Source organism: Lycium ferocissimum, chromosome 4 (genome assembly GCF_029784015.1).
Source record: "Lycium ferocissimum isolate CSIRO_LF1 chromosome 4, AGI_CSIRO_Lferr_CH_V1, whole genome shotgun sequence".
Classification (NCBI taxonomy): Eukaryota; Viridiplantae; Streptophyta; class Magnoliopsida; order Solanales; family Solanaceae; genus Lycium; species Lycium ferocissimum.
In genome coordinates, this window is record NC_081345.1 from 33,185,027 (window position 1) to 33,256,365 (window position 71,339).

At 32.3% G+C, this 71,339-nt stretch overlaps 7 protein-coding genes and 1 long non-coding RNA gene across 12 annotated transcripts in view; 4 read left to right on the forward strand and 4 right to left on the reverse strand.

Annotated features, from left to right (window-relative positions):
- Nucleotides 1-16,464: 16,464 nt before the first annotated feature.
- Nucleotides 16,465-22,270, reverse strand: LOC132052396 (uncharacterized). 3 transcript variants are annotated; one of them, XR_009413985.1, is made up of 9 exons: nt 21,988-22,270; nt 21,754-21,878; nt 21,494-21,579; nt 20,797-20,939; nt 20,553-20,698; nt 20,360-20,445; nt 19,164-19,240; nt 18,229-18,327; nt 16,465-16,758 (listed from the first exon to the last, which is right to left on the reverse strand). It is a non-coding gene; the product is annotated as an uncharacterized LOC132052396 (long non-coding RNA). The 3 variants fall into 3 exon arrangements; XR_009413983.1 differs by having other exon boundaries at nt 21,754-22,270; XR_009413984.1 differs by having other exon boundaries at nt 18,426-19,240; nt 21,754-22,270.
- Nucleotides 22,271-25,356: 3,086 nt separating this feature from the next.
- On the reverse strand, nt 25,357-29,908 carry LOC132053956 (uncharacterized). Its single transcript, XM_059446044.1, has 3 exons — nt 28,721-29,908; nt 28,475-28,599; nt 25,357-25,907 (listed from the first exon to the last, which is right to left on the reverse strand). Exons 1-3 carry the CDS (start codon nt 29,318-29,320, stop codon nt 25,796-25,798), a joined length of 837 nt encoding a protein of 278 aa, XP_059302027.1. The 5' UTR covers nt 29,321-29,908; the 3' UTR covers nt 25,357-25,795.
- Nucleotides 29,909-30,384: 476 nt separating this feature from the next.
- LOC132054613 (large ribosomal subunit protein eL34-like) lies at nt 30,385-31,025 on the forward strand. Its single transcript, XM_059446587.1, has one exon. The coding sequence runs from the start codon at nt 30,564-30,566 to the stop codon at nt 30,909-30,911; it is 348 nt and encodes a 115-aa protein (XP_059302570.1). The 5' UTR covers nt 30,385-30,563; the 3' UTR covers nt 30,912-31,025.
- A 2,250-nt stretch (nt 31,026-33,275) lies between these two features.
- LOC132054614 (uncharacterized) lies at nt 33,276-34,629 on the forward strand. The gene is made up of 2 exons (XM_059446588.1): nt 33,276-34,099; nt 34,333-34,629. The coding sequence occupies exons 1-2, from the start codon at nt 33,464-33,466 to the stop codon at nt 34,414-34,416; spliced, it is 720 nt and encodes a 239-aa protein (XP_059302571.1). The 5' UTR covers nt 33,276-33,463; the 3' UTR covers nt 34,417-34,629.
- A 4,198-nt stretch (nt 34,630-38,827) lies between these two features.
- Nucleotides 38,828-39,517, reverse strand: LOC132053957 (uncharacterized). The gene is made up of 2 exons (XM_059446045.1): nt 39,468-39,517; nt 38,828-39,413 (listed from the first exon to the last, which is right to left on the reverse strand). Exons 1-2 carry the CDS (start codon nt 39,515-39,517, stop codon nt 38,828-38,830), a joined length of 636 nt encoding a protein of 211 aa, XP_059302028.1.
- A 1,077-nt stretch (nt 39,518-40,594) lies between these two features.
- LOC132053958 (uncharacterized) lies at nt 40,595-41,710 on the forward strand. The gene is made up of 2 exons (XM_059446046.1): nt 40,595-41,371; nt 41,627-41,710. The coding sequence occupies exons 1-2, from the start codon at nt 40,691-40,693 to the stop codon at nt 41,708-41,710; spliced, it is 765 nt and encodes a 254-aa protein (XP_059302029.1). The 5' UTR covers nt 40,595-40,690.
- A 13,360-nt stretch (nt 41,711-55,070) lies between these two features.
- LOC132052398 (myb-related protein 306-like) lies at nt 55,071-57,418 on the reverse strand. Of its 2 annotated transcripts, XM_059443916.1 has the most exons (4): nt 57,071-57,418; nt 56,753-56,882; nt 55,766-56,268; nt 55,071-55,654 (listed from the first exon to the last, which is right to left on the reverse strand). In XM_059443916.1, the coding sequence occupies exons 1-4, from the start codon at nt 57,201-57,203 to the stop codon at nt 55,443-55,445; spliced, it is 978 nt and encodes a 325-aa protein (XP_059299899.1). In that variant the 5' UTR covers nt 57,204-57,418; the 3' UTR covers nt 55,071-55,442. The 2 variants fall into 2 exon arrangements, with proteins under 2 accessions (XP_059299899.1, XP_059299898.1); XM_059443915.1 differs by having other exon boundaries at nt 55,071-56,268; nt 57,071-57,413.
- A 12,782-nt stretch (nt 57,419-70,200) lies between these two features.
- Nucleotides 70,201-71,339, forward strand: part of LOC132052399 (large ribosomal subunit protein eL34) — a 1,533-nt gene continuing 394 nt past the window's right edge. Inside the window, exons 1-3 of one of the 2 annotated variants that reach the window (XM_059443919.1) lie at nt 70,211-70,368; nt 70,444-70,523; nt 71,305-71,339. The exon at nt 71,305-71,339 is cut by the window's right edge and continues 75 nt beyond it. In XM_059443919.1, the coding sequence (XP_059299902.1) occupies nt 70,290-70,368; nt 70,444-70,523; nt 71,305-71,339 (194 nt within the window). In that variant the 5' untranslated portion in view covers nt 70,211-70,289. Of the gene's footprint in view, nt 70,524-71,304 lie in introns of both variants that reach the window. The other variant, XM_059443917.1, reaches the window with a different exon arrangement.

Genomic DNA, 71,339 nt, shown 5'->3' on the forward strand with positions numbered 1-71,339 from the left:
AAAGTTGTGAACTCCGAGTTTTAAGTTATCCAAAGTTATGTAAAAATCCTATTTTATGGACTATTTATAATTGTATTAAAAAGCCTAAACGAAATAACCGAGTTCAAAACGAATTGAAAAATATTTAGAATCCGAAAATTATTTGAACCCTTTACACTGTGCACTGTCCACCGCGTTAACATTTGACGCGTTCCGTGGTGCGTCGCATGCCCAGGTGCGTCTCTTGCTTCATTCTCAATTTCAATAGTTTCTACTTTTTCATTTGTTGTCTTCCTCTTCCTTATTTTTATATAAATCCTTCATCATTATTTCTCCATCTTGTCTCCCCTCATTTTTTCTATTCTTTTTTTCCTCACTTTTTATTCAATTTCGGTCCGAATTTCTTTATCTTCACACCGCTTTATTTCTACACAATAAAATATAATAATAAGCATAGAGTTATATAATAGTACTCAAAAAACAATTAAAAATACTAAAATATGAGGCAACCAATGAATGAATATATGAATTTTTTGGCCGAACATCCGACTTCACCATTGTACATAACTTATCCTCATTGTCAATTTTCGATTTGTTTAGCAATTGAAAGTTGATCGTTTTCTATTATATTGAATATATCTCATTATATCACAATAACTTTACCACTTGAGTTACAAATTACTTCATCTATTTGGTTTCCGACTAATTTAAAAAAACGCCTCACCTCCCCTATTCTTATTAAATTCCCATGGCTTCATCCATCCCCATATAACATTTTTTAGCAGTAAGATTATGGCCAAGACGCTGCTTTTTGTCAATAATATATAGCAGTTGATGATTATTTGAATGTCAGCTAATAGTGTCATGAAAATTGGTCCCTTTTGTTTTCAAACATTTCAAGATATATATTTTTGGGGCATTTTTATTTTACAGTGAATTTTTTTACCATTAGAATATTATTGTTCATTTACCTTATGCAAATTGTTAACTTTAATTTGTCGTGCTTTTGCTGCAAACAAAACTGCGTTAGTGTCGTCTTCTTTAGTTGGTTGTTTTATTAGTCACTATTTTCCATGTCTTGAATACCTAAGTTGAAATGTATATTGTATCTTTTTGCTTGGATAGTTATTCCATAGTATAAGAAAGTTAAGAAGTCAATGTAACCACCGTGGGAGAACTTTCAAGAGATTTCTACCGAGCGGTTTGGTATATTGGTCAAATATCCAGCAAAGATTAAATTAACTATTGAGGTAACACATTGCTTCTTCTTTCTTTATGTCATTGGTAAAGCACCAGGAGGATTGCACCTGGCTACATTGACAGTTTGCATACTCCCAATTAAGCATTATTGGCCCGACTTCTGATCTTTTACTAATTCATGTCAAGTCTTGACCCTTGATCTCCTACAGGTTCGTCGTCCAATATTCATGACAAATCACAGACTTTAACGGGGGAAGGGAAAAAGAACAAAGATAATTAAAGATGTTTTGGAAAATGAAAGGCAAAAGTCAAATAAGATAAATGTATTTGTTGATATACGCCGTACTCGCGAGGTACCACATAACTTCACTGAAGACCAACACAGTTGAGAAGCTAAAACCCTATAATCTACGCCTCTGACAAGGATCTAAGCTATATAATGTCTAAAGTTATAACTCCTGATTTAAAGCTTATCCTAGTTATGTGAAAATCACATCCTTGAACTATTTATATGTGTATAAAAAAGCTTAGACGAAATAACCGAGTCCAAAATGAATTGGGAAATATTTAGAATCCAAAAATTTTGGACCCTGCGCATGGCAGATTTGTCCACCGCGTCAACGTTTGACGCGTTCCGTGATGGCATCACATGCCCAATCTGTCCTTTCGTTCACCGAAGCTCAATCGTTTCTTCTTTTTCATTTGTTGTCTTCTTCTTCCTTATTTTTACCTTTAAATCCTCCATCATTATGTCTCCATGTTGTCTGCAAATGCGCTATTTTCTTATTCTTCTTCCACGTTTTATTCAATTTTCGTTCTGAATTTTTTATCTTTTGCTCTTTATTTCAGACAACTTGACAAAATATAATATTAAGCATAAAGTTATATAATAAAATTACTAAAGACAATTAAAAGTACTAAAATGTAAGATAAAATGGAATAAATATATGCATTTTTAGCTGAACATCAAACTTCTAACATTGTACATAACTTATCCTCATTGTCAGTTTTTTCCTTGATTCGTTTCTTTCTATTTGTTTAGCACTGAAAGTTGATCGCTTTCTATTATATTTCTATGTAATATATCTCATTATATCACAATAACTTTACCACTTCAGTTACAAAATACTTCACCTATTTGGTTTCCCCACTAATTAAAAAAAAAAACGCCTCACCTTCCCTATTCTTAAATTCCCATGGCTTCATCCATCCCTATGTTAACATTCTTTAGCAGTATGGTTATGGCGAAGACGCTGCTTTTTATCAATAATACTAAAAAAAGAAAAATCCGTGCTCTTGGGGGGCCCAATCACACTATAAAAATAATTGTTTTGATTGTGGCATGACACTATTTTTGTTTTTCATTTAGCTGTGCTTTAGAATGAATGACATATGATGACTATTGAATGAAATTTGTAATGTATAGTAATCATAAATTATCATATATCGTAGTAGTATTTCGGGAGTTTTTTTTTTCTTCTAAGAGACTTTTGTATTGCTACCTTGCTGATAATGTAACACAGGATTGGAGAAGTTCAGCTATATATCTTATTTTCTTTTTAAGTTTGTCAAAAATATTTATCCACAATCACGTCACTCGTAAAACAATTATAATAAATTTCATAAAAGTTAAAATTCACTAATATATGTGTTAATTCATATTTTTTCTGGGGAAAAGCCCAGCCTATAGCGTAATGTCAAGAACATATTGTCATGATTAGGTCACAATACGAGATAAAAGTATGCACTAATTAATTATGATGTAATGACAAGAGTGTATATGAAATTACAGAATTTTAGATAAATTTTTATCCGAAGATGAGCTCTATGCCTTTATTTCAAAATGTAATTACTCGAATGTTAATTTATCTCCTAAGGAATAAATGTCTTTATCTTGCTATACTGTTAAACAAAAAAGGCAAAATGAAGTCATTTTTTGGGTTTAACAGCTTGAAGAGCAAGGAGGCGCATAGAATGGGGTTAGTGTTGTAGGTCCCACCGCGTTTACATGTTCAGTTAAAGGCGTCTCTAAGCAACTTAATGACATAAACAAAGGGAAAAAAGCAGCGGACATAGCGGGTGTCTCTCTGACATCACTCCTATTGCTTTTAGAATATAAATTGTCCTCCAACTTTCCAATAATTACCAAAAGACATATAGCCAAACTATGTAATAAAAGTACAAAACAGGGGTAAAATTGAAATAAAAAGTGATGGATATGATTCATGATGATATAAGCAAAGGCTAATTTAGTCAGCACACACAAATTTCATACAGCAGCTACAAAGGCAAAAAGAATGAAGCCAATCATATTACTCAATTTTACCTGAAATGACCATATTGTCCCTCAAAACCCAAGCAATCATGCTGACCTGCTGCCTGCTAACTCCCTCTTATTAGATAGTACAGTAGAATAGAATATAGAGGCGGATAGAGCATTATAACTAGGTGTTATTGAACCCCAAATTTTCAATGCAAGGTGTAAATTTTTACACATAAATTTATCTTTTCATAATTTTAGAAATATAATGGTTTGATACTAAAAAATTTAAAATGTTGAATCTCTAAAGTTTAAATCCCAGATTCGCTTCTGTATAGCAGTTGATGATTATTTGAATGTCCGCTAATAGTGTCATGAAAATTGGTCCCTTTTGTTTCAAACATTTCAAGATATATATTTTTGGGGCATTTTTATTTTACAGTGAAATATTTTACCATTAGAATAATATTGTTCATTTAGCTTATGCAAATTGTTCCCTTTTATTTGTCCGGGCTTTTGCTGCAAACATAACTGCTTTAGTGTCATCTCCTTTAGTTGGTTATTTTTTTAGTCATTATTTTCCATGTCTTGAATACCTATATTGTAATGTATATTATACTTCTTTTTGCTTGGATAGTTATTCCATAGTATAAGAAAGTTAAGCGGTCAATGTAACCACCGTGGGAGAACTTTCAAGAGATACTCCTTTCAAGCGGTTTGGTATCTTTGGTCAAATACCAAGCAAAGATTAAATTAACTACTGAGGTAACACATTGCTTCTTCTTTCTTTATGTCATTGTTAAAGCACCAGGAGGATTGCACTTCTTGGCTTCTGATACAAAGTTTGCACACTCTCAATTAGGCATTATTGGCCTGACTTCTGATCTTTTACTAATTCATATCATGTCTTGACCTTTGATCTCCTACAGGTTCGTTGTCCAATATTCATGACAAATCACAGACTTTAACGGGGAAGGGAAAAGAACAAAGATAATTAAAGATATTTTGGAAAATGAAAGGCAAAAGTCAAATAAGATAAATGTATTTGTTGATTTACGCCGTACTCGCGAGGTACCACATAACTTCACTGAAGACCAACACAGTTGAGTATTTAAGTAGGAGTTGTGTACGTATTTGTTGTTGTCGAAATCAGAGGCGGATCCAGGATTTAAACTTTAGGGGTTCAGTCTTTTAAGATTCCTAGTTGAACTCATTGCATTTTTAAAGCTATGGGTTCATATCTGCTATTTAATGCAATTTAACAAATTTTTACACATAAATTTATGCTTCACGTTAAAAGTTTGGGGTTTAATTGAAACCCCACCTATAAGCCTACATACGCTCCTGGTCGAAACATAGTTATTTCTTCTTTAACATAATTATTATATGTTTAATTTTCTTATGTCTAAAAATGACTAATGCGTATGATTGAGATGTTTTATCCATGGGAGATGAAATTAAATGGTATTCTTTTTTTAAGCTTTGTCTCTGCAGTTCAAATTAAAGCTTAATAAATATCATACGAATTCCTGTTTTGGTTTGATTTTTATTTTAGGTTTAGTTTTTGAATGAGTTTTTCAAAAAAACTATATGGGAAATTATAGACCCTTATGTTTAGTTCCTTTTGAAAGAAAAATTAAAGATAACTTTTGTTTTTAAAAATCATAATTTTTTATTACTTTAATATTCAAATATTAGGAAAAATTAATAATTATAAAATCAAAAAGATATATTACGACCGCGCTTTGATAAGTTTACTAGTTCGTTGAAAACGCAGGCTACTGAGACACGTTGAACAACGCAATATTATGCTTTCATATAGCTCATCCAGATTTAACTCTATCAAAATTAAGAATAATAATTGCTGTTTCATAGTTCATCCAAAGTCCCCACTGGCTGATGCCGTTACACCAGTACATTACAAATGAGCAACTCTTCTGATTAATAAAATTACAGCCATGGTTTCTTGTTTGAATTAGTTTGCAAAACATCAAGATTTAATGTGTTCTTTTTTTTCTTTGGTTGGGGTGGATTCACAATTTTTGTGTTGGTCTTTGTTTATTTGCTTTATCAGTGTGTTATAAGAAGAAGGTAATCCCGCTTTCAGTTATGTTGTCGGCAGAGTGAAAAATTGCAAAATCAAAATGAATAATTTAGGGGGTAAATCAAAAACACTGAGAGGATAAGTTGCAAACCAAAAAAAGATTTACACATCAGAATATACAAATTAAAGCGAAGAAGTCGATATATGATGAATAGTACTCACAATGTCAAGACAATGTGGAGCAATTTAATTACAACTTACATTAGGATTGCCAAAAGAGAAATAGTACAAATAAGGAGGCGTTTGGACATGCGATTTGAAATCATGAGACGAAATCGCCCGTTTGGACATGTATTTTATCTCATGATTTTAAACCATGGTTTGAAATCCCAAATCATCCAAAAAGGCATGATTTGGGATTTTCAAATCATGGTTTCAAATTTTTTAAATATAAAACTTTACCCATAAGTTAATATTTTATTAAAAAAAGACCCATAAGTTGGTAGATATTGTTAACAATTACTCCCACCAACCATTTACCAACCTTTATTTATATCTACCATGTGGAAAGATTATATTAAAGAGTAGTTACATTACTATTTATGTTAAATTTTCTTTTTTATTGAACTAAAGTTTGATCAATTGATGTTGTATTTTTAGAAAACGCCCAAGTAGCATTAATTTTGTTATATTTATGCTCGCTTCATTTGGTAAGATTATATAAGAATTAAGAATATTTTGATAGTTTTCACAACTTGTGAGATTTTTATGTCTATAAAAAAAAATACAACTTAAGAAATCCAAATTACATGTTCAAACATGATTTAAATCTTGGTTTCATCTCATGATTTCAAACCATGTCCAAACGGCTCCATTCTCACTATGTATGAATATTATCGCGTAATGAGATGAATTTGCAGCTGCACTGAGCCAACAGATTAACTTTAGTTAGCACAGAAGTACGGATTAACTACAGAACAGTGCGCTAGCTCAAGCTTACTCAGCTTGCAATGGCTATTCATGTACAAGGATTACATTGTTTCAGTATTGATTTGACTCAATGCAACAGTAAGTACAGTTGAGGGCAACCCCAAACTGAGCATTTTCAAGCTTAAAAATAATTGAAACACCATGGCTTATTCACTTTTTTGGAGTTAGATCTGTGCGTAAGTACATATTAATTAAATGATGAAACAAATCAGATAAAATAATGAAAAAGAATCTCAAAAACTAAACAAAGTAGTACTGATCTATACTCTATTAAAAGAGTGAAGGGCCTTAGAAATGTTGATTGAACTTTTTGGCCTTCAATATAATACTTTACAATAGACAAAATCGTCATTTACTATTTTTTTCAAAGCAATATAATAAACACTAATAATATCTATTTCCTTTCAAAATAAAAACTGCAATAAATGTGGATTAGATATTTCCTTATTTAACTAGGTAATAACTCCTAAATTTTAGGTTTTTTTTTTTTTTATTAGTTATTTTTTCACACCTTATAAATTATACCTCTCCTGTAGAAATAGTTCCCTATGTAAAAAACATTCCAGCAACCGATTCACGTCCTGGTTAATCCAAGTTCGGAAGACATTGATCATATTGAGGTTCTTATTTCTTTTCTATTTTTTGTTATTGCCTATTTGCTTTGTTTTTTTAATTCTTGCATCTTATTCTCTTCTTTAGAATTTTGAAGGGAATATAATATTAGGAACTCTTCAAGTAGCAATTTTTCCGATTAAAAAAGCTGTGTTTTGTTGTGTCTTTTTTGTTGCTAATTTAGACACTTTCATGAAGCTGTTGAAGTCACAATTCGCTGTCCCCCTATTTTCAATTATATATGCTACGTCGAAGGTCTGGACGAACTCTTGAAGAGCATCAATTGCAACATCTAACAAACGATTTTGTTTCGATGAGTTAGAAAAGCTGTGCTATTGATCGTATTGCTAAAGCCGTGGTTAGTATATATTCTCCTTCCTATTTGTTTTAGTTTCTCGCTCCATAAAGAAAATTATTATTTCACGTTTTCTCTGTCTTCATCATCATAACTTTCTGTAGCTTTCACGTGCTATTATAGTTGTCCGATTTTGTGTGTTTTTATGTTCACTTTCTTTGAGCAAAACGAATTCATCCTCAGCAGATTATTTCTCTATTTAGACCAAAAACCCATAAAATAGAATAGTTTAACCTTTTGATAACCAAACTCCGTAGAACGAAACTACAAATTAATATTTCCTAATATATAGGACCTTTTAAAATATTAAACTAAATTTTATATATTCATAAATCTCTCTTTATTTGAAAAATAACACCAAAAAGAGAGAAAAAAAAAAAGTAGAAACCTTCACGAGCCTAAAGTTCCTTTTAGATAAGGAATTTTTATTCTTTATAACTCTATTTAATTAAAGTAGGAAACTTTGGTGCACCTAGAACCCCATTAGGTTCTACAGTCTTCATTTTGTGTTATAGAAGTATAATCGATTTGATTTTATATAATTTGATTATTGTAGTAAGAATTTTTATATTAAAAGAGAGTACGCAAGAAATTAGAAATAAAGTTGGTATTCCTTTTTCTTTTATACTAGAATTTGCACTTTTTGTAAGATTTTCATTTTTGTTATAATTTAAATAAATTATCCATTATAATAATAGATTATTAAATTTACTATAAGCGCTAGGCTACATGTGTGTACGTACACTAAAATTAGCGAAATTATGTTCCCCATTTTTATGTTTAAAAGTAGATTTCAAACAAGACAAGATGATAATTTAAATACGGAAAAGGCTCAAATATGTCATCCAACTATCGGAAATGACTCATTATGCCACTCATCAATAGTTTGGCTCATTTATGCCATCGAACTATAGGAAATGACTCATTTATGCCACTCATCAATAGTTTGACTCATTTATGCCATCGCCCGTTAATATAAATGACTCATCCATGCCATATTTCATTAAAGTTGATTTTACAATACCATATATGACACGTGGCCTCCAATTAAAGGTTTACGTCGTTTAATTAAACCTTGACCCAATTTTAAATACCAAATTAATAAAATATCCGACCCATACACCTTACCACCCACAACCATAATCTAATGGAGCCACGTGTCATATCTGGTATTATGAAACCGACGTTAATGAAATATGGCATGGATGAGTCATTTTTGTAACGGGCGATGGCATAAATGAGTCGCATAAATGAGTCATTTCCTATAGTTCGATGGCATAAATAGTGACCCATTTCCATATGATCGCATAAAAAGCCCAAACTATCATTGATGAGTGGATAAATGATACCATTTCCGATAGTTGGATGACATATTTGAGCCTTTTCGGATTTAAATATCTCCCATAACAGTTAGGAATAGACTTTTAATTATTCCCCTAAAATTTAGTACTTTAAAATCAACTAGAATTTAAGCATTAAATCCGTATTACACGAGTCATTTTTTCCCTAAGAATTTAGAACACTTTCCCTTGCTTTTAGGTGTAGGACTCTTCCTTTTTTTTTTTGGCTGATAAATAAATCAAATACGAAAAGATATTCATTGAATGACTATAAGAAAAAAGATCCAAAAATTGGTTCTTAATAAAGAAGGATACTTTTTACAATTGTCTATTGGAGACGTAAACTGTGAACGGTACTTGCTTTTTCAATTTGCTATTAATAAAAGTCAAAAAAGAAAAAAAAATCTTTTACTTCTATTTGCCAATGGCAATTTCCATATACGGCACTTAAAATTAAATTAATTAATAGGGACAGTTTCTATATATTGTTACAACTATTAAAAGTGAAAGGTTTATACTTAATTAAATATTTTCTTAATTATTTGTCATACGAGTTTTCCTCGAGGCAACATGGAAGAAAAAGGAATAATCACTGAGAAATTTTAGTTGTATTTGGTCAGAAATTTACGAATTACAAACTGAAATTAAAATAATTATTTTACGAAATTGAAGAAATGATAATCCTATTTACGGAAAGGTTAGCAATGAATTATTAAAAAAATTGTTAGTTGTGAGCAATTTAGCGACGGATTAACGACAAAGTTCGTACCTAAGTTTAATTTTTTATTTATTTATTTGTTGTCAAATGAGGTACCCGCTTTACTATTTTAGAGCCGCAGACGTTGAACTAGTAAGTTATATATAAGCAACGGATTACTGAACCTACAAAGCAACGTAAACCACTAAAAGGACAAAATTATAAACTGAAACATCCAACTCCATTATGCATTATGGCATATTCTCTGTTTTACTCTGTTCTTCTCCGCTTTGCATTGCCCATGAACAGTGGCAGAATCAGGATTTTCATTTAGGGGTTCAAAATTTGTAAAAGTGAACACACGAAGAAATCGGAAGGGGTTCGACATCTACTAAATATGCATAAAAAATAATTTTAGTCATGTATAAACAGTGTAATTTTTCGTCGAAGGGGGATCGGATGAACCCCCTTCGCTATGCCTAGCTCCGCCCCTGCCCATGAAAACACTTGTCAGAATTGTTTTGGACTCAGCAAAATGATAGTAGGAGTTAACTGAGTTAAAAAAAAAAAAAAAAAAATCACCAAACAAAAAAAGAAGAAGAAAAATATATATGAGCATCAAACTTAACTGAATACCTCGTTCATTCCTAAATTTACTACTTTCTCCTGCAATACACTAACATTCTTGACATTAAACTTGTTGAGAAGGGTAATGCTAGAAATGGCAGACATAGGCTTAACCACCAAGTCATCCATCACCATGTATGTCACCACCTTTGACGGCCACAGCTTTATTCACTCCCTTTGGAGCAATATACTTCAACTTCGTTGACATACTTTTTCTACAATATGGACAGATAGCATCAGGGTCCTCGGTAACACACTTGGAACTACATAATTTAGAGCGGTTGCATCCATAAAAAGTCCTTGGTGTCTGAACATCATCAAGTGATGGAAAAGGAATGTTTGGAGATATTCCAAGAGAAGACTTGGGTTTTAAAAGGCTATCCTTCAATCGAATATATGTGTCTTTCATATTTTCTACGCTGTCGTATAGGTTAGGCAAGCATCCAGTCATTCCTTCCTTCTTGAGAAGCCTAATCACAGTGCTCACTGGCAATGAGAGAATGTGGTGGAGGAAATCAACACAGTTCTTTTCAGCCTCAGCAAATAGTACTTTTTTAGCCTTGGTGTCAATCAAAAGCTTCATGCTCAATTTGGATTCACAAATCACAAGTCGTCATCTTGGTTGGCTCTACTGCTGCAAGTTTTGTTCTTGGGTGCTGCAAGTCTTGTTCTCGGGTAGGTGTTCTTTTTATGTATTCTGGATGCACGAGACCTAAGCTTAAATAGTTGCAGTTTCTTCACCATCATATTCTTGACAGAGTAGTCTAACAGTCATCAAATATTTCATGTACTCCCTCCATTCACTTTTACTTGTCCACTTTTGACTTTGCACACAACTTTAAAAAAAAATAAAAAATAAGTGCATAATTTACCAATCTACCCATATTAATCGGTGCATATTTTTATTGGATTTGAAAAATGATTTGAAGTGAGTAATCTATGGGTAAAATAGAAAAAAAGAAATTGTCTTATCTTGATATGCTAAAAGCGACAAGTAAAGGTGAAAATCTATTTTTAGAATACTAGACAAGTAAAAGTGAACGGATGGAGCAGCCAAAATGCTACACTTATCAATGTTTTCTCACTAATCTAAAAATTGGAGAATTTAAGAGAGTTTGTATTGAATAATTTAATAAAAGGCCAGATATCGTCCAATTAAATGACACACTGTATCTAAATATTAACGTCTCCATTGAAAAGTGGAGAACTTGAGGAGTTGCAATAAAGTTCTAAGTCTCAAAAATTAATATAGGTATTATAGTAGTTTAAATCTCGAAAAGTGAAACGTGACATATAAAATGAAAAGAGAGTCATATTTTTTTTTCTAAGGGAGTGCAAGTTCTATTGTGGACAAATAAAAATGAACGGATGGTGCATTTTTTTATAGAAAAAAAATACGAGCATATTGGAAATTCGAATTGCAATGTTATACAGTATGACTAAACTCCCTACTGCAAGTAATCAAAGGTCAAATCTGCTCTCTCAGACTACGGGCTTGTTTTGATAGTCAGCTTATAATTGGGTTGGGTGCAATAACATAATTTGACATGTTTGTTAATTTGTCCAAATAATTATTTGGTCAACATAATTTAATGTAATGTTAAGTAGAGCAATTACACTCTCTAATTCTTAAAGGGGACAAATTAATACGAAGTAGTAGTGGGCGTTTGGCCATAAAAATTATTCACTTTTTTTCGGAATTTTTTTTCACTTTTTTTACTTTTAGCGTTTGGCCATAAAACTAATTCACTTTTTTCCGGAGTTGTATTAAGGAATACTAAAAACAAGTTCTTGTTTTTCAAAAAATTTCAACTTTTTTCACTTTTTTAAACTACATTTCACCAAAAACTACAATTTCAAAAACTATGGCCAAACACAACTCCAACTTCAAAAATTCCAAAAAAAGTGATTTTTTTTTTTATATTTATGATCAAACGGACCCGTAGCATTACATAGTGTAATTTCCAATGACTTTTTTTTTTTTTAATGTATTAAAAGAGGGAAAACTCTCTTCCCTCTCACATTTGTCTTTCAAAACATATCTTTATTCCTGCTAACTAGATAACTTATCCGCGCTTCGCGCTGAGATGATAAGCATCATTAAATTTAGAGATAGGGGTCAAAAACACACCTTAACTATCACTTTTTTTTAGTTTCATACCTAAACTATCATAAGGTTGAGAAAACTACCTAAACTATCACTATCTAGTTTGCAAAATACACCTGACTAAATGTGTGAACTCACTCTCCAAAAGGAAAGTGAAGCTGAAATTTTCTCAAAAAAATTGTACACATGGCATAAGTAATGTTAGGGTAGCACCTACATGGAAATTAAAAAATAATATTTTTTAAAAACCGTATTTTTTTTTTTTAAAATCAAGATTTTAGTAAAAAAAAAATGGATTTTTTAAAAAAATAATAATTTTTGTAAAAAATATCAAAAAATTTAGAAAATCAGAAAAAAAAGATCTAAAAAATGGAAAAGTTGATTATTTTTTTAAAAAAATGTGAAAACTAAATAATCAGTTTTCTTATTATTATTTTTTTAAATAACTTTTCCATTTTTTAAAATATTTTTTTTCTATAATTTTTTATTTTTTTACAAATATTATTTTTCAGTTTGTTTTTTTAAAATTTCCATGTAGGTGCCATTGTCACATTATTTACCCACGTGGACAACACTTGGCAACATTTTTATATAAAATGGAGAGTGTAGATCACATGCCATTCAAGAATAATTTGAGGTGTGTTTTGCCAACTAGATAGTGATAGTTTAGGTAGGTTTCTCAACCTTATGATAGTTTAGGTATGAAACTAAAAAAAAAAAAAAAAGGTGATAGTTGGGGTGTGTTTTTGACCCTTATCTCTTAAATTTACGTACTTTTCATAATAGTCAAATACTATTATATTAGTAAATTTGACAGCGCTTCGTGCAATTTTAAAAGACATCAATAGATAAGCAAAATAATCTTCTTTATAAATATATCGGAAAAGGTCCATATATGCCCGCGGACTATGCGAAATTGCACGCATTTGCCCGTCGTTTAAAGGTCAGTCCGCCCTTGCCCCTAACGTTACGTTTTGCGTCACCCATGCCCTTGAGTTAATGGAAACCTGACAAAAATATTGGAGGGCAAATTTGTGCAGTTCCGCATAGTATAAGAGCATATTTGATCCACTGAAATTCCTAAGTATTATGGCACAAAAGCAACAATATGGCACAAAATATCACTGCATTCCAAAACATAAAAAACATTTGCAATTACAATTCATGCATCCACCATTACATTACATCTAAATTATACAACTAAAAGATCAAATGCAATTACAAAACTTCCATCTTTAAAGATTATTTTCACAAACGAGAGCACCATTTTACCTTTTCAAAAGATTTGTTTTACTAATGATAATATATTTTTTTTGTCAATTTGTTGATGACCTGGATAATTCTTTCTAGACATTTTTCGTCTTCCCAGTCCCAATATCTACACAATAATGCATGCAACAACTTCTTATTGTACCAATAGTTCTTAGATTTTTTTTGTAGTGCACTTTATGCTAGCCAATGATTTTTTGGTACTGCATTTTAAAACTCCACACTTATTGTGCAACCCACACTTTGCTCTCTTATTCTTTCACTTGTTTATGAAATGTCGGAAGCTTCGAGTTCTTCAAATAGTTGTGGAAGGGTTCGTCACTCCATCTCACATCATGGACTCCAAATAATTCTACTAAATTTATGTTATGCGTGGAATTCGCGAAAAGTGGCTGCATCATTAAATTTTATGTAAGACCATATAAATCCCTAAAATGTAATATTCTCTCTATTATTGCTATCAAAATTTCAGCACTGCATGAGATGTTTTTTCAGGTGTCATAAGTCTAATGTAAGTTATCTCTTTTTCCTTGTGATTTTTTTGTGGCAGATCTGTAATGAATTTTTTTTATGTTTATGTTTTGTGCGGCAGTTGTTACATGCATTATCGTATAGATATTGGGACTGGGAAGACGAAAAATATCTAGAAAGAACTATCCAGGCCATCAACTAATTGAAAAAAGAAGAAGATATTATCATAGTAAAACAAATCTTTTGAAAAGGTAAAATGGTGCTCTTGTTGTGAAAACAATCTTTAAAAGATGGTCGTCGTAATTGCATTTGATCTTTTAGTTGTACAATTTAGATGTAATGTAATTGTGGATGCATGAATGTTTTTAATGTTTTGGAATGCAGTGATATTTTGTGCCATATTGTTGCCTTTGTGCCATAATAATTAGGAATTTCAATGATCAAATATGCCCCATACTATGCGGAATCGCACAAATTTGCCCTCCAATATTTTTGTCGTTTCGTTAACTCAAGGGCATGGGTGACGCAAAACGTAACGTTAGTGCATACAAGGATCGACCTTTAAACGACGGGCAAATGCGTGCAATTTCGCATAGTCCGCGGGCATATATGGACCTTTTTTGTAAATATATTGACATATAAGAGATAAAAGTTTTCATTTATGTATATATCAAAAACAGTTTCTATAAAAATAAAGGGAAAAGGAATAAAAAAGGAACATAACTACTTGCTTCGCCCCTACTCAATACATTAAAATTAAAAGAAATATGTACTTCCCTTCTTAAAATAAAGATGTGCGGACAGAATATTCTTGAAGCATTTGCTTCAAAGCATCCAGCAAAACTTTTAGTACTAAAAAGATTTAACGTAATTTCTAGTACAATAAAAATTCAACTTAACTTTTAGTTATATAATTTTATAATATTTCAGTATATTTTATTATATCTGTACGCACACAAATATCTATTTTATTGACGTACAAAAAATTCCTATAAAAGCAAATTCTAACCGATTTTGAGAAAGCTCTTAAAACGCGACATTCAATAGTCATTTCTAGTCTTCAAGTATCATGACACAAACTAATGTTCCTAATTCATTAATGTGCACAATGAGATAGTAAATAAATTAAATCAATAATTCATTAATTATTTTATATGTGTACGTGAAATAACATTTTTATCACTCCCTTGATTCTTAAAATGGAAATAATAGAAAGTACTTTTCAGGAAATTTCTTTTTTTTCTTCTTATTTTTATAATGTGTTTTATTTGGTCTTGTCTTTCTGCGCAAGGTTGATGTTTTTTTTACTTTATTTGGTAGTTAACTTATGCTTCACAAAATACTCTTTGTAAAAGTTTAAATAAAGAAGAATATTCGAATGAAAATAACAAATGATGAAAAGCATGGCACCAATTTAGGCCACTTTTCAATGATGGAATCAAGTGCTAATCCTGCCACCATTTTCCTTGCGTTGTTCTTCTCTTCCCCTCTTTCCTCTTTCTTTTCTTTGTTTTCGTTTTATCTTCTTATACTACTAGGTTACTATGGCCCGTGCCAGCAAGGGCCTAATAGTGCATGAGACGTAGAACTACTATTTTTTATTCAACTTTATTCTGATATGAAGTTGCAGATAATCAAAATGACTAAACTGCCCTCAAAATGCCAAAGCAGGCATGTTGACCTGCTGTTTGCTTATCCCCATTTATAGTATAGTAGAATTGAATCGGGTACGCAATACTACATGGTAATTATTGGATTTCATTATTCTTTGAAACAACATATACATTCTTTACGTACATGCCATCCTCACATTAGTAGATGCTTAAACGGTTGCAGGCTTTACATCAAAATGGGATAGCTATTTTCATATGACCAAATGTAATGCGCTTTCCATGCAGTGTAGTCTTCGTCTTACACCTATAATCAAAGAAGCAAGAGAATAGGCATCTGCCAAAGTGAAGTTGTCAAGGTAGAAGAAAAGAGGCCGCATTCAAATGCATAAAGAGGAACGACACTCATGAACCTCAACAGATTCAATTTGGAAAAAGAAAAGGCAGTAGCAGTAATAACCAACTAAAAAGAGAAACATTTTTTTGAAAGTATAAAAAAATCCTCTCATATTAATATAGACATGCAATTTACAAAGTCAAATCTTCGTTTCTTTCTCTAACCAATTACTGGTTCATTTATTATGTCTTTTGGGCAAATGTTCAATCAATCAGTTGGGGCATGGATTATATTAATTAGCAATAGCACTTTGCACTCGTCTTAGTGCTGGGACACCGGGGACGCTTCTATATCAGCATCAGTATGGGCTATCACAGGTGCATCAACATGCGGCTACTATAGCCATCTTCGAAGAGCCACGCAAGGTTTTAACATTTCATTGGTGTCAGTACCATTCTTCTATCTTTTGCCGGAACTAATATAAACACTTATGACCCTTTTCACTATGAAGGATAACCAGAAAAATAACATTCCAACCATCTCAAAAATCATTATTACCATCAAAATAAACTTCAAACACCATATGAAAATAACATTTCACAGGCCAAACATGAGCTAAAATCCCTTTTTGTACATTGATATGTAGGTCAGCTGGTGTGTTTAAATAAAGCATGCAAACATAACTGAACTATAGCAAAGATATCTTCATGCCATCAATTTGGTTATAATTACAGAAACATGAGTTTTAAAAAACTAAATACACCATCTAAAATGATCTTCTACTTGAAACCTCAAAATACATGTGATGGGTACACCTTTGATTATGAAAAACTTGAACTTTTTCTCACGAGTATTGTAATCTGCAAACAACCAAAAGTTATAAATCTTCAGAATATGAAAGACAAAGTAGAAGCACAAAAAGATTCCAACAGAAAATTAACACGTAGTTAGATATAATATCACTTCCACTCCACATCCAGAACATACAAAATGCTACTCGACGACCAGAAACATCCTTCAACGACTATTAATCAAAAGGCAAGTATGCTCTCGAAAAGTAAAGCAGAGCTTTCAAGCACACCACTATTTTGAAAAATACCAAATGGTCGCATTCAGAGCAAGGTTCAAAGCATCTACATAGATAAGCCTTATAGCTATATCAAGGAGTATTTCTAAGTGAGCATTTTATTTGAGCCATATCAGGCAGGGCTAATAACCTACTGCACAAGTTAAATAAAGATAAGAGCTAAAACAAAATGAGGTCCAATTACCACATTACTCAAAGGCTTTATCCCGAAACGTTCCTTAATGGTCTATCTGTGTTTGTTATAATGGACTGTTGCAACTATGATATATGTCTTCACTTCTAATGATATGAGCTATAAGAAATTAGGAGGACATATCTACCTATCTCACAGTAACATCTCTTTCAATAGTAATATCCATAGAATTAGGTTAACTCCTTAAGCCCAGCACAAGCTTGTTATGCCCATCATTTTCTATTCGAACTTGAATCTTTTTGTCTTCTTTAAATAATGTAAAATGGAATGTAAGTAGGCAAGAAGTGGATGTAGCCAAACTCCTTGCACAGACAATGTGGATGAGATCATAAGGAAGTTCTCAAATAAGCTAAGAATCCAAAGCTCCTCTTCCTCCAATAAGAAATGCGATTTTCAGGAAATACTTAATACCAATTCACAATCTAAAGCTTTGTATCTAACTTCTTGATCAAGAAATCCAGTTTCTTACATTGCCTAAAAAACCTCATTCATCAATTAAAAAAGTAACTCATCATGATCAGCCTAACACTCCCTAACCTTTGTACAGAGGTTTTCCTTCTCTAAGTTTTTAAGGTATAAGCTGAGTGTTTCTCATTTCTTAAGCCTAGATATAATATCTTTCTAACAACTCCAATTTTCACTTCTTTTTCTTCTCTAAGGACTCAAATTGATATAAACTAAGCATACTTTAAATTCTTTTAGTTGTTTTCTGACATCTTTTTATCTAACCATTCCTGTTTGACTTTTTTGACCATTATGTAACCACTTATAATTCTAACATAAAACCTATCCTAACTTCTTTCTCTTAATCGGTACTATTCAAGTTATAAGATGTCAATTCTTACACGTTAGGAGATTGATATAAGAAAATGTATAATAAATCACATTCTCACTGTTAACCAAATATGCAGTTAACAATTTACAAGAGTTCACTTATACATGGCTTTTCAATATTTGCTTCATTTAGAAGGTTTTTGGAGAACTTCTTTCTTTGATACAAAGATTGGTAATAAGATGGAAAGCTTTTCCAGATCAGTAATATACTCTAACCCTCATGATTGATAAATATTGTACATTTGCACAGTATTGTCTTGTAAAGTTGGCGACATTGAGTAAATCCCGAAGTCTATGTGCTTCTTATTCAACTTCCTAAAATTACAAAGACACATTTAGCATGAAAAGAATTCCCTGCATGAGTGTGACAAACCAAACTTCTGACCAAGAACTTGAAGCAGCATTAAGCAAACCTTAGTTGTTGACAATCTGAACTCATCATATTCCTCAATATTGAGCTCACATTACAAAAATCAAATACTACTATGAAGAAGACCCAAAAAGATGTCTCACTAAATGTACAGTCCAGATGCATTCACAGAGTCATATTTCAATCTTTGCCAGATTATTCAGTTTCTCTGGAAATTTGCTTGTGAAATTATTAGAACTGAGAATGTTACAACAATCCAAATCCAGAGAAAATATCTTATACTTGATTCTCTTACGTAGATTTAATCAATCAGCACTCATAATAGAAGGAATACACTGGTAAATAACAATTTGAGTTGAAAGATTTAAGGAGAAACTACTTGTAGCCCAACGGTAGGAGTTGAAAAGCCTCTACGATACCATTTAATAAGACACCCCTTTTAATATTCATTTGTATCTGCAAAAACTCAGCCTAGAAGTTGTATTTTTACCACCAGAAACTTGTAATAATATTATTTTAAAATATTGGTATTTAGGCATTTAACTTTTAAAGGGTATTTTCGAAAACTAACTTTCAACTATGGTGACTTCTCACTTTTAGCATACTATGATCAATTATCTCACAATGTTTTTTTCATCCTATAGAATTCTCTGATTTGTATTTTGGACTAAACTTCCTATTTAATCAGGCCCATGCAAACTCATTCCAGAAGAAAAATTTATGAAAACCAGCAAAGTATCTCATTTCGGGAAGTCCACATATCTTGCTACGCACGACATACCTTTAGAGCACAAGTGAAGACTCGTTTAGGCCGCAAAAGAGCTGGAAGTAGCACCCTTTGTCCTGAAAATTTATAAACTGCACAAACAAGAATAATACCAATTTTAAACAGAATTTTCTTTACAAATAACAAATAAAAGGTATAAACTTTAAAAATCTTCTCCACTTTCTGCCACAACTTCTTTCTCAGTAAAGTAATTTTTAGAGAAATCTGTTAACACAGCACCTTCTTTTAATTGGTAAATTGTTAACACAACACTCTAAAGAAACATACGATCCTTTTTCTAATCTAGTAATCCTTTTCTTTATCCACCGGCTGAGAAACTAGTTGCTATTGTGAAAACATAACACCAAGTAAGCAAATGTGACAAAATAGGAACTCAATTCAACTAAATGAGTATCCATTTTCAATTGAAGATATATGTCTTTTATATGAAGTATAAAGTAGAGAGTAGCATGACACAAGAATTACCGAGGATTAGTGTCTAATGCTAAGCGATGAGCTTGATAGTTAATAGTTGTAGATCAGAGGTTAACAGACTTGTAATTTATTCAGTCTTCATTTTTTATACTTACGTTATCCTATGTCACCAAATTAGTATCCAAAACACCAATAGATTAACAACCACCTCAAACTGTAATCTTATAATTGGTAATGCGATGATGTAATTAACAACCTCTTTGGTGAAAATGATATCTGAGTCACTTGCTGATTTTAATTTTGCATTTCATATATGTAACAGCCCAGGCCACCGCATGTAGAAATTGTCCGCTTTGGATCCTCAGCCCCTCACGGTTTTAAAACGCGTCTACAAGGGAGAGGTATCCAAGCACTTATAAAGGACTCTTCGTTCTCCTCCCCAACCGATGTGGGATTCGCCTGAACCAATGTGGGATTTGCCTAAGGCAAGTATTACACTCACCCCCCTTGGGACTCAGCGTCCTCGCTGAGGTTTGCCCCACCACCGGCCCGGCACCGGTTCGTGCGAATCCCACATCGGTTGGGGAGGAGAACAAAGAGTGCGTTATAAGTGCTTGGATACCTCTCCTTATAGACGCGTTTTAAAACCGTGAGGGGTCATGTCTAAAGCGGACAATTTCTACATGTGGTGGCCTGGGCTGTTACAATATATATATGATTTTGTGTACAACTGATGAGGTTGTTCATGCATGGGAGAGCAGGTGTTGAAAACTTACAATCGACACAAGAAGATCACCAGGCTGGTCATCAGCTAAAACAGAGGAGGCTATTCCCAAGTTCAAATCTACATTATGGCTTGCACCTGCATGCAGATAGGAAAATATGTCGTTCAACACAATAAGTACAACATGAAAAAGAGGCAATAATCATAATGGAGTCCTAATATGAGGGAAAGCCTAAACATGCTACCTCCCTTAATTGCATTTTATTGCATCCCTGTCTACGCACTGAGCCAGAGTAAAAGACCAAATCCATTCAATGTTCAAAACGTAAACGACATAGCGTAAAATGGAGGGGAAAGTCAATCTTTGATCATTGGACCTTGCAGCTTCTATCTTACTGTCAAACATATAGATCCAATGAGACTATTAGTATAGTTACATGATAATATACCAAGAAAGCTTTTAAACAGCTATATCACTGATAATATGACATGCCTGATCTATGGTGGGTAAGCAATATCACTTCTTCCCGAGATACTGCCCCATCCGAGCCTCCAATCATCCACATTTGTGCAGCCTGACTCTCCTTTAGGGTAGCCCGGTGCACTAAGCTCCCGCTATCATTTAAGACTTTCTGATATCAAAACACAAGGAGAATGGTTCAAGCTGGAGGAAGATGTAAACTACTTCAAACTAATGTAACCACAATACATATTCAGAAACAAATGTAAAAGAAGGTTTTTTTATTTCCATGCTATGTTTGCGATAGGAAGATCAATATGTTCATTTTTGAGGTTGCCCCCTGCAACGTCCATCATGGTTGACGGCAATAGAGGGTGGATTGATTTTTTATTTTATTTTTCCATTTAAGGAAAAATTGATAATATTAGAGGCAGAATGAATAATTTTGAAGGCACTATCCTCTAAAACTTCCTAGAGATTATAAATGGAAGTAAAGTATGGTCTTGCACTGGATCGGCTAAAAACGTTTGCTCAAAAATATACCAGATGCAGAACATAGCTGTTGCGAGAAAGATCTAATACATAATATAGTGATAAAAAAGTTAATTTTAATTTTTCAAGCAGGAGCAAATACTGAAGAATGAATGAAAGAAAAACTCAATATTGAGCATGTATCGAAGAAAATCATCATTATTAAAAAAGACTATGCCAGTTGAAAAAAATTACCTACTACTGTAGATACCCCTTTGTTTATGCTCTTGTAGCGTTGTAAGGTAGCTTCGACAATAGATGAAGTAAACTGGTAAATAAAGCTGGGCCAAACAAATAAGATAAAATAAAGAAAACTGATAGAATTTTGTTGAGAATTCTCTGATATCCATGAAATTTCAAATGTATCAAACACCCTTAAAAGGTATAAAAATCCATTGGAAACACATGAGAAATTCATGAAACTATGAACTTCGAATTGTCATGTGTGTACTTACTGTAACTAAATTGACACATGAGAAGCCCAATCTTCAATTCCTCTTCAAAGATTTTCAGGACCTGTCAATGCTCCAAAACCTGTTTCTGGCGATTTGTGTTGTTCAAGATACTCATGATCTCAGAACTGCAAATGAAAGTAGCTTTGTAACCAGAGTGACAAAGTCGTGAAATTTTTCAAAAACCACATATGAATACAACCCATCACTTTCATATGCCCATACCCATTCAATTACCAGAACCAAAAAGGTAGGCCCCATGTACGATTATCTTTTGAGATTGATAAGAAAAAACATGATTTTGTTCTCCAACCATAATCATATATATATCACTTACAATTGAAGCGAACTAACAGGGTGAAGAGGATAAACAGTACATCAGTGACAACATTTGATACCAAAATGGAGAAATTATTTTTTATCAGGACAAAAATAGAGAAATTCTAAAGAACAATCCAGAAATAAAGGGCAACATAAGAAGCAAAAATAAATAAATAAATAAATAAATAAATAAATAAATAAATAAATAAGGAGAATCAATAGCTATAATCGCAGCATCCACATCGGAGCACGTTGATCGGAATTGGAAGTGAAGCCGATCTATAGAAAATTGAACTCACCGGAAAAGAAAACAAATCCAGTAGAAAAGTGATCAAGAAAGTTGTACAAGGTGATGAATATGTGGTCTATTTTAATTAAGAAATAACTGTATTTTAAAGTTCCAATATATATGCACAAAAATTGATTGTTTTTTGTTGAATTCTGTATTTTTTTACTTTATTTTAAGAAAATTGTAAAAAGCTAAGAAATTTAATATTTGAAGGTTAAACCTGCGCGAGTTGCAGATAAATTCACCAGTTTGTCTTAAAATCCCGGAAAACTGCGTAACAATCTCTAGTTAATGTTTTTGGTATAACAATTTTCTTTACTCTAAATTTCTCCCTATCATTGACTTTGGCACCGATCGATAGCCACAAACACTCTTGTCCGTGCTTGAAATCTCATGCCATGCTGTCATACCACTAATATAATTAAATATGTTTAATGTAAAACTAAAACGCTCTTGTTGAGCTTTAGATATAGTATTTTCAAAATATATATGTTAATCTGTTGGCAGTTACAAAAGTTAGAAGTCGAAGAGTCGTTCAAACATCTGCTGATTTTATGATTTCCTTCTCCATCTCAAGTATGCAAATGTTAATTACTGGGACATATTAATGACTAATTAATTACTTATTACCAGACTGATGAGTACATGCTAGCATACTTATACTCACAGATAAAATAGAAAAATAAGTAGAAAAACTCCAAAATAAATTCAAGAAGTGAGCTTAATTTGGTATTCTTTGCCTCATGTCGTCGTTTAATATAACACCACTATCGTACTAGTGCATCCAAAGAATCCCATCGCAAACTCCTTCGATTTTGTCATTTATGCACATGCGTAAGCACCGTTCATTATACACTTGTATCCATATTCCGATAAAGGACAGAAGAAATTGAAACATATTTAATTGAACATTATTTCAATAATTTTCAATACTCATCTCAAAACCACTAGATCTTTTCATTTCCTAAATATTTGTCAGTGCAGGGAAAGAAAAAAAGAATGTAGTACAATTTAAAATTCACAATAACAAAAAAAAAACCAATAAAAGGACCTTAATTGAAAAAATCAAACCAATATTACAAATTAAACAGTAACGTAGTAAAACTGAACAATCTCAATAGGGAAATAAAAAAAGAAGAATATCACTCCCTCATATTGCTGGGAGAACAAAAGAAAATAAAATTACTCTATCATATGCAAAAAGTAAATTGGATGAAGAGATTGAACGTGAAAAGTTGTTGCAACTTGCAATCTTCTTCTCTCCAACTTATATAACACAAGAATTCTTCTTCTTCATTAATTAAGGAAATTAAGCAAACGGTTATTTATGCTTTATTTTAGGTAAAAGAAACGGCTGTCAATACTTAATTAGGGAAAAATGGGCATTTAAACCTTTATTTATTTAATGAATATATTATGGGCTTCTTTTTTACTAATTGAGGAAGGCAAATGGTTTTTTATACTTTGTTAGGTTCAGCAAACTATTGTCCCCTTAATTAGGGGAAATAGGCATTTAATCCGTTGGAATTAAGAGACCTAGAGGATTAACGTCTTGTGAGCTATCATTTTAAAAACGTTTTCCTCATTAATTAAGTAATTATTTTGCCATTTTTATATTTTTCAGAATAAGTTCAACAGAAAAATTACGAGAAAAAAAGCAAAAAAGCCAAAAAAAGATAAACGCTATTCCTGATCAACGAAATACATCACCGCATCATTCCAATTCACTTTTATCAGATATATTGATTGATTCTATTCCAGGTACACTTGTTTTTTGTGATTGCTTACTCTCTCAACTTAATTCTTTTTTTCGTCCTTTTTTGTGTTTTTTTTTTCTTATTGCATATTTTCCTAGTTTCATTTCTCTGATGGCATACGTAGATTGTGGTACTCTTTAAAGGGTACATGGTCTCTTTGGGCAATCCTTTCTGACGAGCTAGGTTTTGAGGTTGAATTAGGCCCAAGATTCATTTTTTCGATTTGTGAGTAACATAAAATATATATAATGCAAAAGCACCAGAAGAAGGTATCCACGCTAAAACAACGCGTACTCGAGGCCAATTTGTAATTCTGCTGAGTCAACAAGTTGACACTATGATATGTCAATTAAGCACAAATTAGGGAGTAGAAAGTACAGACAAATTGAGGAATTGATAAGGTTCGTATATTATATTTTTACTAGGGATTAGAAATTAGAAAGTACAAAATAATCATGTTACGATTAAATATCCTTAAGAACTGGGAATTATTCGGTGTTGCTTTTACTACTTTGTTTGAGAGCGACTCGTATGGTTGAAAGGCATCCGTTTATATTTCATAATGTTGGAGATGGCTGAAAATCTCTAAATATAAGATGCTTGGGAATAGAATGTTCCAAAAATAAACTAAAACCAGATAAGGTAAGATTTGTAATAATACGTGAAACTACAAATCATAATTAACGATAGCGGGAAATGAAACAAAAGAAAATCATTATAAGGCTATTTACTAAACTGAAATATCCAATTCCATTATGTCTTAACGACTAGCTATTTCTCCGCTTTTATGCGAGTCATGAAAAGTCTTGTCAGAACTGCTTTCGACTCGAAAGATAATTTCAGCAACTTCAGCGCCTGCAAAATGAATAGGAATTTTCTAAAGTAAGAATACAGTGTAAAAAAATTAAAAAGTAAATATGTCTAAGAAAAGATTATTGAGAAACAGGTTTACACTACCCGATAAAATCTAGCCGATAAAATCTAGTTTGTGCATGAGGTAACAGGGTTGGAAGAAAACCTTGAGATCATACTCGTGTGAGCATTTGATGCTCTGATTCCATCAAATAGACAATGGACTAGATAGGAAATGAGTTGAACCACATTGGATGGAGCAACTCAAAGATTAATCAAGTCTACGTCGTTTACCAGGTATATCAGTGACTATATAACTGTTGCTAAAACAAGTTAAATTATAGACTTAATTGTTAAGACTGTGAGAGAGTTATACGTACGTATATATGTTAAATCCAAATTAAGGTGATTTACCTCTTCCTTTCCAAAATGAACAACTTCCTCGTGCAGCGCACCAACATCCTTGACATTAAAATATTTGTTAAGACCGGTAATGCTATACGATGGATACGGGCTTAACCACCAAGTCATCCATCACCATGTATTTCACCACATCCTTAACAAATCCCCCTGGTGCTACCTTCACAGGTGGAGCAATAGACGATGACCTACTTGACATTCCGCGCTTACAAGTTGGACAGATAGCGCTAGGGTCATCTGCAGTATGAACATTTATAAAAGCACGTTAGAGTTGTAACGTCATTAAGCAAAAGAGGAACTGAAGAGATTCTAAAAGGACACTTGGGTTCTAAAATGATATCCTTCCACTGAATATAGGTGTCATTCAGATTCTCTACGCTTTCGTAGATGTTCTGCAAACACCCATTCATTCCTTTCTCCTTAAGAAGCCTAGTGACAGTACCCACTGGCAACGAGGAATGTGAAAGAGGAAATCAACAAAATCCTTATCAACCTCAACAAATAGTACTTTTTTTAGCCTTGGTGTCAATCAAAAGCTTCATGCTCAATTTGGTCTCAGCAGTCGCCATTTCGTTAGAGTTTTAGAACACTCAGGCAATTTTCTTATGTTGAACCTACGCTTAAATAGTGTCACTTGCGTCATTATTTTAATAAAGTAGTCTAGCAGTCACCAATTGCAATGTAAACAAAACAGTACACTAATCAAGAATCCCTTCGTTAATTGATCTCAAAATGTGTAGAATTCAAGGAGTTTGCAATTAATAAAACAGATACTAGTAGTAAAATTTAGTCCAAGGAAATCCACACTGTATCCGAATAGTCATACTACAATAAAATTTTCATTTCCAGCATCAAACAAAAAGTAATCAGTTTGCCGCTGTGTAAATTTACTTGAATAAATTAATATAGATACTCTGTTAATTTAGGTAAGAGCTTTTAGAAAATGATTGATTTTTTTTCTTTTCTAGAGGAACTCGGGTGGGTTGTTATAATTGGATCGAATGATCATCATAACTCATTCAGAAGAAATGAAAGGGACCATGACCCAAACAATGGCGGGTAGAAACGTACGCGCATATGGTCAAAAACTTGGATGTAAAACGGAACAGGAAAAAAAAAAAAAAAAAGTAATTCTAGAACAGGGAGTGATTTTAAAGGAAAGGCAAAGAGTTGTAGGGTGAAACTTGGCGTGCAAAACATTACTCCCTCGGTCCCATATTAGTTGTCCACATTACTATAAATATCCGTTCCAAAATACTTGTCCATTTGCAGAATCAAGATAGAATTAATTAAGTTTTTCCTACTTTGCCCTTAACATTAATTGTTTTTTTAAGTAACCAATATTAATTAGAGTGCAATTAATTGGAGAGACATAAGGATAATGTAGTAAAAATACACTTTTATTTATGAGTTCTTAAAGGGTGGGTAAAAGAAAAAGTGAACAAGTAGTATGGCCGGAGGGTGTATTAAAGGATCTGAAAACTGATTATTGATTAAACATAATTACTGATCTCTTATTGTTATTAAGGTCCTCGATCCAGTCAACTTTTTTCAAGTTGAAAGCTATGATTATGGCAAGATTAGGCATTAACCACTACGGATAGAGGTGGCAAATTAGCCTATGAACGCGTTCAATCCGTATTTTAATTAGCTCAATTCATCATGACCCACCCAAATCAACTGAAAAGTGGGCTGATATGTAGACCAAATTAACCCATAGAAATCTTTATCAAAATAAAACAGTTTGTTTGAGGTATGTCATATAAAAATACTGCATAATAAAGAAAAAAAGTGATTATCAGATAATTAAACAATTTTTTTTTAAATAAACCAAGAAATTAAAATTTGATAAAGGTTTAGCGGGTTGTATAAAGACCGATTGTTTAGCTCATTTTGGAAAGTCCCTCCGTACTTTTGGATTTGAGCGTAATAATAAAAAATAAGACGTGGAACATAAACTTTTTATATGAAAAAGAATTACAGCGGAAGTTCACGACATGCATATTGGAACTTCGAATTGGAACTTTAAATGACATATCCATTTTTTAAATATATATTAGAACTCTTTTCCTTCTCACATTTATAGCTTAAGACGTAACTTTGTTGCTGCTAATTCTATTCCTGGTACTCCTCTGTTTATTTCTTTTTATTCCATAAAGTTTTCTTGCTACAAATTCCATGCCATGTTTCTAACTTATTTTATTGTATATTGTCTGGGTTAGGCAGACCCGACCTGTATATATCAACCAAAGGAAAAGACTTACTACTACTATTAGGAGTGTTATCCTTGCTAGTTGCCTCTATGTGAAGTGAAAGGGATAAATAGGCGTCCTCCAGCTTGTACAGTTCGTGTCCTTTATAAATGCTTCTTTCTTCCTCTTTTCTTCTTTTTGTTTTTTGCATACTTTCCTGCTTCATTTCTCTTATGGCATACGTGAATTGCAGTACTTTGCAACTTCTTATATTTCTTGTTGTGTGTTCATTATAAATATTATGCCTACCATTTGTTGAATTACTACTATTTAATTATTTGCTTTCACGTTTACTGGCATTTTCTTAGAAGGTCAATAACAGCTCAAGTTTTTCTTTAGCGGTAACATAATCACAAAAGTACAAAGCTAGAGGGGATATGGCAACCTTACCTCTAAAATTGCCTTGATTTCAAAACTCAAAAATATCATCAAAGCGGATTATAAGTAAACTTTCACTAATTTGACGACACCAAAATTTTTTGAGTCTTTTTCTTTGGTGAAAAACCAACCAAAACAATCACAGTGGGTACACAGTATTACTGACATCATGCTGACAGAATATTGTTGAGCTCTTATAATTTGACGACGAATCAAACAACACACCAGATTAAGTCAATTTAATTGGAGCGACGCAATATGGAGTAATAATTTGCATGAGCTATAATTTGCATGAGCTAGCTTTCTCATACTTCAAAATTGCCAAGATAACATACCAAAAACGTTTTCAAATAAAATAAAATAAAAGTTTGTAATCATATATAACTGAATCTACAAATCAAAACCAACGATAGAGGGAAATGAAACAAAAGTAAACAATTAAGAGGCAACTTCATAAACTGAAACATCCAATTCCATTAATATTTTCAAGGACTAGCTGTTTCTCTGTTTTTATGGGGCTCAGGAAAACACTTGTAAGAACTGCTTTCGACTCAAAAGATGCTTTCAACAACTTCAGTGCCTGCAAAATGGTAGCGAATTTTCTCAAGTAAGAATATTGTCCAACAAATTAAATAAAAATTACGAAATGCACATAAGAACATATATATGTAACTGTTCCTAAAACAAGTGAAGTTATTTACCTCTTCTTTTCCAAACTGTACAACTTCCTCTTGCAGCACACTAACATCCTTGACATTAAAGTACTTGTTAAGACCGGTAATGCTAGATACGGCAGACATGGGCTTAACCACCAAGTCATCCATCACCATGTATACGGTGTCCTTCAGAAAACCCCCTTTGGCAACCTCAGCTCCCTTCACTCCCGGCGGAGCAACATAACTCAACTTGCTTGACATATATCTCCCACAATTTGGGCAGATTACACTGTTATGAACGTCGGTAGTATAAAAGCAATTGGAAGAACATTTATAAAGAGTCGTAACGTCGTTAAGCAATAAAGGAAGAGGAACTGAAGAAATTCTAACAGAAGACTTGGGTTCTAAAATTATTTCCTTCCACTGAATATAGGTGACATTCAGATTCTCTACGCTTCCGTAGAGGTTAGGCAAGCACCCATACATTCCTTTTTCCTTGAGAAGCCTAATGAGAGTGCCCACTGATAATGAAAGAAGATGAAAGAGGAAATCAACACAATCCTTATCAACCTCAGCAAATAGAACTTTATTAGCTTTGGTGTCAATCAAAAGCTTCATGCTCAATTTAGTCTCAGCAGTCGCCATTTCGGGTTATCTGAAAATGAAGGGGCTTTAGTATTTTAAAACGCTCAGGCAATTCTTAAATGTTGATCCGGACCGACGCTTAAATAGTGTCGTTTGCTTCATCATCATACTTTTTAACACAGTAGTTTAACAGTGACCAATTAATTGCATGCAGATAGACGGTACACTAATCAAGTATCACTTCGCTGATCTCAAAAGTTTTAGAATTCAAGGAGATACAGTTTACGTAAAATTTTGTCCAAGGAGATGCACAATTTATCTGAATAGTCGTACTGCAATTATTCTGCACTTAACATGATAACACTCCCCTTCTTCTTTAACGAAAATTAATCTAAATAGTGATTTACCCAATCGTTAAACTAAAAATTGTTAGACTGATGTTTAATAATAATATGTATATTGATCAAGAAAAATAAATAATACTAGTTGAATTTGACCAACTATTTGGATAAAGACTGCTTTATTTCCGGTGGAGTTGATTCTGGTTTGTAGGTTCAGCTTTCCATTGCCAAAAAGTACGGTACTTAATGCTGTGCTTAATGTTCTCCTTCAGTTTCAATTTATTTGTCTAGTTTTTTATTTGGAAAGTAAAAAAAGAAAAATTAAATTTTATATTCTTAAATTAAAAATATATCCAATATACTAAAATACTCTTTAATCTTGTAGTTTTAAACATATCATGTAAAAAAATTCTAATTAAAGAATTAAAAAAATATATTTAAAAGGATTAAAAAAAAGAAGTAAAACAGATACTCCCTTCCTCTCAAAAAAATTATCCCCTTTTAACTTGATATAAAGTTTAAAAAATAAAGGAAGACTTTCAAAATGTGTGATCTAAAATAAATTTTAGATATTTATGTGGCTGTAAATTATCTCAGAAAGTTAAATTATTTTTAAATATAAAAAAAAGATAATTTTTTTGAGATAAATTAAAAAGAAAATGAGGATAATCTTTGTGGGGCAGAGGGAGTAGTTGAAATATTACTTTTGCCCGGTAGTTTGAGATTCTTTTTGTTATATTTTCTGCTTCCTCCGCTGTTATAGATTATCGTTTTCTCGATCAACTTATCTTCAGATGCACAAATAGTTTGGGGCCTGTTTGGAATGTTACCGTGCCATTGAAATTGAGGGTAATTATACAATTTTTATATGTTTTTCTTATCAACTAATAATTGTTTAGTCTTTTTTGGTCCATTCTTATCTCCATTGCAGTGAAGCGGAAAAACTTTACCTACTCCGAAAAATGGTTCAGAGACTTACATGTCGAAAGAGGTACAGTTATGCCACCAAATCCAATCAACATAGGGTTATCAAAACTCCTGGTGGAATGCTAATTTACCAGACCACCAAGAAGAGAGCCAGTGGTCCTAAATATCCAATTACTGGGAAGGGAATCCAGGGGATTTCACACTTGAGACCTGCTGAATACAAGAGATCCAGATTGCATAGAAACCGCAGGACTGTGAATCGTGCGTATGGAGGTGTGCTGTCTGGACGTGCCGGAAGGGAGAGAATCATTCGGGCCTTCTTGGTTGAAGAACAAAAAATTGTGAAGAAGGCGTTGAAGATTCAGAAGGCAAAGGAAATCTAGCCTCAAAGTAGATAGACTGAAGTCTCTGTCAATTCTATTATGATTTCAGATAACTTAGCTTTGATGACGATGAAGATGTGTGAAAGAACATGTTGAAATGCAAGTACCACATTTCAAGTAGCTGTTTTTTATTTCTAAAATGTATACCATTATCATATCAAATTAATTCTATATAATTCGATATTTTTAAATTCAATTTTAATATTTTACTGTATGGTAATTCAGTTATCATGTTTTTTATTCGACTTCAACTTACATATACTCATATCGCAGAGAATTATGCCTTTACCTATTCACTATTCACGAAATATCTCAATTATATTATCTCTTAACATCTTACACATGTAAAAAGATTTCACCCCCTAACTTTACTTTAAAAATCAAATTCCCCCTCAACTATCAACAATAGGCATTCTCCCCCCTTATTTTATATAATATCTATTTACTCTTAATATTTTCAATTCTCCATTTATATGATACCATTTTCTATTATACAAATTTATTTTTTTAACCTACATATTTATAAATTTTTATTTAAATTCTTATTATAAGTAGAATAATCCTTTATGATTTTATCACAAAATCTAATGTTATTTTTTATGATAGAGATTTTAATAAATATAAATCTACACACACTTGCATATTTTTTATTATTTTTACATATATATATATATATATATATATATATATATATATATATATATATATATATATGCTTCACTTGTCTCTTATTTTCTATTGTCAATGTATAAATGAGTTTTGATTGTCATTAATGAAATATTTTAATTTATAATTTAAAATTTATTTATAATAAATAGATAATCTTTTAGGAATCTGTTGTAGAATATACCTCTTTTTTTAATTAATTTTTTGGTATTACCTGCATTGGAAAATATCTATAAAGTTATTACTACCTATTATTTTTACTTGTATAAATAAATATTAGAATTTTGATTATTATTAATAAAAAATATCTTTTTCTTCTCATTTATTTCATCATAGAACAACATTAAGTTATATATTCAACTAGTATTTCTCACTTTTCTTTTTGCGTCTTGAAAGTAATATTTATTTTTTATAGGAAATTTTCATAGATTAAAGAGATTAAAAAATCATGATTTTAAAGAAGTAAAAGTAAAAAAGACAAGTTGATAATGTAAGGGTAAAATAGGAATTTAAAAAAAATCAATTAGGATAAAGGGGGGATAATGACTATTGTTCAAAGTTGAGGGAGGAGTTTGATTTTTAAAGCAAAGTTGGGAGGTGAAATGTAAAAATATTCAAAAGAAAGTACAAGCAATCCCCTTCGTAAATCAATTACACAAAAAAGACATTTCAATCAAGAAAAAGTAATCAAAATTTCAACGTCTAAATAATTAGTCTTATGCTAATATTAGTTTATATATTTGTTATTATTATAATACTAATATATATGAATTGTATATGTAACTATATACTTCGATAAGGTATTCAGTATTTCCCCTTTTTTTTTTTTTTTTATATAAATATCAAATGCCAAATTAAACTTTTTAAAAATGTATACCAAATACCGTATCAAATAATATAATACTAAAATCACGATATAAAAAATTTCAATTTTAATACGGTAATCCGCATCTAGTATATATGGTTTTGAAAACTCCTTATTGAAACTATTGCCTCCTCACTGAAGGAGGTTGTTTCCTCTCTCCAGTTCAATGATACTTTAATGCATGGTAACTCAACTTTACTTTTTTTAAAAAAAAAAAAAAAAAAAAAAAAAAGAGGGTCATTTGGTGCATGGTATAAATTGAAATATCACCCACTAATTTTTTGTATACGTATTTAGTAGAAGGTATAAATTTATCTTGAGATAACTTTATATCTTATATCAAACATGGTACAAATTACATTCCATGGTATAAATTGAGATATTCCTTTCTATACCATTTATCCCGAAATTATTTTATCCCATCTTCTAAATAGGATAAAATAATCCAAAATATAAAATAAATTAATCAAAATTATAATTTTGAATTAATTTTGATCACCTACCAAACGATCACTTAATCCTCAAAGAGGGTTGAGCAAGTTTATTACTTATATGCTACTTTTGCTCCGTCATTTTCTAATTGGTTCCTTTGAGCGCCAAAAGCTCCAAAGAACTCATGCTGTATTAATTTGTGGCTGAGCTGGATTCAAATCAGTACTGCAACTTGAAAAAGTGAACGTATTAACTGTCTCTCGCCCATGGGAGGGATGCGGGGACGTGGGTAGAGGGAAAGACACGCGTCTGTTACGTGTCCGTATGGTATATATGTAGTGTTTGATATATGTGTATGTGGCTGTTTCTTATGCCGATAGGTGGAAATGAATTGACAGAGGAGACGGGTTTGGGCTCGTTTCTGGGCTATCTGCAAAAGACTTATGGTGAGCTGTTTGGGGTCTTGACGTGTGTCTGTTGGGGGGAGTTTTGGGCCTCCAAATAGGCCTAAATAAATGGCCTTTTGCTTATTTTGTTACGACATCAAGATATCACACTCTAAAACCATCTTCATCCTGTGACAACCCAAATGGCTACTTCTGAGTCCAAATTGAGCATGAAGCTATTGATTGACACCAAGGCCCGCAAAGTCCTATTTGCCGAGGCTGAAAAAGGTTGTGTCGATTTCTTATTTCACATTCTGTCATTGCCAGTGGCCACTGTCATTAGGCTTCTTAAGAGAAAACGGATGAGTTATGGATGTTTGCCTAATCTATATGACAGCGTAGAAAATATGAACGACACCTACATTCAGTCCAACCAAGGCAAGGATATCCTTTTAAAACCTAGCTCTTCAGTTGGCATATCTTCAGTTCCGTTTCTATTACTTAATGAAGTTCCGGCACAAAGGACATTTTATGGATGTGGTACTCCTAGTTATAACTGTGGTTCTTCCAATTCTTATGTTACTGATAACCCCAGTGCTAAATGTCCAAATTGTCAGAGGCTTATGTCAAGAAAGTTGACGTATGTTGCTCCACCGGTAGCCGATGGAGCTGTGACAGCTACAAAGGGTTTTGTGAAGGAGCTGGTGACCTATATGATTATGGATGATTTAGTTGTTAAGCCCATGTCCATTATCTCTAGCATTACCCTTCTTAACAAGTTTAATGTCAAGGATGTTGGTGCGTTGCAGGAGGAAGTAGTACATTTTGGAATGGACGAGGTATTAACTTTAGCATGTTGTACATTATCGATCTACTTTTATACTGAGACTGTGAATTTTACTGTTTTAATTAGCAAGTAGGTAGATTTGTCTTGTCTTAAGATTATTCATCTCAGTTTTTATTAAATGGTTACATATACTTAATTATCTTTTAAGATATTATTACACTGAGATTATATAACTTGAACGTATTAATTTTTTTTCCGTGTTTTTTTTCTTGGTTACTTTTGCAGGCTGTTGTATTGCTGAAGGCATCATTCGAGTCCAAAACAGTTCTGACAAGTGTTTTTATGAACCGCATAAGAGCATCGAAATAATCAGGAGTTGTAATGGAGTTGGATGAAGTTTAGTAATTTTCCTTTTAGTGGTACTTTGTCAAGTTTGAGATACTTTATATCATCAAAATGTTAAAATGATGTATGGGGGAGCGAGTCAAGTGCGGATAGTCTAGCTAACCTAAAATAAGGCTTGAAGAAATTAATGGTTTTTTGTTTTTTAGAACCCCTCCCCTATATTAAAAGGGATAACTTGGGAACTCTGTATGCTTTGGTTATGTAAATATAAGTATCTTCTTATGAAAAATATTTATATTCTCAGTTTACATCTTTGTGGTATAGAGATCTTTCTTAAGCAAACCTATCCTTAAGAGGTTCTTCCGCCATCTCTTACATTATAAACGCCGCACAAATAATTTGAAGAGATGCCTTCAAGGCTTCAATCGCCCAATTCCATGTCAAATGCTTACAAAATTGTGGAAAGTGATACAAATAATCTGCAGTTCCCCTTTTTTTCCTTCCGTAGAGTTTACACTCCCTATAAGAATGGTGACGCTGGAAATTGTGATATTATTAGCTATACCTTCAAATTTGTATAGAGTTACCTTGTGATAGAGTTACCTTGTGATCTCTTGAGGCGGATCTAGATTATTACTACTGAACTTTTGTACTTTGAAAAAAATTGAAAAAATGACTTAATAATACTACTTACGACTCTATATTATAAAATATAAAGATATTTTTTTTATTTATAAAACATACCAATAAAATTATAAAGTATTCTAAATAGAATATCAGTGGATTTAATGAGATACTCACAATTTTAGGTATTTTTTAAGGAAAAGAATCTGATTTTAAATGTAGACTTAATTATAGAATAGTTATCGATCAACTTCTTCTTCTTTTTTAAAAGATTCTTCTCTCTCTCCCTCTATAATAGACACCATTTCTAGATATAAAATTCATCTTCTCTCATAATATAAATTTTCAAATCAATATTACAAAATATTTTTTTATTACTGACATGTGCATTAATTATATATAAAAATTAATTTGTATCATTTTGAGATATGTGTGATCATTGTGTGTTTGAAATCTGTATGAATGTTGAAAACACGTATATATGTATGAAATGTTTATGGAATTTGCTATATACTATATATCATTTTTTAGATATATGTGGCATAATATATATGGAATGCGAATAAATTCGATATAAATTAACCTAAAAAATGTTGAAAATTATACGGGTATGGAATGTGGTTTGTATCAATCAAAAACTTAATATACATATATATTTTCTCATAATGTATACATACTTTGATTAGATTTTATACAATTTATATGTATTTTATCATAATCAAAATATACATACAATTTTTATACATATTTCATACATAAAAATTATAACGAATTTATACATTTATACATCTTTTGCATATAAAAATTTAACACAAATTTATTTTACTGTGTAGGAACTTTGTATGGAATCTGGTTTGTATCAATTACAAATTTATTATACATATTTTCTCAAAATTTATACATACTTTGATTAAATTTTATACAATTTATATGCACTTTATCATAATCAAAATATATATAATTTTAATAAATATTTCGTATACAAATATTATAACAAATTTATACAATTATAAATATTGTATATAAAAATTATACATATATGTTTTTCGATGTATATAAAAACTATCGATTAGTATTGGCTTTTTGAATAAAAGTTGAAGAAAATTGGAGAACAATATCTCTTAATTTTGAATGGGGAGATAAAAGTGGATGAAATAAGGGAGCATGGAGAAAATCAGATAACAATATATTTTAATTTTGATTGGAGAGAGAACATTGGATAAAATTATGAAAACAATCTCCTTACCTTATTTAATGTGTTTTATTTAATTCTTTTTAATTTCATTTGTATAGATTTTGTAACAAATCTCATTGATATATTTTACTCAAAAAGTATCGTCATATTCCGTAAATATAACCTCTTAGTATGTACATATATGTTTTTTGCGAGAAGGCCGGCTTTATACAAGTTGAGAAATTGCACTGTCTACCCTTCAAATGGGCTGATCTTCAATTTTTGCTGGACAGTTCGCGCGATTGATCTTGTTCGGGGGTGATCCTTAATTCAGCCTCGAATGGCCGGGTCTTTAATTTTGTCCTTCTTTCAAAATCCGCTGGTTCTGTCTCGAACAATTCGCAAAAATTGAAAAAAAATAAAAAATTGCAAGGTAGAGTTTGAATTCATAAAGCAGAATTTGCTACGTTCAGGCATAGTTTTAAAACTTTTGAGTTAAGGCAGAGCTTGCCTCAAACTTGATCAGGCAGAATTTGACTGTAAACTCTACTTGAGGCTGAGTGTTGTCTTCATGCATAAGGCAAACTCTCCCTTAAAGGCAGAGTTTTGCCTTGTGCATAAGACAAAACTCTAACTGAAGGTAAAAGTTTGCATTAAGGCGAATTGGAATTTGTCGAAACTCGCCTAACACTTAACTTTTACTGAATAGGCCTAATTTTGCTGTGAAACTCTGTCTTTACAGTTTTTATTTTTATTTTTTTTACCTTAGTCAGGGTTCGAACCTCAAACCTTTGAGATATTTAAGGGTAATTATTAAATACCAAAGATTTGAGTTGAGAGTGGTGGGGTGGGGGATAAAGACCAGTGCCTTTGAAGGGCCATCTGCAAAAAAAATTGATGTTTGCTCTTTAAATGGCCTAGTCTTTAATATTTTCCCTTTAAAATTGAATCGAAGTTATCCAGTAGGGAGAAATTTTGAAAAAACAACACAAATCTTTAAAATGCAAAAAAAATTCGACCATTCCGTCTTCTAAATTATTTTCACTTTTATGAAGGTATGTGAATGAAATGTCCTCTACTCAGTAGTAGTAGGAACAAGATGTAGCTGGTTCATCCATGCCAACGAGAAAGGGGGGTCATCTGATCATTCTGAATCCGCTAGTCAGCCGAAAATATTTATACGATTACCCCTCGTCAAAACCCATCCTTCACGATATGATGGTATAATGTAGGACTAAGAAAGCGTCTCGTTGAAGGACTGAAGCATTCCATCGAGACATATATCTTGATGGTAATGTGGAAGACCGAGGAGTATCTCGTCAAAGGATTAAAGCAGTCCTCCATGATATCATCACACTATATGCCTATAAGATGATGATATCACAGAGGTTTGTTTGAGGAAAGTTTGTTTTTTCGAATAAATTAGTATGATTTTCTATGATATCCTGTCAGCATATTAATATCAGTTTCTGATGAGTGTTTTTGTAATACCATGTTGGTATCATAATTTTGGGGCATTTCGAATAAATAGTTTTTTAGAGCATAAAAATAAAGGGTGCATGAGTAATTTTTCTCCAGGGGTCGTCTACATTTTTTCCCCATAAATTTTTGGACAAATATTATGATAACATAACTTATGAGATATTGTGAAAACATAAATTTATATTTCCAGAAAAAATTATTTGCTGCGAGTGTCGATCAGAAAAAAATAAGGACAAAAGTGCGTCAAACCATTAGTTAGGCTAAAGTCATAGATAGACCCTCAAACTTGTCCATATTTTTCACTTGGACCCCTTAACCGAGCCGTGTACCATATGAACCCTTCAAGACAGCCTTTATTGTGCCACTTTGACCCGTCGGTCTAGCTGCTCATTTAAAGAATTATGCGTGTTGGCACGCGCCGCCTACGTGTATAAGCCTCCCAATTAAATGTTGCCATGTCAATTAGAACGCCATGGAGGACAAGATGCGGAAGTGAGGCTGAGATTGTTCGGGCATGTGAAGAGGGGGTATGCAAATGCCTCGATAAGCAAGTGTGAGAGGTTGGCCGTAGTGGACTTGAGGAGGGGTAGAGGTAGGCCGGTGAGGTGATGGCGTTAGTTCAGCTCACCGAGGACATTCCTTTATATAAGGGTATGGAGATCGAGAATTAGAGTAGAGGGTTAGTAGGTAGTCTTTATCTTACTCAGAGAATTAGTATTATTCCTGTTTTTCATTAATTTTAGATGTTGTTCCTTTAGACTCAGTTGTCTTATTATCTTGTTGATGTTTCCTTGTTTTTGCTACTGCCTCTGTTTATTGTTCTTTAAGCTGAGGGCCTATCAACCTCTCCATCTTTTCAAGGTAGGGATAAGGTCTGCGTACACTCTACCCTCCCCAGACCTCACTTGTGGGATTACACTAAGTATGTTGTCGTTGTTGTTATAATTGTATAGTAATACTCCCTCCGTCACAATGTCACTTTCACTTTTTTTTTTTTGGGGGTAACTAACTGATTCTCATTACCAAAGTGAACATTGTAACAGTACAAGAAAAAGGAGTGTAGTTGGCCATTTGCCCCAACCTACCTCCTAACAATGTAGCATACTTTGCAAATAACCAGAAACTAAGCCAACAACAGCTATCACTAAAATTAAGCTAGCAAACTGGGTAAAAGTTGTGGTTTTCCAGCCAAGTAATGAGTTTGGCATCCTTCGTTGCTTTAATATGTACCTCTTGAATCACTTGCTTGATCATGCTTGTGGTAGACTGCCTCTTATTTTGAAAAATTCTGAAATTTCTCTCCTTCCAAACAAAGTAAACTGCAGCAGCTAACACCATTCTATACATCTCAGCCTTTGGACTTCTACCTTTAGCATGTTGCTCGGCCCATAGGAGCTCATCATCCCACATCATAGGTGCTCGATTAACATCAATCCATAGCAATAAATTCCTCCACACCTGGGCAGAAATTGTGCAAGCAAAGAACAGGTGAGGAATGCTTTCATTTTCTACTTCACATAGAGGGCAAATCCCAGTAGTTTGTATTCCCCATTTGTATAGTCTATCCCTAGTGCTTAGCCTACCTAGAGCAGCCAGCCTCAGAATAAATGTCCATCTAGGTAGACCTCTGTTATTGCACACCAGTTTCCGCCAACTAACCTTTTGGAACTGTCCCCTCAGTTGCAAATACAGCTGCTTGGTTGACAAATTTCCTATGTGTGGGACATGAGCTAAATCATATCTAGCAGCCACGAAATGTGAAATGTTTTCCAGCTTTCAGAATCTTCTGAATAACCCAGGAGGCTTGTTTTGGTATATCGACATATATATTTCTGTTCCTCCCATAGTAGCAATGGATCCACTTCACCCAAAGTTTGTCTTTTTTGGCACAAATATTCCAGAACAGTTTTCCGATAGCTGCTTTGTTCCATGTGGCAACATCAAGTATATTTAAACCTCCCGCTGCTTTTGGAGAACACACTCTGTCCCAAGCTAATAGAGCTTTCTTTGATAGTTTTTTTTTTTTTTTTTTTTTTTTTTTTTGATGAAGTAAGAAGTTTCCATTAAGAAAGGCAACTGGAATAGAGCTTTCTTTGATAGTTCAGTGCCACCTGTCCACAAAAAGGTTCTACAAGTAGATTCAATGACTTTAATGACCTTCTTTGGAAGTACAAAGATTTGTGCCCAAAAAATCTGAATTGAGAAAAGTATGGACTTTATCAATTGAGTTCGGCCTGCATAGGAAAGAAATTTGGTAGTCCAACTCTTTATTCTGCTTGTATATGGTGAAAAAGTACATCCTAAATTGTAAGTGTCACATATTTTGGTACAAAGGGAGTAAGAGTTAAGAATATAATTGTGGATCCATACTGCAACCATAAGACTCAGAGGAAACGATTTACTTTCTGCTTGGTGCGCGCTGTCAATGAGGACTCTGTTGCAGTTCTCTCTCAAGTTCTTCACGTTTAAAGATAAAGACTGTTTAAATACAGTGTGCATTTCATTGCAAACTCCTTGCATCTTTTGAGACTAACGAAGAAAATCTTGATTAGTCATTAGTGTATCGGTTTGACCACATGGAATTGGTGACTTTTTCACTGCTGTGTCAAAAGTTATATGATGATGAAGCAAGTGCAAAAAATGAACTGTATTAGACCATTCGTTCCCAGAGTCCAATTTGAAAGAAATTATAGATCTCATAGGATAACGTAGGACCTATGACCTATCATACCTCTGACCTCTTTTAACCACAGTTTGAATTCCAAGTTCCAACTATAGATTATATAGTTGCTGCAATTGTAATCATCCACATGCTGCAATTTTATGTATGAGCGGTTCTGGTCCTCTGCAGGAGAGAGTCTGTTGTTTTCCAGTTATAGATTTTAATCATCCACATGCTGCAATTTTATGTATATAATAGGATCAGAAAGGACTCGAAAGAAAGTCAAGGAAGTCTTATTGCATAGCCTAACTTGTCCTTTTGATTTAGCTCTCTTTTTTCACTGTGTTTCTGTTTTGATGAAGTATAGGTCCTCAACATCTAGAGCTTGCAGCAGTTATCAGCCAACCAAAATGACGACTACTTCTGGTACCAAATTGAGCATGAAGCTTTTGATTGACACCAAGGCTGGCAAAGTGCTATTTGCTGAGGCTGAAAAGGATTGTGTTGATTTTCTCTTTCACATTCTCTCATTGCCCGTGGGAACTGTTATCAGGCTTATTAAGGAGAAAGGACTGAGTGGATCCTTGCCTAATCTCTACGAAAGCGTTGAAAATATGAAGGACACCTATATTCAGTCGAAGGATATCCTTTTAAAACCAAAGTCTTCAGTTGGAATCTCTTCTGTTCCTTTTCTATTGCATAATGAGGGTCCAACAGTACAAAAGTCTTTTTATAAATGTGGAAATGGGGTCTATTGCGGCCAGTCCAGCACTTATGTTACTGATGCCCCTAGTGTTTTATGTCCAAGTTGTCGGTGCTATATGACAAGTCTGTTGACATATGTTGCTCCAGCGGGAGTAAAGAAAGCTGTGGCAGCAACAGGGGTTTTTGTGAAGGAGGTGGTAACCTATATGGTGATGGATGATTTGGTTGTTAAGCCCATGTCCACTATTTCTAGCATTGCCCTTCTCAACAAGTTTAATGTCAGGGATGTAGGTGTGCTAGAGGAGGAAGTAGTAAGTTTTGGAATGGATGAGGTAATCAATTATACTTGGAATTTAAAGAACTCTTATACTATCACTGTGTTGTTGCATGCTCTGCAGGTTTCTAATTTCATCTTCTGTGACCAGCTACATGTAGTTATTTTTAGACGACCTAATAGGATTAGAGTTTGTTTTGCACTGTTCATGTGTTTGAAATAAACTCAACAAATTTTGCTTGTGTTTTTTTGTATTTCCTTTTTTCTTTGGGTAAGTATGCTCACTTATTGAACTCCTACTATCATTTTGCAGGCACTGGAGTTGTTGAAGGCATCTTTTGAGTCAAAAGAAGTTCTGACAAGTGTTTTCATGAGCCGCGTAAAAGTAAGGAAATAGTCATAAGACAATGAAATTGGATGTTTCAGTTTATTAACTGCCCTATATCATTAGTGGTTTTCTTTTGTTTCATCCCCGTTGGAGTTGATTCTGATTTGTAGGTTACATCTATTGTTAAATCGCACTCGTGTATAGCTTTGAGTTTCTTTTTGTTATAGCCTCTTCTTTCATCTCGTGTTACAGAGTATCTCTTCTTAAGCATAATATTGCAAACATTGTCGATTCATAGATCAACCACCCCTTCTTCAAGATCTTCCAACTTTTTTTATGTGAATTAGATATTGTGATGCTTCAAATAGGTACAGAGTTACCTTGCCCTTCCACAAAATCACTACTTGTGTGCTAGTGTATTTGGCTACCTAAGGCTCCACTGCTCTACCAATTAGTAACTTAATCTCTATTGATGCTTCTCTTTTCTAATTGAAGTTAATGTTGTACTATTGACGGGAAAAAAAGCTGTATTATTCATTCATTTACATTAGTAAGTGAAAGTGCATTCAACATTGAGACATTCTTGTCTGTATGAATAGCTATCGAAATTTTCTCGAGTAATTGAGCACCTTGTTATCCATAATTCAGGTCTAAATGACGAATGTTAACAAGTTGGCTCAGGGCTCTGCAGCAAGGGCCCAGTAAGGACCTGATCTAAGAACGTAGCCAGACCAACTTCAGGCAAATAGGTTCCTAAGTGCTGATAGATGGGGCTTTTGGTCTCGTGTGCTCCCAACCCAAGCCTGTTTTTACATCATTCCAATTAGGGGTGTACATGGACTGAGTTGGTTCGGGTTTTTTAAAGACCAAACCAATAGCATCGGGTTTTTAAATTTATAAACCAAATCAAACCAACAAAAATCGGGTTTTTCGACCTCAGGTTTTCTCGATTTTTTCGGTTCGCTCGGGTTTTTTAAGATAAAGTCCTCATACTAAACATATCACTTGTACGTTAAATATTTTTTCAATCATAGTAAGATACGACTATCTAATTAAGATATTTTTTAAGACAACAACACAGAATGTGAGATGAGAGATGATATTGTACCAAAATATTCAATAAAAAAAAGTAATGAAATTGCATTAAATAATATGACCATAATCTAAAGTACTAAGTCATGCTATAATAAGTATGTCTAATTTATAAGGCACATAGAAGAAAATGATCATAATCTAAAAGTATTAATTCATGCTAAAATAAGTACTGCTAATAAGTATTAATTACATGATTAAATATTAAAGAAAAAATAAAATTAAGTTATGTATTTTCATTTTCTAAACCAATATAAAACTAAAGAATAGATATCTAACATTATTGTCATTTCTAGTGTTAGAATTAATTTTTTTTTTTTTTTAGCATTAGTACTGATTTGATTTTTGTCGAGTTTTATTTGAGTTACTAATATCTATGGGCTACAAAATTTGTTGGATCATTCAAAATTCTAATTTCAAGTGAAATAGTATGTTAAAAGGTAAAAAATTATGAAAAAGTTTAAGAAATACATTATAAATAAATATTTTTATGTATAAAATATTTTAGAAATTTTAAAAATGTAATGTCGGGTTGGTTTGATTCGGTTTGACTTTTTTTAGTTAAAACCAAACCAAACCAATAGTGGTGGGTTTTTTTTTTTAAAACCAAACCAAGTCAAACCAAACCACTAGTCGGATTTTTTACTCGATTTGATTCGGATTATCGGTTTGGTGTGGTTTATCGGTTTCCTTTGTACACCCCTAATTCCAATTAAAGCATGGACAAAAACAACTTGTCACTAAGTGGGTGTTTGGTTCGAAGACAAGTTATACATGCATTATAACGCAGAGATTAGTTATGTAACGATTAGTAATTCATAGTTATTTCTTGTCGGGTGTTAGGTTCATTGTACTAAACTTGGATATACGAGATATCATTAAATAATTTATTTATTTTTAAACTAAAAAGTAATGAGTTATAATGAGTTATACAATTATACCCTTGGATGCTTGACCTTCATTGATTTCTAGTTAAAAGATAAAAGGTAATTCTTTCCTTTTGCTACTTTATCCATGTATTAGTTATGCATGGGTTTGTTATTCCATGTTGTTGGTGGTATAAGTTATACACGGATTGCGTTATACATGATTCAAATTTCAAATTACAACAAAACATTGGATAAAGTTATACCAAATCATATACCAGAATTATTTTCCTTATACATCATATACCAATCGACCCCTAAATGTATATATTTGTTTCTCATATTCTTTTGTAAGAATCTGAAAAATGTTAGTCACGGCAAGTGAAATTTTTATATATAGTCATTGTGAAATTTTTATATATAGTCATTCATTTGAAAAAGGGAGGTTTCTACCGGAACTAAAACCCCACAACTATTAATTGCGACTTGTGATTAGGCAGATTGTTCACGTTATATGCTCCTCCGTTTTTGTGAAATTATGTGTATTTTACTTCACTTGTAAAAAATGTACAAGTCCAAATTGAATTTGAGGTTTGTAAAACAACTGTCAAGTAGAGTAGTAATGCACAAGTCACCTGTTGAGCCCAAGATTGGACAGATACCAGGCCATCTTCTCCGTACGGAGTTTAAATATGACTCATGTCAACAGTGAAGCAAACATCTTATTAACTGAGTAGATTAGTTAGTTGGCTATAGATGAGTGAATAGAAAAAAAGACTTTTCAACCTTTTATTATAAGCAACTTCCATGACTTCAAGATGCAAATTCATTCAACTTTAATTATTATTATTATTTTTTTAAATAACTTTGATATGCTACTTTCTCAATCAAGTTAACTTTTCCAGAATTACCTTAAAATATCTTCACATGCACTATTATATAAGCTAAACCAAAATCTTAAATTCCGTCTCTTAGTAAAATACGATACATAAAATGGAGCGTACAGTGTACAAGATTAAAATTTTAGGTACATCAAATATTGCCAACAGTCAATTCAAATAAGAAAAGTTTATGAATCACTTAGAAAACCATGAACGCCAAAAAGTTGAAGTTATGCCAAGATGACTATCTAAGAGACATCAATTACTAGATGAAATATTACTATCATTTACATTATACTTCTTGTTCATCTCGAACAATATACTCACTGAATAATAGACTAAATACATTGTACTTTTTAATAAAGGAAGTCTGAAATTATATGTGTTTCTTTTTTTGGTCATTTCAATTACTTTCTAAATACTACTATGATGTTGTATCGAAGATTGTAATTAACGTTACGTATGATGGAAATTTGGTGCACTTCTCGTGCACGGATCCTTTCATTCTATATGATTGTCATGAATATATTATGAAAGTGACAACTGGGTAGTCATTCCAACGACATTTGATTTGATTTTGAAAATACTATAATATATTTCAAGGATAGGATCATCCTTTTCTCTCATTATCTTTAATATAATCCAAGTTGACATTTACTATAGTCTGTATTATATATGAATAAATTAAAACGGTAGGACAGAATAGCGCCTCAAGATACACTTGACTATTCCTTATGCATGATTTGATTACAACTACGTTTGTGTAGGTGCAGAAAATCCAAATTCCATCTCATCCAAAATAGACCTATCATGTAATAATAATGTCCCTACCATATTTAATCACTAGCAAGCACTCCACAAGAGGCATTTCTAAAGTCTTAATTTACTATATGCATATGCTACGTACTAATATATTGACTATAATTACTTTGTGGACTGGCTTCAAATTTAGTTTAGGAAAAAGGTTTAGTCTAATTTATCCATATATATTATTCAAAATTGAGAAGCTTTATCCTGTGTTGGATATTTGGTCGAATATTTATACCTTTGCCTTTGGGAAACAGTTCGTTGTTCCCCTCTTTAAGACGGTTCGGTTCCTTTAAATTAATCGGTTTGTAGATATGTTAAACCGTTCCGTTAAAATATCGATTAATGGGTTATGTTAATCGGTTATTGTGTGTTATCGGTTTGGTTATATTTCACACAACAAAAAAATGGCTTCAAAGGTTGAGTAACTTTAATATTGCTCCCAAATAAACTATGGGATGACAACAAAAGAAGCATTTGATATGAATATGAAAACGTGGAACTTTGTTAGCACGTGTAATTAGAAAATTCTTGAGAGAATACTTCTTCCACCTCATCTATTAGATCAAATAATCATACGGATCTCTATTTTTCTTTTGTTTTAAAACTACTTCCTTTGAACATTGATATTAGACTCATATCTCCTAATATTGAATCAAGCAAGATACTTAAATGATAATATATATATAGAAGTGTAATTAATTAAATTAAACAATTTCAATAAGCCAATAGTACGATAATCCATTAAGAACCATTAACCCAATAACTCAATAATCGGTTTTTTACCTTACTCTACCTCTTAGACCCTTTAATAATCTAACTCCAACCTGAAGGTAGTTATAAACCATATTCAAAGGTTGAGTAACTTTAATTTGGACCTTTGGCTCGAAGAATATGAATATAAACGTGAATTTCACTCATTTCACACTGGAGCTTCGTTAGTGGCCACGGTAATGACAAGAATATGAAATGGACAAAAATATAATATTTGAATAAATTAAACAATTTCAATTAGTACGAAAGCAAATAATTTTTGACCTTACGGTACTAGAAAAAGATGTTTATGCCATCGATATTTCAGTGGGAAATATTTATGTTATAAAATATGATTTTTTTCATCTCATTTCCTAAAACACATTTTTAAAACATTCTCATTAAAATGCTTGGAAACTTTCTAAAGTTTCTCTGTGAAAACACTATTATTATTTTTTTCACTGATTCAATCAAAATAACTGTTAGAATAGCCATTGAACATTTTTCAATTGAAAATTTCAATAGAAAAATAGTGATTTCTTAGCAGTGTTATCTTTTAATCTAATATAACGTCATTTCAAGTTGACCGAGGACAGTGGATGAGTGGTCGCCTCCATACTACCTCCCTTAACGATTCTCATCTCATTGGACCAAAGTCTAATATATAAAAATGATGCATTGCATTTACGTATGTGTTGACACTAGCTCAAAAATAAATTAAATACATTTGATCACATGAACTATATAAAAAGTTAGGAAGCTTTAGATGGAAAAGGCAAGGGCTTCTGTTCGGATGCACATGAGAGTGTCAAATAGCTATAAATGAAATATACAGTAGCATTCTTTTAAAAAGATCATATATGGTCTATATGAATAGCAACCCACTGGAGAATATTTTTTATTATGATTATATTATAAGGTAGATTGATAAAAATTATGCAGTGAGCATAGCTGTTTTTTTCATTTTCGGAAAAAGCAAAAACACGGTGTTCATCATGACCTGCTTCAACTATGCATGCAATATGCATGCCAACTTAAATTTCATTATTATCCACCATACGCAAACTTTTAAATGTTTATCTCTATGTGAAGCTTCCTATTGCAGGTGGAAAAGTTCAATCTTTTTACTAGTTTTTACTGCTTCATGCATTTAAGAAAATGTGCTTTCAATAAATTCTCTCTGCATATTGACACTTCAAAAGGTGACTATGTCATGTATAGTGTTATATTGCCAGTCATTTGTTGGTGTTATTCATGAAGTACTTATGCATTCTATTGTTCCTTTTCGAGAGGTAGCAGACCAGATGTATAAGCAAACTCACATCCGAGGTTTATAATCAGTGAAGCATAGTATACCATCGTTAATTTATAAGTATTTTAATTTGTTATTTTTTGTAATATTGTATACGAACAAAGTAGAAAGCATATTGGTGGGTGCATGAACAAAATTAAACATAGTTTAAAAATTGGGAACTAGATATAAGGCGTAAGCATACTTTTAATGGTGTGGGTCTTTTGGGAAATCGAGCAAGATTGACCTACAACCAAAAATATCATACTCCCTCCGTCCCAATTTATGTGACGGCGTCGGATTTTGTCGGTCAAACGAATTATTTTTTACCACAATTTTTTCATATGTCTTTTAAATATTTTGAATAATTTGTTATTGTAACTTATATTCTATTTTTTACGTATAGTATCTAAATATGTAAATTTATTTCGAAAACTAAAAGATTCTATGTTCAAATGTAAGGTTAAAATTAAGAAGTTTGAATCGCGAAAAATGAAAAGTGTCACATATATTGAAGTAGAAGGAATACTATGTTAAGAGTATCCTTGGCTTGATTTTCCCAACAATTGGTATCAGAGCAAATAGTTCGAGGAGACGAGTATGAAGATGACAGAGTGATAGAGCTCGATTTACTACATTTACCATGCCAAAGGTCGCCTTGGGGACGTATACGCTCAAGAAGCTAAGAAGTTAGCTTGAGCTTTGATGGCCATAAATGGTCGGTTAGCTGGATGACACAACGAATTTAAAAAATTATCAGTCAAAGATTGTTGGGTGTGCGGGCGAACAATGTCCACACTGATAGTTTAAAAGATTGGAAAGTTATATATAAGGTGAATGGATACTCTAAGTGGTATGAGATCTTTTGAAAAAATCGTATGAGCTTGATATAAAATGAATAATATCACACTAGGTATGTAATTAAGAGTGTGTTTAAGTTGGATTAGCCCAACACATTCATTTTTCCTTTGATGGAGTGGCCCAGGTCTTGTAGGTGGTTAGGACCAAAGGCAGATCTAAGATTTGAAGGTGGTGGTACACACAATTTTCTTCAATGTACATCTTGTTAGGAACATGTATTTGGGTCGGGTCAATCTCTTTTTAGTTTATTCGGGTCAACTTAATAGACTTTTTTTTTTTATTTGCAAATATGAAAATTGCATCTCAAAAATCAAGAAACGAACATAATTAGCATCTTAAACAAGGAATCACACTCATTAACACCCATTAACAACATAAGTAAAATCAACATTTTCACAAGGGGACTTGCATCTCTTATGTATATTAAAAAATGAATTTGCACAAGTAAAATAACATCTTCAAATTACACCAATCAAAATAAGAAAAAGAAAAAAGACATGTTTTGGCCCCTGAACTTGGAAGCAAAACTCACTTTAGCAACTAAACTTAAGTTGTATTTATTTACCCCCCTTAACAACTTTCAAGTTAATTAAATATTTAACGGGTGACGTGGCAAAAAAGTGTAGCTAAATTTCTTAAAAGCGCGTGGGATGAAAAAAAAATACTAAAACCGATGTCCACTTGTTGTCATCTTCTAATTGGATGATATATTAAGATTTTCTTTATATTTTATTTTCCATTTTAAATTAACTTTTTCATTTTCTTTCTTATTCTTTTCCTTTTTCTTTTCTTTCTTATTCTTTTCCTTTCTTTTCTATCCTCTCGCTCTCAAGTTTTTCTCAATCCGCATCTTCTTTCTTCTTTCTTTTTTTTTTTTTTCCTTTCTTTTTCTAGATAAATTGAAGAGAACGATATAAATAATAAAAGATAAATCAAGAGAGTAGATATTCTTTTTCTAGATATGCTTGTTGTTCAAACCCAATTTAAACAATACCCACTTATCTAAATCACTTATTTCTCCACTTTTTGTTACAATTTCATCCTTTGAAGCTTCATATCTTGTAAAAAGCACACAAAGCAAAAACTCACTTGAATTGTTGTGGGGAATAAGGAGATATATAAAATTTAAACGATGGGGAATAAGGAGAAGGAGAGGAGGGGTGAGTGGGGGCGGAGGGATGGGGCAAAGTCAAAGCCCTCCACATAAAGACAAAAATGAAGAATTCTTGGTATACTTTATTTCGTGGTATTCTTTGTTATTGCCAATTTATTTTATACAAAATTATAATATTTATAGTCGTTAATTTATTAATTTATTTCTCTCCAACATTTAATCCATGGAAGAAGAATAGGGTGGGTTAGTGATGAATTGGCTATGAATTAGGGAATGAGTGGAGTTTTGTTAATTTTATACAATTAGTTTTTCCTTTTTTTTTTTTTTTTGGTTTGGGATTGTGTTGAAGAAATGAATGTATTTCAATTTGGTGTTGATTTTTTGGGTGTTGCTCATACGTGAATATTGTTGAAGAAAGAGAGAGAGACACACAGAAAAAGAAGGAGATATAGCGGGGGTTGGGGGTTAGAAGGAGAAGGGATGAAGAAGAAAGAGAAAAATTAAATAAATAAAAATAATTAAAAAAATATTTAATGACGTGGACCAATTTTTGCGATGGTGAACAAACCAAGATCTCATCCGGTCCACGTTAAGCGGGGTATTTAATTAATTGAAAGTTGTTAAGGAATAAATACAACTTAAGTTTAGTTGCTAAAGTGATTTCTGCCAAGTTCAAAACATGTCTTTTCTCATAATAGAAAAACTCTTCAATAGGTAAATACACCCCATAAGTAAATGTAGAATTAGATAAACTACAAGTTCTCAAAAATAAATCATAAATTTCATGTTTTTTCTAATCAAAATGCTTACGAAATTTCCATCACAATTTAAGTAGTAAAGTGATTTAAATTGAATTTAACAATTATAGAATAACATAAATTTTTATTATACGTTCCCTCTATCCATTTTTATCCATTATACTAAAAATATATGTCCACTTTTACTTGTAAGTTATATAGTTTGAAAAATCAAGACATAATTTACCATTTTATACTTATTTTACCCTTATTATTAAGTACTCCAATTCATTTCTCATTTTATTTATTGCTTATTAAGAGTGTCCCAAGTCAAATATAGACAGGTAAACATGAACGGAGGGAATAATAAACAAAGAAATTATAAAAAAAAAAATTTGAAGTTTGATCTCAATCCAAAATTCCCATTCAGACCCAAGTTTTTCGATTTAAATACTCACAAATTTGAGATTAAGAGAAATGCTTAATTTAAGGGATTTTGAAGTTTCTATTTGTGTGTTCCCACTTAGAAATCGAGCATTTATATAAAATAATAGAAAAGAGGAACAATATAAATAATAAAAAGATAAATAGAAAATTTGGAAAAAAGGTTATTGGTACAAAGGAAGTACAAAGCGCAAAGAATGAAGAGTTTAAAATGTTCAAGATACCCCTTTTCACACGTACCTTTGTCTAAACCGAGGGTGGATCAAATATTTAACCTAATTTAAGCAAATTACAACATAAGTATATAAAAAATTTACTAATCGAGGGGGTGTCATGCCACCCCACCCGAAAGGGTGGATCAGCCCCTGGTTAGGACGAAGCAAAGTCAAAGCCCTCCACATGTTTTGCATTTAATACAACTATGCATTTTCCCAATACAAGTTTCCTGGCTATAGTTATTCCCCTGAATTCAGTTTGCTTTCAATGATAATTGTGATAAGAAAAGGCAAGGGCATTTCGAGGATTCTCTTCCTCAAACACTAAAAATCAATGTAATTAAGGGTTGCTTTAGTTGTTGAGAGCTTGGTAATAAGCTTCTAAACTATTTGAAAGTTCAATTCGAGTAATTCTTTAAGTTCACTTTTAGCTGGTCTCTTGATGTATGATCTGATGCAATTGTTCCTGTGCCTGCACAAGAGCTACCGATCTCGTTTTGCTGATCTTTTTCACCGACAAAAAAGAAATAAAGAAAGAGAGAGACACACACACAAAGAAAAATTTCTTAAGAATAATATATTTGGGCAAAAGTTAACTAAATAATTGCCAAGATATCGATAGTGTGAAAATTAAACTTTTATACTATCAGTATAATAATCTGTTATTATAACAAGTTATTTGAGCTGTTTTCTAATTAATCAAATCGTACTTATTATAAACAATTATTTGTTATTATAAATAACTTAAATTGAAGTAATATTACTACCATCTTTAAACAAACTTAAACTCATTGTGTTTAGTGGCGAAACTACTCTTATCCACGGAGTGTCAATTGACAACTTAACACTCTTTTACTTAAAAATTGCACTATATAGATAACTATTTTTTGTAATCTATATATACTATACGATGAGTCTCCTTCATTTATTCATATATAATATATAAGATATACTCTTTATATTTTAATTATTTTTAGTGAAAATTTTAGCGACGTCTTCTTCTAGAATAAAGCTCTTTTTTTCAAAAAAGAAGACTGCTATTTGCTGACGCCCTATCTATTGTTGCCGCATGTTAACATCAGTCAGACCAGTGCAGAACTTTTGTCAACCTCCTTTGAGGTACATGTTATTATGGTTAGAGAAAAATTATTACTAATAGAATTGGTCAAAGATCACCCTATAAAGGTAATACTCTTTTCTATTTTTTTTTTTTTTTTTTTTTTGCATTGCTACTTGTTGCTTCATAACATTCACCAATAACATATATTGGATTGGCTTATAAGTTAATCAAACCAGTTTATAAGCCAATTTTAATTTATTTAGGTGTTTGATAAAAATAAAAAGAAAATTCTTTTTTTAAATTAAGTTAAAAAGTCTTTAAAATAAAATAAAATCGTATTATATATCAAATTTTTTTTGATTCTTCGCAAGAATTCAACCTCAACTTTTTTTTGGGCTTAAAAGCCATTTTTAATTGACCAATAACTTTATCTTTTTATCCCTTATATTTTCTGTTAATTTCAATATTATCCTTACGTTTAAAAAAATTTAAACGCTTTTATCCAAATACGTAACAGCTTATTTATAAATAACTTTTAACACTTAAAAAATACTTTAAGCATTTATACTTAAAAATTACTTTTTTCCGCCTAATCCAAACGGGCTCTAAATAACTCAACTGAAAAAGAATGGGTAAATTGATTAACCTTCATGTTGGACCACTTGAAGACTTACCAGAATTTCACATCACCATTGTGTGTTAGACTGTCAAATCAGCAAAGTCGGCAGGTAATAGGAAAGAAGAGATTTTAATTCTTGTTACCCCTGTTAAAGGAAATTATATGAGTCCTTTTCAGCTGAAATTACGATGTGTGCTTTTCTCAATCACTTGGTACTTTTAGAGTGTAAATTAATAACCTTTTCTCATTCCTTTCATCTAACGCTAAAGTTCCTTTGGGAAATTTTGTTTCATAGCAATGAAAAATTAATACGTATTATATATCAAATTCTTTTTTCTGATTGTTTGAAGTTAAATTTCGCATCAAGAATTCAAAATTTCAAGTAAATCCTAGAGATTATCAATAAATGAAAACCAATGCTTTGACCATCGGGGAAAAAAGAGGGAGATTTGGAGTGATTCCTCACCTATATTTTTAAGATTTGGAGTGATTCCACACCTATATTTTTAGTCAATGTTATGGACTTACCCATTAAGATGAATAAATATGATCTTCAAAATGATTAAAAAAAAAGTGAGAAGCGGTAATCTAGTATTTAAGTAATGACGTTCAATAATGAAACAAATGAGCAAAATAAGAATTTTAAAAACATAATCTTCTCGTCTTGACCTATTTATTAATATACACAATGCAGATCATACAAAAGAAAATTAAAAATAGAGATAGATTTTATAAGAAATTCTAAAATAATATCTATTAAAAATCTGATAGCCGATTCATATTAAATATTCACTTAGCCTTTTTATTTAATTTAAAATAAGTGTCCACTTACGTGATCAACAACAAATTGACTTTGTTCTTTCAGATTTGTCCTTATTAAGTGTTAAGTGACCAGATTCCAATGCGTCAAGTTAATAGTAATATGTAAATTTTAATTAAGGGTAGTTTAAGTCAAAATACCTATAAAAAAAATTCTAAAAGTTAGTATTTTCTTAAGGGGTGTGCTAAAGGCTAAGTGAACACTTATTTTGGATTGGAGGGAGTACTGGTTACTATTGTACTCCCTACGTCCCAAAATAAGTGTCGTTGTAGCTCATTTCATGCCCATTAAGGAAAACAATAAATACAAAGTATAATTTATTAAGTTACCCCAATTTATTATATGTTTCTTGACAATTGAGCACTATTAAAAAAAAGTAGTTCATCTTTAATATAAGGGTGTTTTTTATCTTGAATTTCTATAGCGATACTTATTTTGGGATAAAATATTTATACTAAAGCAATACTTATTTTGAAATGAAGGGAGTGTTCATTACCAGTGGAGAATGCAAAAAGTAAACTTAACTCTCTTACATACTTAATGAAGTTAAAGACTTTTTCTTACAGAATTTTAACGTCTGAAGAAAAACCAATCAACCAATTCTACTCCTTGAATTGCTTATCAGTCACTCATCCACCACAAATTAAATGCCTTTCTGGCTCACTTCTTCTGTCGTTGAATGTGATTACTCACATATACATCAGTATATAGCCTTGGCGGTAAAACTCCTATGCAAAAGGAATGGCTATCAGAGATTATCAAACTAATACTCCTTCCGAATTAAAAAGAGTGATCACTTAGCTAAAAAAATATTCTTTCCGTCCCATAATAAGTGTCACCTTAGCCAAAAACACGCATATTAAGAAACCAATAATGCAATGTGAAGTTTACTAAATTAGCCCTATATAATAAAAACAAATTATTTTTTCCTCTTGATTAGAGCATACACAAGTAGTAATCCTTTTAACATTGGGAATCTAATAATATTAAGTTACTATGTGGCTTTTTCAATCATCAGTTAGATATTACTTTCACTTGTAAGTTTTTGTCTAAGGGTAGAGTTGGAAAAACCAGGAAATTTATGTCTTGGTTTCCAAAAGTGACACTTATTATGGGACAATTTTTTATTTGTTAAGGTGCCACTTATTATGGGACGGAGACTCTTTTTGATCCGGAGGGAGTAGTAAAGAATGAGTCTTGGGCTTAACGCAACCCAAAGCTAGCTCACGAGGAGAGAATTAGCCAAGTCTATATAAGGAAACCATGTACCTTTAGCCCACCGATGTGGGACTCTTAACACTAATTTTAGCTTTAGAGTTTAACCTCTGTACATATATACTCTTAATGTAAAAGAATTTTTATATTATTAGATCACATGCTAAAATTAAAATTATTATGAGCAGCCATTCATAGTAAATGAGATTAGTAACCCATGAAATAAGATAGCTAACATGGATGCCACAACATATTAAAATACAGCAATAGTGTAAAAACTTGCTTGCATAAGTTAAATCATCTTCTTAAGCCTAGTTTACCGACCAGATTTAAGAAAACAAAAGGTTGTGAAAGCAAAACAATACCTAATTGCTCGGTGCATTCTGATTATGTGGTGAAGATAATTAATTACCTATTAATGGCATGTGATAGAGCCATGATGTGACTTCATCATCTATTTAGATCCAAAGAACTGAAGGAGTTGCACAAGAACAATTTATAGCCAAAACAAAGGGGAAAGAAAGAAATTAGAAATGAATACGAATAAACAACCTAAAGGACTTGTCAAATTTGGTGTTATATTAACAACGATATGATTCATATAGCTTACTCTAAGTTGCTTGAAACTAATGCATAATTATTGTCGATCTTACATTGTTCGAATAACATATCTATTTCATCCTGGGACTTGGAAGCATCTCAAGTCAGGTTGCTCAGAAAATACACAAAAATTGAAACCAAAATACAAACAATTGAAGCTCTTAAAAGAGACTGGGGAGGGTTCATTATTCCTAACTTATACATATGCAAGTTTAAAGATTACATGGAATATACACTTTACGCTCTTGCAAATATCAGAGTTTAGATCCGCTCAGGTTATAAAGTAAATAAAACCTATGGAGTCCAAATCCCTAAAAGTAGTAACAACTAATTAAAATACCCAAACTATCAACCTGAAACTGCTAAGTTGTTTTGAAGAAATATTACTAGTACATTTTTTTACTAGTAGTATTTTTCTTTTATTCTTCAAAACAAGTCAGCAGTTTCACCCATAGCCATTCCCATTCCAATTCCCATTAACTGGTCTTCTTGTGTTTGTGCATTAGCATCATCAAGTAGCCACTTCTCCAGCAAAGTTAAAGGCACTTGTGTCTCCAAATTTTGCTTGTTTTCCTCTTGAAAATTCCCATTTTCTGCCTTGTAATCAGGCAAATTTGGCTTGCTTTCAACTTGAAAACCTGCAGCATTATTATTCTCAGGTGTACTGAAATTTCCACCCTCATCGACTGACACGGATTGCGACACGTCAGAATTATTAGATGAATTGAAGCTAAACAGCGAGTCCAAACCTTTTCCAGTTTTAACATTCACGGTCCCTTCCCTAGGACTAGAACTTGAAACCGCACCGATTGATAAATTGTTGTTCAAGGACATTTGAGTAACTTTTGAATTACTCGATTGGCATGGAGACGACGATTTGGGTGAATTTGTCATCCAATTTTGAAGCAACTTAGCAATGTTTTCAGCACTGGAAGCATAGGAAGTAGATGTTTGAACTGGTTGTTGTTCCTCAGTAAGATCAGGAGTAGGATTATTATTTGGAGTGTCAAGTGACAAAGCCTCACAAAGAGCTTGTTTAGCAGTGTGAATGTCTGTTTGAAGCCTCCTTTCCCATTGTCCTTTTATGATTTTTGATTGAGATGATGATGATGATGACGACTTCCCCTCTTGATGATTATTCTCATCATGGCCTTCAAGCTTCTTATTAAGCTTCTTCTTCAAATGAGTGTTCCAATAATTCTTGATATCATTGTCTGTTCTTTCTGGAAGGTATGAAGCTATGGCTGCCCATCTACACAAACATAAATAAATAAGCAAATTTTAGTGTCAATCTGTAACAATTTAAGATCTCACCCCAAGTATTGCATAATTAAATAAATTCACTACTAAATAAATAGGAATTATCGACAAATTCTGTAGCTAAACAACAAACTCCGTTGTTGACCCTATTTAGTGACGGATTAGTGACCAATTATCAACAAATTATGTGGGCTACAAGTAATTTAGCGACGGAACAGCGATGAAGTTTGTAGCTAATTTTTACTTTTTTTTTTTTTTGTTAAAAAAAAATATCCGACTTAGAGTGATCGGAGAATAACAAGAAGAAATGAGTAGTGGAAATTGAACTCACACATAATGTGTGTGACACTTTCACCGGTACCATAAAGCTATAAACCGTGATTTCTCAACATAAAGAAATAATGGATCTAAACCCTAAAAACCAAAAAATATAAAAATTGATAATAAGTTTATTTAAAGGTTGATTTAGTACATACCTATTCCCAAGAAGAGCTTGGAGGTGGATGATCATTTTCTCTTCATGTTCAGTGAAATTTCCACGTTTGATCCCTGGCCGGAGATAATTAGTCCATCGGAGTCTACAACTCTTGCTGCATCTTAGCAAACCTGAAAAAATAAACAAAAAAGATTATAACAAAAAAAAAAAAAAAAAAAATCGATCAAATTAATTGGCACATATTCATTACTCAATCAAGAAGCTCCGCTAGAGCTGCAGAAAATTAATTACACATATTTAATGAGTCCAACCAACCCCAAAAAAGCACATAAAGAAGCCAGAGATGCAAAAAGTTTACCAGTGTTAGTGGGAACATTTCTCCAGTTTCCAGGACCATGTTCTTGAATGTATGAAACCAAAATGATATCTTCTTCTGGTGTCCATGGTCCTTTCTTCACCCCAGTTTTTTCACAACAAGGTGGCCTTCCCATTCTAATAAATCTTTGTTTACTTCAACCAAAAAGAAAAAAACTTGATATTCTTCTTTCTATGCTTTTTTTCTCTAGCTATCTTTATAGGATATAATTGAAACTACTACTCCTAGGAAGAAATACTGAGACAAGGGTCTAAGCTTAGGGGGTCCTTGTCTATATATATAAAACAATTGGAGAAGAGAGAAGGGATATATAGAATGACCAAGGTGTGTTGCTACGCTGACCAAAAGATGAAAATAGAGGATAAAAGGGCTATTTTTTAAAGAGTCAAATGTGAACAGCAGTGAGCATTTACTCTTTTGCTTGCGGAAAAAGAGTCAGCTGTTTGCTTATACTTAATAATCGTTTTTCATCTATTTCATCCTCACTAAAACACGTGGCATTCATCCTAATGACAATATTTATGACGCATTATAACAAATTTAAATGCAACACATTTTTACAAACCCTCTTAAATTTAACTATTCGTTTGTATAGTTTTTTTTGTTAAGCTTGTGTATATATATGGCAAAAATAGGTCAGCTGTACGTTTGCTTATGCTTAAGTAATTGGTTTTTCTGTTAAGCTTGTATTTATATATTGCAGTGTATACCAAGTGAATATTTTCACACTATTAATGGTCTTTCTGGCCTGGTAACATTTTCATTTTCCTTTGCATTAGTACGAGTCCTTGATACTATACCAGGTTACGGTCATTAATTATGTAAAATTCATTTATATTGTTAATGAAAATAAGTTAGATCGAAATTTACATAGGTGGTATATACTAGTTGTCATTTGCTAACACTTAATCAAAGGCAACTTTTGAAATGCATTTTTTCTATAAAAGCGTTATATTAAGTAAAAACTTGATTTTGTAATAAATAGCTCGAGTAGACTTTGGAGGAGTACTTGAAAAATAGTCAGTATCTTGAAATTTCAAGATCCACAAACAAATTTTCAGGATAATGTCATGAGTGTTACTTGAGAAACTTGAAATTTGGCTATTTTCCAAAGACGGGCTAAAAGGAGCTATTAATTTCTACTTGACTAATATGAACCTTCCCCGGCTTTTGCCCGTTGTTTGATAGATACATGTGTATATATCAATTACAGAGACATCAAAGAAGTGAATTTCAATTATCAGATATCTCTATCAATTGATCAAATTAGCATTTTACTCATTAAAAGACTTCACATGGTCTTTAAAGTCTAAAAAGAGAATAATACAACAAGATCAAAAGTATTCAAGCTTATTGTTTAGTGATTTAAACGTGATTCGGACTATACATGGACCAAAAAAATATAAGGAAAAAAAAATAGTAATGTTAAAGCGGCATTGGCAGCGAATTAGGATATTCATGTACTCTTGTTACACGAAAATGTCATCTCATTTAAAAATTGGACCACTGAAGGCATAGTCTAGGAAGAAAAAAAAGAGGTAAGATTAATTGGTTCGAGTCATTATCAACTTTGTAAGAGTGGCATCCAGATTAAGTTAATTTAAGATGATTTTGAAGTAGGGTTCGTCTTCTCTCCATTAGCTAATAATCACCATTTTTTTGCCTATTTAAAACGGGAAAGATATGTGAAGTCCAATATGCACCTCAGAATAATGAATCCTTGACAGGTAATTTCTAGCTACATTAGCCTCATGTAATAATTTCCTGCTCCATTTTCAGAAACAGATTCTTAAAAAATCTTCGATTAAACTAGAGGTGATAAAATTAACTCATGAAAATATGATCTGAGTCATCTTGACCCCCCAATTCAACTCATTCAAAAGTTGGGTTGATTTGAGCTAGGTCTATGTAGCTCAAATTGACTGTTAAGGAACCTTGTCAAAATATTTACATTTTTTTTTTAATTTGACATGTTATATATTTATATAACAAAAAAGAGAAAAGGTAATTTTAAATTATGCAAAATAAGCAAAAAAATAAAACTTGGTAATTAAGAGTTGGGAGGGTTGCGCTATAACTCATTATTTAAATATCTTGACTCAATTCATCTTAATCCAATTAACTTTAATGATCGATTCATTTTGACCAGCTCAGATTCAATCCAAACCGTTCATTTTTCACTCATTCCCTTACATTGTACATCTGCGAGTTGATGTCGTCCCCTCAATATATGGCGTTGGCATGGCGCAAGCAGCCTCTTGTAAATATGTTGGTGAATATGCCTATTTACTTATCACTTTTACAAATAACAAAATGTTGGTGAATCGGTGCAAGCAACCTCTTCTCCACAACCCTCGGCAAGTTGGTTGGGGAGAGGAAGGAAAGACAAAAATATTTAAAGATAAGTTTTTAATTAATACGAAGAGAAAACGAAAAAGTCAAAGAAGTACTCCCTCCGTTTCAATTTATGTGAACCCATTTGACTGGGCACGACATTTAAGAAAGTGTGAAGACTTTTAAAACTTGTGGTTCAAAATAAATCTTGAATATTTGTGTGGCTGTAAATCATTCCATAAAGTGAATTTATTTTCAAATTAAAAAAGAGATCATTCATTTTGGCACGGACTAAAAAGAAAATAGGTTCACATAAATTGAAACAAAGGGAGTAATTTGTTTGCAAAATTGTGTTAAACTAGAGACAAAATAGAACTGCTAAAAGTCTAGCACTCCCTTTTTGTTCTTATATTTGAGGTGTGAAGTGAAGGGGTTGGACTTGCGGTGGTGGGTTGAGCCTGGGCCTGGATGGTCCATATCTTTCATGGGGCCAGTTTACATTTTTTTCTTTTCTTTTCTTCTCCCTCCTAAGATGAAAAGTAGATAACGAATATTGTTAGTGAAACTAATTTTCAGTATAGAAAAAATGTCCAAATTTGTCCTTATACTTCGCGAATTACCTCCGTTAAATATTAATGGGGTAGGGGGAACAAAGGAATAGAAAATAAGGAGGGTCATTCTTTTTAGGAACATGGTTCGTTCATTCACTTGCTTACAAACTTGTAGCTTTAATTTGCCAGAAATGGGGAGGGTCGACGACTACATTAGGGGCGATATTGAGCTCATTTGGGTCCTCACCATTGAATATTTGGACTAAATATGTCCTTGTACTTGTAGTGTGAGTTTCCATTTTTCAAGAATCACGATTTCTTAGTTTTTCTAATTGATACAACCATGTAAATTTTTGAGGTTCAAGTAATAGCATAGTAGGTCAGTCTCCTGCTAATACTCCGCGAAGTTTAACCTCTACACACTGTGAAAATAAGCACATTTTTCACTCATTTATCTATTTTAGCTTTTTGTGAAAAAAATAATAATCTATTTTTAGCTACATTTGCTAGAATGTGGAGTAAATTTTAATTACTCAAGTTCATTTATTTTGACTGAAAAGGTGACGCTAAAGTAATTATCTGGTCAAGTAGTTATTAGAATGTGTGAAAGAAACTATGGAATTCGGTATTCCCTTTTCAAAGATTGGATTCTTTTTTTGGGGGTAGTTTAGAGAGGGAAAAGAGGGCTAGCTTGCTTTAATTATTTCTCGCAAAGATCGAAAACCTGAAAGAATCCTTCCAAAATTGGAAGTCAACATATTCATACTGAAATTTGAACATGATGAGTTCATCTCTTGAACAATTCTGGATAAGCATTCGGTTTTGAGTCGTTGGTTTTTGAAAGTAGTCGTGAATTATTTAATTTATATATACTGGCTATATAAATACTGTGATTGTAAAATCAATGTAATTGGTGTAGCATACGTTTATTTTATTTTTTAGATGATGGTAAAAAAGTGTGTGCTCATCTCATTAAAAGCTTAAAATGTTAGATGTAAAATATATCTTTAATTATTTAATTATGTTTTCAATAAGCTCTCTTGATTTTTTTTATGGTCCAAAATACTAGGAATTTCTTTTACTAACAATGGTTGTGGTGTAGTGGCTGGTACTACTTCATCCTTAACCAAGATCGAGTTTAAGTCTCTCTTTGAATACGTGAGTCACTATTGATAGGAGTCTTTGCTTTCAATGTGGATTTTAAGCACAAATGGGATTAGTCGGTCTAATCTGGTATTGAATCATGGATAAAACAAAAAAAAAAAAAAACTTTTTAATATGGATGGTTGTGAATTCCGAACTCATAACCTCTATTTGTTTTTATACCACGTCAAAGAGATTACACTTTTAGTTATTCACTTATGTCTTTAACAATAACTAATTAATTCACGCATTATATATGAGTAGTTATTTATAGTTATACTTTCGGAGATGAATTGACAACGTAAAAGTTCTTTTAAATATTTTTTCTTTTACACGGACAACATATTGATGATGTGTTAAAACCATGATGGCGTCATTTTCTTACCACATGACCTCAAAAGAAGTTCGTTCTCACTTTGCATTATCCATAATTTTAATTTCCACGGATTTGAGAAATACTATCATATTGTTTTCTATTTGGCAATTTTTGCAAATACATTTAACACGAACTAAGAAATTAATATAATGACATATTTAGATTAAAATATGACGTTTTTCTTGGCATTGTATCCGTAAATAATTACTGAAAGTTGACCACTTCCTTAGAAAGATAGTGGAAGAAACAAATCCCATATCAAGAACTCATCCGTTACGTGATGACCTGAGGTGTTCACACTTGTATAAAATGTTTTTTGTTTTCTATTTGTATGTGTTGATCAGTTCTCATCATCAATTCAACGGAATAGATTACAACTAAATTTTGGTCTAGTTATGATAGGCAGAAACAAACAAACCTTTACAGCTTTGTTTTGGACACTGCAAATTAACTCCATTTTGACTGGTTCGTAATTTGCTCAATATTATATGTATAATAACAAGATTATTGGCTGGAAATTAGATGGATGTGGACTCACTAGGTTTCGGACTTACGTAAACCCTCATCAACAAGTCAATGAGTCAGCAACTTTATATACGCATAGATATATGAAAATTCCTGTGTGGAGTATATGTATTTCTAAGACATAGAGTAGTGGTCCTAAGTAGGAGGTCATTTTTATTATTATTATTATTAGATTAAATAAGGAGGAGGTATAAGTTCTTTATAAAAATGTTGTTAGTTCTCTTAAATTATCCCAGAACTGAAACTCGTTGGACAAAAGTGCATATATTTCGGTGTAAATATCTGGAAGTATTTAACGTGAATACATATTATAATGTGCTCTAATTTATACAAAATGCCAATTAAACTAAGAAGTCGCTCAATCCATTAGTAGGAAGCTGGAAAATTATATTCTTTATAACTTTGATAGTTTGGATAAGACAAAGGAGAAAAATGACGAAACATATACATAAGTTTGTCAAGTGTGAATTGAGAATTTCTTTGAGGAACTCGTTTTGGCAGTATTTACCCAGTTGTGGGTCTTCTTTCAAAATAAGATGACTTAAACAGAGGAAAGAAACAATTCATGACATTAGCTGATATATGTAATAGGAATTACAAGCTAGCTCCTGTTTTTTTTTCCCATCAAGCTAGCTCCTGTTTCTTTTCCCCATCAAGCTAGCTCCTGTATAAACATGAAATGGGTACTATGCAAGCACTTAGATTATGTACAGTGACATTGTAAAGTATTTTTGCACTATCAACATAATTCAATCGATAATAGAACATTGTTTTTCATTTTCCAACAATATTAGATGTGCTCTGAAAAAATTACGCATTTGTTGTAGCTAGGACAGTAAATTTGATGGTGTAAAACATTTCTGTGTACACAACTTAAAAGCCTCTCTCCTGAGTAACAAATTAAAAAATGTAATTTACCTCCCTTTAAATTAGCATAATCATCTGGTATTTTGTATCCGTTGACCGATTAATTATGATTTGCTAGCGTAAACCAATTAAAAGTGGGAGTGTAATTCTAAAATATAATTTACCCTGCAAAGAGTTCTCTGCTCTAGGGGCTCGAACCCTAAATTGCTGGTTACGAGTAGAGGTTGAGATCCCATCTATCTCACTGTTCCCTTGATGGCAAACATAATTTAGCTCAGTCAAATAAGATTCAGCAGTGGAAAAAAACGTATTGGTTCAGTTATAAGTTTTAATCTACACGCACTACAAGAAAGTATAGAAATCGCAATAAAATTTTTTATATTTGGCAACAACTTAGTTTTATTGTTGGTAAATAATTTTTTTGTTGCCAAAGAATTTAATTTTATTGTCGTAGTATTGATTATTGTTGCAAAAAAGACTTTTAGCGCAAAAAAAAAAAAAAAGTTAACATTTAATTTAATATTCCGTTGGAGAAAAATTAAATATAACAATTTTTTTTTGTTGCCAAAAATACTTTTTGCAACAATAATCAATCTATAGCAATAAAAAAAAAAATTGTTGCCAAATTTAATTTTTCTCGTAGTGATGGTTCTAGGTTGAAGGTTCAGCCCAAAAAAAAAAAAAAAAAAAAAAAACTGTGCGTGTGTATGATGTCCTTGCCTTGCTGATGTTTTCTTCTAAGAAGTCTCAAGAAAAAGTAATGAACTGAGGCACATAAATTATTGGTGATGAAAAGGGGAAGTTAGTTTTGATTTGAGTTGAAAACGAACAATAAAAAAGAATTAATTTGATATCTAATTGTACAGAGATATCATATCATGCATGACACAAGAAGTGTCTAGAGGTACCCATTTCAATACATATTTCACAAGCTAAAGTTTTCGTAAGGTTAATAGTGGTATTAGATATGTACGATAAAAAGTACTCAATATAATTATCTATTCAAGGACGATTTTCGAATTTTCTGAGAAGACAAAGAAAGAAAAGAAGAAGCTATATCACCTGGCCAAATATATGTTTGGAAAACGCAAGAAATTAAGCCAATGAATATGACATGTCATTGCAATCCGTTTTATTGGGTGAGAAAGATTTCAGATTTAGTAAAATTAATAAGTTTTCAATTACACATACATATGATTGAAAATCAAAGATATATCTGAACCTTCTGGCTTATATTTGCTCATTGTCTCGTGGAGTAAGCTTGGCCATGCATGCAATTCTTCAGACCACTCATCTAAATAAACCACTTCTTTAATATCCTTGTTTGTTATGTTATTTTCACTTTTTAGGGTTGGTTGAAAAGGAAAAGGACAGGATTTTGATAAAAAATTAAATCCTGCACGTTTTTCTTTTTACAAAATATTGGCTCTTAATTAGAGGGCTTGCACAAAGTAAAATACCGAGTACGAGCGCTCACTATAATTAAAGATGAAAGATTTGCACAAATAAGGTCTTTTAAACGTGGAAGATTTGCACGAATACGTATGAGAGTGGAATACCGAAAATTTTAACGGCGCTCACTATTTTGTACATGTGGGTTTAATGTCCATAAGAAAAATACAACTTAAGAATTTGACCATAAATATATTCGCGATCAGCATTAGGTACCGAAATCCAGTTGAATTATCATATTTCAAATGGATATGTAAAACTTGTCTTGTTATGAATTTCAGGATTTGTCTTGTTATAGGCAAATCCTAATGGACAGCTTGAATTTGTTCATAAATCGTAACAGATTTCAAATTGATGTGCAAAACTTGTCTTATCGCAAATCTATCACCAAAATTTGACCATAAATCATAAAAAATTTCAAATTGATCGGCAAAACTTGCTTTGTCGCAAAGGATGACCTTGACCACAGAATCCCAACGGATCGCAATTACTTATTGTATAAATGTTTCATTCAAATAGTCCAAATGACTCTAAATTTGATATCCATTCTAATTCAAATCACAATAATTTTCAATAGCTAGATTCGACCGAAATCTTCAATAAGCATTAGACCTACTTTGTCATCTTTAACAAGAAAAATTTCAAGCTATAGAAAATCCAATAATGAGCATTACTCAATTTTCTTCCACCAAACCAATTCGGTTCCACTAGAGATAGACAATACAAGCTCAATGAGATATTATCCATTCAATTACAATCATAAATAAACAATGAATCTTCAATTTTCTAAAGCACATATTTTATTCTTTTTAATTTTTAATTGTGTGATCATAATTTATCGGGGGAAGAAGAAGGAGGGGGATAGAGAAAAAAGAGGAGGAGGAGGAAAGGTGAGGTTTAAGGTTGTAATATCGGGCCCATTGGGCTATGTGGGTTTCGAGATTTATTGACTTTGGAAAGTGTTGTTATTTGATAATTGTAAACTCAATGTTGTATCGTATATACTCTCCATTTTAAACAAAGAAATTTTAAGGGATGACTTTCTTAAGGACTGATTTTAATTTTGTTCCTTCAAGAGGAGTTGTGTAAAAGTATCTTTCGTCAAAAATCTCACTATGGGTGGACCGCTCTCCGACAAATGATTAATGCGGTGGTAAAATATTATATGAGAATAAGTCAAGTGTTGACTTTTGCTACGCAGCATTTAATTGTTTGAGGGGTGGTTAACAAAAGTCAAACCTCTGCGAGCTTATTCATTTCTGATTATGGTGTTTTTTTTTCTTTCTCGAAACACAAATGCTGGTGTCTTAAATGTGATAATGCACGACAATTAAGAATGCCGATTTTGACATGGTCTCTGGTGGATTCTATAGTTCTAAAAGATTATGTACGCAACCAATATTAATGTGAGATACTGAAAAAGAAGAATATTTTTATCGTATTATATATATTACGATTCAAAATGTTTATTATTTAATTATGATCGTTAGGCCAATAATGAGACGTCTATTAAGGTAGAAAGCAGAAGGCTATATAAATTCCATAACACGTCATTGCAATGGGGATGAAAGACTCAAGTCTCATACCTTGCAATAAACTATAACAGATATATTAACAAATTAGAATTAGGATCCAACCTCCTTCTCACTTCCACCGGAAGAAATCTATTGTCTTTACATATCATTTGTCATTATATCTCCAAATAAAGTAACGTAACTCTACTGAAAACAAACAGACGTGCTACATTTCGACAATATTGTTGAGTTGAACTAATAAGATTTGATCGGAAAGTATTCTTGCTTCTATCATTAGCTCTAATAATTTGCAATTTTGGTTTTCTATTATCACTTTTTCAATCACTCTATCCCAATTACGCGTTTCATTAAATCCATAGTTAGCACCTACCTGTATTTTGTTCGGAAAGAATTTTAATTTGGGTACACAAATTATGCTTATATATCAATTTCGCATCTTTGTCAAACCGAGTCAATCTCAAAGATTTTCTTAAAGTTTGCACACAAGTTACATCTCCAATCAAAGGCAAATCATCTTAAATTTGTTTGTGGCTGTGCTTTTGAGGATTCTTGCGACGGTGCTGATCCTCATTCATTGACACGGATATAGACACATGTCTATCTCAGACGCCGCGGTCCCCCATTAATGCACAGTATAATTAAGCTCATTTTCAGTTGTTCTCAAGCATAAATACTACTCCCTCCGGATCAAAAAAAGAGTTCACTTAGTCATTTGCAGAATGTTAAAATACCAACTCCTGCAAAAATAGGTAATTTGATTAAACTACCCCTAATTACATAGACATTGGGATTTGATCATATAACACTTAATGCAAATATGGAAAACAAGGTTAATTTTTTTCGATTTGCTAATGCAGGAAATTAGCTAACTTTTTATCCCAGAAAAAAGGCTAAGTGGACTCTTTTTTTTATCCGGAGGGAGTACATTATTGAGTACTCCATCAAAAGCCAATTACACGTAATTATGTAGAGTCAATGTAGATTGATAACTTACAAAAGAAGGTATTTAAACTACGGCAAGTCTGCAGCCGTCAAATAACATCGGTTGTATAATAAATGTTCATCTGGTTTCTGTTTACTTCAGTTGCTCAATTCCTTTTCCATTCGGGGCTAGAGCTCCACTCAAACCATTTATGGATGCCAGCGAACCTTTCATGAAAGAACACTTTAAAGGGGCAGTAAATCAGGCATACTTAAGGTTATTCTTGAAAATGAGTGGAATTATAGCATGCAAACACTTTTTAAAATTACTTTCAATAATGATTAATTAAGTAAAGTTTAATTCAAACTTGTATGAACATTCTCCTTCTCAACGTCTTCTTTGTATTGAAGATGACCTGATAATCTTTGAAATACTTACTGAAAGTGGGATAAATAGTCCTCAGGGGCGAAGCCACCTTAGGCGAAGGGTGGTCAGGTGCACATCCTTGGCTAGAAAATTACACGGTGTAGATAGATTAAATATAAGCTATTATGAGTATATATTTAATTTTGCACACCTTTCACCAAATTCGTGGCTCCGCCACTGATAGTCCTACGAGTCACAAGAACACGTATCCTATTTTAGTGTTGTTTAACAAAACATAAACTGACCAATGAAGCAATTCGCCAATCACTTAGATGAACAAACAATGGTACTCCCGCTGTCCCAAAATAAGTTTCGCTTTAGCGAAAAAGATTTGTTTCTCGCTTTAGAAATTCAAGACAAAAATAGTAATTGTTTCAACTATACCCTTATATTAAAGAACTATTTCTTCTTATTAGTACTCAATTCTCAAGAAACATCATATAAATAAGGCTAGTTTAGTAAACTGTGCTTTACATTTATTGTTTCTCTTAACGGACGTGAAATGAGCTAAAACGACTCTTATATTTGGGTGGAAGGAGTAATTGATAAAGGGTCACTTGCACGATTTCCCTTCTTCGGTGGTGGTCTCTTTAATTTTTGCCCCTCAAATTGGTGGTCTTTGATTTTTGCCATTCGCTAAAAACCTCTTGGTTCCGGGTTTGAACCCCCGCTCAGTTAAAAAGTAAAAATAAATTCACAAGGTAGAGTTTGGATTCGCAAAACAGAGTTTCAAACTTTACCTTATTGCCTCGGAATCTGACATTTTGATGTCATGGCGGAGTTTGAGGACCCGTATTTCAAAACCTATTTAAGGCGAAGTTTTGCCTTGATGAAATAAGACAACCTCTACCTTAAGGCGAGTTTTGCCTTACCTAAGAGCATAAGAGAAAAAAACGTATTTCTACGGCCCGTATTTCAAAAAGCTAGAATCGTAGATTTGCATATAAGGAGTAACATTTTTTTTTTTTTGAAATTTTGCAAAACTCTGCCTTGCGATTTTTTTTTTCCTAAGCCAAGGTTCGAACCACGAAACTCATGGTATTATGCGAAAGACAAAAATTGAAGACCGTGTGGGAATGCCTTTTAATCCGCACAAAAAAGATTTATAAAAGTCATTTTTTATAATTCCGGTGCCATATCAGAATTTTCCATGAAAAGGGTGGTCTTTAAATTTGAATATCTCTTATATTTCATGGTCTATTAAATTATGCCCTCATATTGCTATTTGGTCTTTAATTTTTGTGCTTCGCGTTGCAAACAAAAATGGTAATTCACGCCAAAATCATGAGTAAAAAACTGGTTCGAATCCCCGAAAAAGCATAAATTTAAAAAAAAAAAAAATGCAAGGCAAAGGTTTGGGTCGCGTGTATGTTATGAAATGCTCTCCCTATACACTTTATATATAGGAATTACCAAAGTTATCTAATTTCTGTGTATCAACAAACAGTATATCTAATTTTTCAGTATATTTCAGTGTATTATTTCGTTGTATTTAAATGGATTTATTTCGCTGTATTTAAATGGATTTATCTTCTTTTTTTTTTTTCTTTTTTTTTGTTTGTTATAGAGCCTATTTTTACTCCACTTTATTTTCACGATTTTTGTATTTCGCTGTATTTCAATATATTTCTACATTTTGTATTTCTAATTTATGAAATAGTTTCTGATATATTTCATTGTATTCCATTGTATATACGCATACTACAACTTTATATTTCTTAAACAATCAATCATATTCCATTGTATTCAAGAAAAGATATATTTTTCTATATTTGAAAGTTTTTGGATCTTTAGTGGTTTTTGAATTCAAAAAGTTTTTGATTGATAAAAGTTCGCGAGAGAGATTAGTGAGTCACAAATGCTGGTGCATGGAATGCGTGAAATATGGTTGATTTAATTTAACTTACCATTTAAAAAGAAAAAGAAGAATTTGTTCAAAAAATATAGCCTATTTTGACTAACCCGATTTTGTATTTCCGTATATTTCTCATATCGTATTTCAAAAGATAGGGATCCTGTTCCATAAATAGCTCCCTAACGAATTCATTGGAGCGATTTTTTTGTTGAACTAATAATCGTATTTCTCTATATTTAAAAAAAAAAGAAATACACGCGTTTTTAAAGAAGAAAAGTAGCACTGTATTTTGTTAATTTTGCATTTTATAGTTATATCTAGTTAGAAGTCAATAAAAAGGTATTTATTTATGTAAGTTTCACTTAAAAGTTTGCCCAAAAGAATGGCAACAACAACACAACAACAACAAGCCCAAGATAATTTATAATCCACCATGTGGGATTTGATTATATAACACTTGAGGGCAGGAGTCTGTCGTGATTTGCTAACCCGAGCGTTCACGCAAAAATATGAGGTTCCGAAAAGACCCTCACTAAGAGAGAGTCAAAGATAAGAAGAAAAAGAAAAACAAGACGAAAGGTTCGGCTCAATAGGTCATGAAAGCATATCGAAAACAATAGGATAACACGAATACCAAAAGCGAGGAAGTCATGGTAGAACATCCGGATAAAATAAAGGAAAGCATTAACTGTGTCCGCATAAATTTGATAAATAAAATAATCAAAGTACAACTGCACCCAAGACAAATATAAGCAGCAACTTTTAGGATGCATAAACCAAAGGTAATAAACAAATGAAAGCCTCGCAACTGATTATGGTGAAAGGGTAAGCGAAAACAATGTATTTTCTATCCTAATAATAAATAGGTAAAAAAAATTTTAATAAAAATATTATTTGATTTAAAACATTTATGTTTGATAGTTGCCCAAAAGAAGGGCAATTGGGATAAAAGTCAATAGCTGACTGAGTTGGATTGGATTGAAGCCGAAAATATTTGTGTTTACGACCCAAAATAACAGCCCAAACAACTAGTTGGGTTGGATTGAAGCCGAAGAGTAAGGTAGGCCCAAATCATCGTCAATCATAACCGTCCAAATATATTTATTAGTAGCCGTCAGATGTAGGGCAAACTGCGGAGTAGGGTTTTAAACTTAATTACCTCAAAACTTTGAGTCCCTCTTCCGTCCGAGAGAGAGCGAGAGAAAGGTAGGAAAGATGGTGCAGAGAGTGACTTACAGGAAGCGCCATAGCTATGCCACCAAATCCAACCAACACCGTGTCGTCAAAACCCCTGGTACTAATCCTACTTCTTTACTTTTATTATTTGTGATGATTCATCCCATTTTAACTACTACTCCCTCTATCCCAGGTGGGAAGTTGGTGTATCAGACAACCAAGAAGAGGGCTAGTGGTCCTAAGTGCCCCGTCACTGGAAAGAGGATTCAGGGGGTAATGCCTTTCTTTCCTTTGACATGTTCGTCGTCATTTAGATCTTAAGTTTTTATATTTTTCTCTTTCCAGACCTGTGCTTTGTGTATGCCTTTAGTGATATGATTGCATCGCATCTTGTTCGCCATGTGTTTTCTATAATGTTACATGCTGTTGTACTTGCCACAGGATTAAATCATGTGTTCCTAATTGGAGCTGCATTTTACATTCTTTGTTAGGAATTGGCGTTGTTACTGATGTAGTCTGTACTTGAGCAGCTTTATGCAAGAATTGCTATGGGTTAATAGTTATATTCAATCTTTTCTATTCATCTTTAAGGGAATTGTTTAATTTCTGTCTCGGACTGAAGCTAAAACGTCTCTTCTGCTTCAATTCATTTTTCATTTTGTCCATTATAATAAGCTGTAGTCGGATGATCTTTGTTGTGCCTCTAAAATAAGATCGCTTTACTGTCAGATTGAGTAGAAATATGGTATCATTATGTATTTCCAATTCGTCTAATGAATGACAAATGTTCTACATTAATCCAAAGATAAGATTGCTATTCTTTTCCCTAGAATTGGAGGAGGTTCAGGCCTTGATAATCAAAATTTATCGCTTGACTAGTGCCAACTTTAGCTTTTCATGTGGTTTCTTTCAGTCTAATAGTTGTACATGATGTTTGGCATTTAACGATTGTCAGCCCTGCTGATGGATCTAATAATCTTCATCCTGTGTTTGGTAGTTAATTATTCATGCATTTAGAGAAATTTAATAATCTTGAAGCTTTGCTTTATTACAGATTCCACATTTGAGACCAACAGAGTATAAGAGATC

What these genes read in the sequence shown, in the direction of transcription:
- LOC132053956 (XM_059446044.1), bottom strand. Translation starts at nt 29,320, where the DNA reads ATGGCGACTGCTGAGACTAAATTGAGCATGAAGCTTTTGATTGACACC. An exon ending in TACAGTTTGGAAAAGAAGAG is followed by an intron (nt 28,600 to 28,720) that starts GTAAATAACTTC and finishes ACCATTTTGCAG; the next exon opens with GCACTGAAGTTGTTGAAAGC. An exon ending in GGAATTGGATGTTTCAGTTT is followed by an intron (nt 25,908 to 28,474) that starts ATGAAGTTGCCT and finishes ATTGACACCAAG; the next exon opens with GCTAAAAAAAGTACTATTTG.
- LOC132054613 (XM_059446587.1), top strand. Translation starts at nt 30,564, where the DNA reads ATGGTTCAGAGACTTACATGTCGAAAGAGGTACAGTTATGCCACCAAA.
- LOC132054614 (XM_059446588.1), top strand. Translation starts at nt 33,464, where the DNA reads ATGGCTACTTCTGAGTCCAAATTGAGCATGAAGCTATTGATTGACACC. An exon ending in TACATTTTGGAATGGACGAG is followed by an intron (nt 34,100 to 34,332) that starts GTATTAACTTTA and finishes TTACTTTTGCAG; the next exon opens with GCTGTTGTATTGCTGAAGGC.
- LOC132053957 (XM_059446045.1), bottom strand. Translation starts at nt 39,517, where the DNA reads ATGGGAGGAACAGAAATATATATGTCGATATACCAAAACAAGCCTCCT. An exon ending in TACCAAAACAAGCCTCCTGG is followed by an intron (nt 39,414 to 39,467) that starts GTTATTCAGAAG and finishes CGTGGCTGCTAG; the next exon opens with ATATGATTTAGCTCATGTCC.
- LOC132053958 (XM_059446046.1), top strand. Translation starts at nt 40,691, where the DNA reads ATGAAGTATAGGTCCTCAACATCTAGAGCTTGCAGCAGTTATCAGCCA. An exon ending in TAAGTTTTGGAATGGATGAG is followed by an intron (nt 41,372 to 41,626) that starts GTAATCAATTAT and finishes ATCATTTTGCAG; the next exon opens with GCACTGGAGTTGTTGAAGGC.
- LOC132052398 (XM_059443915.1), bottom strand. Translation starts at nt 57,203, where the DNA reads ATGGGAAGGCCACCTTGTTGTGAAAAAACTGGGGTGAAGAAAGGACCA. An exon ending in AAATGTTCCCACTAACACTG is followed by an intron (nt 56,883 to 57,070) that starts GTAAACTTTTTG and finishes TTATTTTTTCAG; the next exon opens with GTTTGCTAAGATGCAGCAAG. An exon ending in CAAGCTCTTCTTGGGAATAG is followed by an intron (nt 56,269 to 56,752) that starts GTATGTACTAAA and finishes ATGTTTGTGTAG; the next exon opens with ATGGGCAGCCATAGCTTCAT.